This window comes from Coptis chinensis, chromosome 9 (genome assembly GCF_015680905.1).
Source record: "Coptis chinensis isolate HL-2020 chromosome 9, ASM1568090v1, whole genome shotgun sequence".
In the NCBI taxonomy this organism is placed as follows: Eukaryota; Viridiplantae; Streptophyta; class Magnoliopsida; order Ranunculales; family Ranunculaceae; genus Coptis; species Coptis chinensis.
Window position 1 is genome coordinate 4,009,333 of NC_141464.1, and position 72,089 is coordinate 4,081,421.

The window sequence follows — 72,089 nt, forward strand, 5'->3', positions numbered from 1 at the left end:
GAGAGAAGGTAACAAACTCTTTCACTGTGCGTCATTCCATCATACTTTCTTCGTTCTAACCTCCCTTCCAATTCTAGGTGAGCTTGGACTTGTCATATATGATCCATGGTCTCTTCTCATCTCTGGGTACCGTGGACAAGCTGGAGAAGGAGGTTGGTGGTTCTAGCGGGCTGGGGGCCACTTGTGCTCGTCTCCAAGTAGAACTAGATGCCGCGGGGATGGCTAAGCTCTGGGAGGAGGATGAACTTTAAAAGGCTGAGACTACCCACCAGCAGTTCTTGGATGGGGTCAATGATCGCTTGAGCAAGCAGCGAGAGACCCTCCTCCTCCAATATAAAGATGCCATGGGTACTCTCGTCAGCCAACATGCAGAATCCACCCAGGCCCTCCTTTTGGAGCATACCAAAGATATGGAGCAGCTGCAGCTGAGCTTCAAAGCACAAGCCGACAAGCGGGTGGCTAAAAAGCTCCGCAAAGAACATGCCCGCCTTTGTTAAAAAGGTCTCCTACTCCCAGAAAAACCTCTGTCCCCAGCAACTGAAGCTAATGATGCCGCGATATCTACCGACCCAACCCCCCTCGAAGCTCATGAACCTGCTGAGGGCCCCTTTGATGAAGACACGTCTCTATTTCATGCCGAGACAACTACTAAACCAGCACCCCCTATCGACACCCCATGTCAAGATTTAGATTAACTCAAATGTTTGGATACTCTTTTGAACTTGGAAACTATATTTAATTTTGCTCTCCTGGTTTTGTAATGGTGCTTGCAGTACTCATTTGTTCATTTCATGGCGTTTGTTTTAGCTATAATTGTTTTGTTCCCCATTTTGAGCTTCTCTCCCCTGGCTATAGCCAGTGCTACGGTTGCGGCATCACATAGCAACATGCAACACCGGGGCTCCTCTAGATGATCCTTGCTAACTTTTGAACTTGTGAACTACCTTACTAGAATGATCTTTGATACCACTATTCATTTCCCCCTCCCCCTCTGGACGTATAAGTTGGAGAAACTCTGGCACTGGTTACTGCCCCTGATTAACAACTTGATATACATATTCTCACTGAGCCAGTATGGCAGGGTCTCCTGTTTTTCCCAACTCCTCAGTGTTCCCGCTGGTCTTAACTTTCTGAGGCCTCTCTATGAATCCCGACCCCCTTTGATTAGTTTGGCAACCTGCTAGGGCAACTCTTTTTGCCCTCATGTTTGACTTGTAACTCTCATCCACGAAAGGCTCATCCCATTCCGCAGGCTCGATTAGGTCATGTAGCCTATCGGAGCAATTCATCTGGCTCCTCGTTTGATTCGGACACCTTGTGCGAAAGGCTCATCCCCTCCGTTGTCCCTCTCTATGCTTAGCTTGTACCTTGCTGGGGCAACTCTCTATGCCCCCGTGTGTGATTTGCAACTCTCATCCGCGAATGGCTCATCCCACTCCACGGGCTCTATTAGGCCATGCAGCCTGTCGGGGTAACTCATCTTGCCCTAAGTTGGATTTGGACCTCTTGTCTGCGAAGGGCTCCTCCCCTCCGCTATCCCTCTCTATGCTTAGTTTGTAGCTTGCTGGGGCAACTCTCTATGCCCCCATGTGTGATCTGCAACTCTCATCCGCGAAGGGTTCATCCTGCTCCGTGGGCTCTCTTAGGCTATGTAACCTGTTGAGGCAACTCATCTTGCCCCAAGTTGGATTCAGGCATCTTGTCTGCGAAGGGCTCATCCCCTCCACTGCCCCTCTCTTTGATTATTTTGCAACTTGCTGGGGCCACTCTCTTTGCCTCTATGTGTTATTTGTTATTCGCATCCGCGAAAGGCTCATCCCACTCCGCAGGCGCTATTAGACCATGAAGACTCTCTTTGGGGGGACATTTCATTATAAGTGATATTCTTTTCTCAAAAGTGCCATTGTATTTTATATTTACAAGCAGCTCCATTCTCTCACTCTGGATCTCCATTACAATTACACGTAAATTTTGTTCAACATTCTCACATTCCACGACATCTCTATTAATCTTCCCCCCTGCTGTTTGTAGCTTGTAAGTGCCAGCCCCTCCTATGTCCACCACCGTATATGGTCCCTCCCAGTTGGGCCCCAACTTTTCATTATTCTGTCTCTTAGTGCTAGGAGTCACACGGCGGAGCACTGAATCTCTTAGTTGGAATTGCCGCGGCTTGACTCTCCTGTTGTACTGTCTCTGGATACGTTGGTGATATTCTTCCAACCTGATACGAGCAGAGTCCCTTCTTTATTCTGCCAAATTCAAGTCGTTCGCTAGTATGCCCCAGTTTAAACCCTCCTCCACAGCCTTCGTTCGGGTTGTAGCTGCCACCATCTCCGATGGGATCACGGCCTCGATGTCGTAGGCTAAGGAGAAAGGAGTCTCTTTGGTGGTCGTTCGTGGCGTGGTTTGGTAAGCCCAAAGGACATGATTCAATTCATCGGCCCACGCCCTTTCTTGTCCTTCAGCTTCCGCTTGAGATTGTTCGTTATAGTTTTATTAGAGGACTCTTCCTGTCCATTACCCTCGGGATTGTATGAGGCTGAGAACCCCTATTTCACCTTGTACGCCTGCGAGAACTCTTGCACCTTGGCTCTAGTGAATTGAGTTCCATTGTCTGCGATGATGGCATATGGCAGTCCAAATCTACATATGATATTTTCCCATAAGAACTTAATCACCTGCACCTCCTTCACCTGCTGCAAGGGTACCACCTCTATCCACATAGTGAAATAATCAATTGCTGCTAGCATGAATCTCCTTTTACTGTTGGCCATGGGCAACGAGCCTACTATATCGATCGCCCACATTGCAAACGGCCACGTACTAGACACATTATGCAGTGGTTCAGCCAGAGCGAAAATCAATTGAGTGAATCTCTGACACTTGCCACATCTCTTAGCAAATTCCACCTCGTCTCTCTTCATATGGAGCCAAAAGTAACCCTGTGTTAGCAGTCGGTGGGCCATGGTACTTCCCACCGAATGGCTTATGCAATCTCCCCCATGTAACTCTGCTAACACTTCTAGTGCCAACCTTGGCCCGAGACATTTCAACAATGGCCCACTGAAGTTCTTTCGATATAACTCTCCCTCTAGTAGAATGTACCTCTGGGAAGTTTGTTCCAACCTTCTTCTCTCTTTCTTATCAATCACCTTTTTCCTAGATAAAAAGCTCTTTATGGGATTCATCCAACCCTCGTCTTCCTCCGCGGCCTGGAATACCTTTGTCGCATGCTCTGTGCTCAGTTTCTCCAACTTCCTTACTTTCTGAGTATTGCTGCGGCTATGTAGGCCAGGGCATCGGCATGCCTATTTTCCCTGTGACCCAAATGTACGAACTTGATCTTCGCAAATTTAGCGGCCCTCTTATGCAATACCTCCAAATACCTCGCCATTTGCGGGCACCTTGCGGTAAATCCTCCATTCGCCTGACACACCACTAGATTCTAGTCCGAGTAGACTGTCAGCTCACTCACCCCCAAATCTTCAACCATTCTCAAACCCGCTATCATCGCCTCATACTCCGATTCATTATTAGATGCCGCAAACCCCAGCTTCATGGTTAGTTATATTCTGTCGTTATCTGGTGTAACCAACACTACCCCTATTTCGCTGCATGCGTCTGTTGCAGATCCATCTGCGAACACCCTCCACCCGTTTCTCTTGTCCCAGGGGTCTAAGAAGTCTTGCTCAATACTATTTTCAGGCTCCATACCCATCTCTTCCCCCCAAGTAGGGTTCTCTACTGGGAACTCTGCCTTCTCCATGGTCCTAATCTGATATTGTATCTCATAAAAACTCAGCATCACTCCCCATTTTAACATTCTTCCCAATTTTTCTGCCTTCAATGCTTGTTTTACGGGCAGATTTGTTACCACCACCATTGAGTGTGCTTTGAAATAGGGTTCCAATTTTAGGGTCGAGAATATCAATGTCAGAGCATATTTCTCAACTCTACTGTAACGAGTCTAGGCATCCAGCAAGGTTTTTCTCTAGAAATATACCAGCTTCTCTATCTTGTCAATGACCCGAATAAGGACTAAGCTAACCACATACTCCGTGACCACCAGATACAAGTATAATTTCTCCCCCTATTCCGGTCGCGACAACAAAGGTGTCTTACCCAAATAACTCTTCAACTTTTGAAATGCCTTCTTGCATTCCGTGGTCCATAAGAAATCTGGAGTACTCCTTAGCAACCGATACAGCGGCCTACATTTGTCTGACAATTTTGAAATGAATCTGTTTAAAGCCGCAACCCTTCCCACTAGGCGCTATACTTTTTTGATGTTCTGCGGTGAAGGCATCTCCACCAAGGCTCTTATCTACTCGGGGTTAGCCTCTATTCCCCAGTGAGTAACAATGTAACCCCAAAACTTCCCAGTGGTCACTATAAATGTACACTTCTCCAGATTGAGCTTCAAATTATGCATCTGTAGTATTCTGAACGTCTCCTTTAGCCCCTATAAGTGTTCCTCCTCTAACATACACTCTAACATCTTCTCCACCATGTTGTCTATGTATATTTCCATTCCCTTTCAAACCTTGCTCTCAAACATTTTCTCTCCCAATCGCTGGAAGGTGGCCCCTGCATTCTTCAAACCAAATGGCATCCTCGTATAACAATATGTACCCCCCTCTACCACAAAGGCCGTCTTCTCTTAATCCAGTCCGTACATCGCGACTTGATTGTATCCCATAGATGCATCCATGAATAAAAATATTTTGAATCTCGCTGTTCTATCCACTAATTCAACTACTCACGACATGGGGTAACTGTCTTTAGGACACTCTGAGTTAACATCTGTAAAGTTGATGCACATACGGACCTTGCCATTATTCTTCGGTACCGCAATGACATTACACAACCAGTCCGTGAACTCCACCTCTCGTATTATTCCAACTCCTTTCAACCTTGCGACCTCCTCGCGAATTCCCTCGGCATTCTTCAGCCTAATGTTTCACATCTTTTGTCTCACTGGCTTAGCGTCTTCCCTCATGTGCAAACGGTGACATGCGAAACCTGGGTCTAATCTAATGATATCCTCAATTACCCAAGCAAACACATCCTTATTTTTGGATAAGAACTGCACCAGCTTATTCTTCCACTCATCCAGCAAACTGGACCCTACTGACGTAAACTTCTCTTCCGCCCCCGTACCCAAATTCACTCTTTCGATCTCATCGAGGGTCTTCAGTCCCATCGACAACTCAACCTCTCTCTCTGCAGAGGCACATTATAATTGATATGCATGCCTCTTCCTAGGGTTTGAGGTTTCTCCTTCTGCTCCTCGGACCCACTTCACTGTACCCTGATGACTATTCTTCACCATCCCCTGATTGTCGCGGACCTCATACATCCCAGTTGGGGTGGGAAATCGGATCACTTGGTAGTAAGTGGATGGTACTGCCTTCATCTCGTGAAACCACCACCTCCCTAGAATGGCATTGTACTGCAAACCAGCGTCCACCACCTTGAATCGAGAGAATACTGTCACCGGTCCCGTTGTCACAGGGAGCAGGAGCTCTCCTAAAGGCTCTGTCATGCTTCCATTGAACCCGTATAAATTTTTCTGTGAGGGTCTTAACTGTTTCTTGTCTATCTTCATCTCCTCCATTGCCCCTTTGAACAACAAATCCATAACGCTGCCGCAGTCAACCAATACCCTTTTCACCATGTAATTATCCATCGCCACAGTGATTACTAATGCATCCTCGTGTGGGGAGTCGACCACCTTGAGGTCCGCGTCAGTAAATATTATGCTCCTCTTTCCATTCGCAGACCATGGAGTTGGCCACGACTATCATGTTGCCTCGTTGACTTGTTGGATGCTCGCGGTTGGTCTTATCTTATCTCGATGGGCGTTATAACTCAAAATCTCTCCACTAAAAATCACATTAATCATTCCCAGTATCTTCCCCTGATTTGGTACCTGCTCTTCTTTCTCATTCCCTATTGTAAACTCCTTCAGCAATCCCTTCCCTATCATCCTTTGTATTAACCACTTTAGTGTGTAGCAATCATTCGTCTCATGGTTCTGTATTTGATGGTAGGCACAATAAGGCTTGCCTGGTATTTCTACTGGCTTGTTTCGCGGCCCTTCATAGCCCTGCAAATTCTAAATCAACGGCAATATCTCACTCAGTGGCCTATTTAATGGTGCATGTTCCATCTCACAGTAAGGTTTTCTCTCCCTATTCTCCCTTCTGACCTCTTCTCTGCTCCTTTCGGGCTGCGATGAGTACCCGCAGTACCTACTGCTTCCCCTGTCTGACGTCTCATATCCTCGGCGATCCTCGCTTCTTTCTAATGACAATACTGCCTTTCCTGGTCTCTTCATTTCTTTATGCATAGTATCTTCGTACCTTATATATTTCTCCACCCACGGGTACAGGTCATGTAATGTGGTGATCTCGTTCTTGGCTACGGACTCATGCACCCTAGTTCCCGGGCGTAACCCTCGTTCAAACGCTATCACTGCGGTTCTTTCATCCAAGTTCTCCACCTTCAACGTCTCTGCCTTGAATCTACACAAGAAATCCCTCACTGACTCTGCGGATCTCTGTCTTACATTGAACAAAGCCGTGATATCTACTACCTACCTTTTCTGATGGATGAAGTGGTCTATGAAAGCTTGCTCTAACTTTTGGAAGTTGTTTATACTCTTCGATGACAACCGGTAATACCAGTCAGAAGCCCCCCTTTAAGCTCATAGGGAACATCATGCATCGCATGCCATCATACCGAGGTTCTTGCCACAATGGCATCTGCTGTCAAAAGTGATGGATGTGATCCGCTAGATCTCCCATCCCATCATATCTCTCAAATTTGGGCTGGTTGAACAGCTTTGGCACCTCAGACTTCCAAATTGAGTCAGCCAACGGGTTGCGGTTTAGCCCCACCACCACTTGGTTCGCCGCTCCACCTACACCCTTAGCTTGCTCCAGATTTGCCTTCAGGTCACTGGCAATCATTTCCCTAACTTGCTCCTTAGTGAGTCCAGACACCCCATTATCCGCCAGGTTTGTCCTCTCCTCCTCCTCTTTCTCCGACTCTGATACCTCTCTCTTAGATTCCTCTATGGTCTCCTTCTCCCTCCGAAGCCCGACATTTTCTTCCCTCAATCTCGCTATTTCCTCATGCAACAGCCTTGTTCCTTCTGAAACCGATGCTGTGGTCTCTTCCCCGCCTTGTTCTCCCCTGTCACTCCTCACTGATTGCCCCTCCTCCTCTGCAACTGCCACCTTTCTCTGTCTTCCTACTCCTCTCTTCACCCTTGTTGACATTTCTTTAGTTGTTTTGATCTTCCCCACAGACGGTGCCAAATGTTGTATCCACTTCTCTCCTCCTTTTCTCTCTCACCCTAGGTACCCCTTTCCCTATTCTTTCTTCCCTCTTTCTTCTCTCTCCTCTATTGTTCTACTTATACCCCTCCCTCTTCTATCTTGATCGTCTATCTGTCCCTCTATCTCTTGTTTTCTATGCCGCCTAGGGTTTCTGTAGTGTACCTAGGGGTCCGCAGTCTGATCCTGTACCATGCAGGTCCATCGCTTATCTAACATCAGGCTCATCCAGCCCTTAACCCACTACCTTCATCCATCGATCCCCTACTTCACGAGCACCCTTTCCTACCATAGGTTCTGTACCCGCGACCCTAATACCCTGCGCCCCATTCCATTTATCGTTTTGCTTCCTTGCCCATTGGCCCTTTGATCTTTCTGCCATCATTAATTGGGTCACTACAATGTGCTCATGGCAAGGAGATCATGTGAAAGAAAATGGTAAGTAATGATATGGGTTGCGTATTCTTTCCATATAATGAAAGGAATATATGACAAGAAAGGTAACATGTGAATGGGGTGAGGTGGCGAAATTTCTTTGTTTCCAAGGTGAGGTGATATCATGGCAAAATGATAGGAGAAAAATATATGGTAAGTACAATAAAGAGTATATATGGTGATCTAATGAGTGGTAAATAGTGTTTGGGTGTGACCCACGCCACTTCCATACTTAGGCTTAACAAATCCATGTGATACTTCATTCCTTTGTTAACTTTTCATCCATTCTTTATATTCTTTCCATTATTTTATTTCCAAGCTAGCAAAAACTTATGAGGGCTTCTTCAGTGCGCATGATGTATGGCTACGGACGATTCCTGACCACATTTTCCAACCCGTAATCGGTAGCCGAAATGCCCACCTAGGGGTAGCGTTGGCATTTCACATATTTTCATTCATCCCCAATTTCTCATATTTTCTATTCTTCTCAATTAGATTGAGCGCCCAAATCTTCACCCCTTTCACCTCTTCTTAAATTAATGGTCAATCATTTACTTCTTTCACTCTCTAAAGTTTATAGCAAGGAAGTAGAACAAAAAAGAGTGACAGCAACCAACAACACTACACTGCTTGAATACGTTCGAACATTGAGGTTAGTTTATCATCCAATCATTGAAGTTGATTTAATCTTTCCTCTTCTCTTTAAGGTACATTAGAATTTTCATATTTAGGTCGTTTGTACTAAAAAAAAGTTTTCTTTATTTAGGTAGGCGTTCCTATGACGAATCAAATAAGGCTTGATGATGACGAAGAGTTTTTTAGAAGTTTATATTTCGAAAGTTTTGCGTATGATGAAAGTGATTCTGTGGATGTGGAATCAACTGTTTCCCTGATGGAGAATGAAAATATTGACAGTAGTGATAGCGATGCTGACGAGTCTGATACATATATGGCTTATATAGAAGACAAAGCAACATTTTTACCTATGCAGTTCAAGACCTCGGACGAGGCCTACACTATTTATAATGAGTATGCCAAATCAGTCGGCTTCGGTGTTTGTAATGATGTTTATAGAACTCATCCAAATGGAGTTGCTATTAAGCGAAGATTTGTGTGTTCAGCCGAAAGTGAACGACATGCAAATAAACTCCAATTGATGACACCCAAAAGAACACCCAAACAGGTCACTAGGTTCAATTGTAAAGCTCGCATTGTTGTTGTTTTTTATTCTGAAGCAAAGTGGCGGACTGTGAAAGAGTTTATTGGGGAACACACACATCCACTTGTACCTCATCCGAGTTCAATGTTTCTTCTGTCACATAAAAATGTGAGTCGAGAAGTGTTGAAATTTTCTACGTGCCTAAATGATGTTGGTGTTCATAAATGCCAAGTGATGGGTCACTTTGCACATATAGCTGGAGGTTTCCTTAATGTTGGTTTTACGAAAAAAGACTTGTATAACAAAATAGGAAAAGATAGGAGAAGTCGTTGTATTGATGGCGACACTAACACACTGCTTGCCAACTTAGAGGACAAGGTGCAGTTAGATCCTTTTATTTCATTACAATTATGAGTTAAATTGGGCAGTTGGCTGGGCTATTTTGGGCGGATTCCACCTCCCGCCTGGATTACTGTAGCTTTGGTGATGTGTTGTTGTTTGATTTAACGTACAGGAGCAATCAGTACCAGATGCCGATCATTGTGTTTGCTGGAATCAACAACCACCTACAGACTATAGCTTTTAGTTTTGCTTTGATCATAAGTGAGTGCAACGACGCTTATAAGTGGGCATTGAAATCATTTATTGACGCAATTTGTGGTGAACACCCTAAATTTGTCATTACTGATGGTGACCTAGCAATTCGGAAACCTTTGAAATCTACTCTTCCAAATTCGAAACACCGGCTGTGCTCTTGGCACGTATTGAAAAATTGCATCAGCAATGTCAAAATCCCTAGATTTGCAATAGAGTTCAGCTCTATTATGTTTATGAAACGTTCTCGGGGAGAGTTTGAAGAAAGGTGGAGACAACTAGTGGAAAAATACGAAGTTAGTCATAACACATGGGTGATGAAGGTACGAAAAAATCGGGCGAGGTGGGCAGAATCGCATCTTCATGGTGAGTTCTTTGGTGGTTGCAGAAGCAACCAACATTGCAAGTCTATTAACTCTGTTATACGACACCATGTTAAGCCCGGGATGTGGCTGTTTGAGCTATTTGGGAAAATGGAATTGGCAGTTGCAAATATCCGTCACCGAGAGCACGAAGAAGAGATAAGGACTGCAACGATAAAGCCTTTCATTGGTAGCCACTTGATTGAATATGCAAAGCAGGCAGAATCCATCTATACTCGAGCTGCTTTTCTTGCTTTTATGAAGCAGTTACAGGAGGAAGCGATATACACTACAGAAGACAAACGTGATGTGGGTGACAATATTCGTGTATACACCATCAGTCGTCATCTGAATAGGCAAAAAAAGACGAGTGTGGAATACAACCTTTTAGAGCAGGATGCTAGATTTTCATGTGGTTATTTCAGTTGTTTAGATTTCCATGTAGACATATCATTTCAGTTTACAAACACGAGGACCTTCGTGAAATACCCCAGAGTTGTTTTTTAAGGAGATGGACACGAGTTGCAAAATCTGTCGTTCCAAATAAGGATCCAAGTTTTTCTTCACAGGTTGCTTCCATTATTCGTCACAGTGAGCTTCTAGGGAAATGCAAGAAGATATGTTTGTGGGCCTCTCAAATAGCCAAAAACAGTGAAGCTTTTAAATCCATGTTATCATCTTTTTCTAGAGCTTCTGAAGGCAGTCCACAAGTTCCCTTTGAAATGCCTTATATTCCACCAGAAAGTGGTACAATGGATGGCATTCTGTCTTCTAAAGGCACCGCTGAGGTAAAGATGCCTTTCACCCCACCTAAAATCACCCATCGTCCATTTGTTAATGATCCACCACACGTAAAATCAAAGGGTAGGCCACATAAACCTAGTAGATTGAAAGGTTAGAATGAGACCCAAAAAAAGTGTGGCCACTGTGGTATCGTCGGGCACACAAGGCCCACATATACACTTTTGCATCCAGAGGATGGGGGTAAGTTTCTTATACCGTTGCCATATTCTCACTTGTCTATTAACATTAAATAGTACGTTACGAAAGTTTGTTGATTCTGATTGGATAAACTGTTATTTTAACCCTTGTACTATTGGTCAACTAACGTTCTCCCCCTTGTACAAATTTAACAACTTAAAACACATTGTACTCTTGGTCAACTAACATTCTCCCCCTTGTACAAATTTAACAGCTTAAAACACATTGTACTCTTGGTCAACTAACATTCTCACCCTTGTACACGTGGGCATAACCCGATGACTAGGATATTTAGCATGAAAAAAAAATAGTACAAGGGTGAGAACGTTAGTTGACTAAGAGTACAATGTGTTTTAAGCAGTTAAATTTGTACAAGGGGGAGAATGTTAGTGGATCAAGAGTATAATGTGTTTTAAGCTGTTAAATTTGTACAAAGGGCAAAATGTTAGTTGACCAAGAGTACAATGGTTAAAATAGTAGTTTATTCTGATTTGTATTCGTCAATATCTTTCTTGTGGTGCACTATTTTATAGGTTCAAGTGCTAAGCACAACTATGTCGAGCGTGCTGCCGGAGTTGCCGATGTGGGTGAGGATGATGACGGGTTAAACAGAGATACTGGATGTAAGTGATAATTTTGCACGTTATCTTCTTTTTATAAATGCAAGAAAATGTTTCTTGTTTGTTATTTTCATGGGGTTCAAAGTAATGTTGCTTGTTTGGTGGGCGTAGTGGAAGTTGGTAATGAAGCAGGAGGATCTCGAAAAACCAAGCAATGTAGCAAGTGTCGATCTACGGAGCACACAAAATGTAGGTGTCCAGATTTGGAAGGTATGACACAATTTATACCGACGTAATTTTTCTAGTAAGGAGTAAACTAAACTTAGATTGTACCATTAGAGTGACTATTTTTTCTCCTGTTGAACTTATAGCGTTTCTCGTGGATGAGGTTGGGAGCAAGGTTTTGGAGAAATTCAATGTTGGAAAGTTTTATAGTGACGATGGGAGAGTCTTTTTCCGTATTACGAATAGTTGACGTTAGGAAAGAGGAGTACAATGTTGCTAAGCTTTAGAGCAGTTGTTGCTAATCTTCTAACAAGATTTTTGTAAGCATTTTTATAATAGTTAGATCAAGTGGAGCATGTGTTATTTGTCGCACAATGGTGAAGATTTAAAGATTGGCTTCTAAATTATTTTGTAGCGGTATCTATGGTGTTATTTTCTTTGGTTTAATCAATGAAATAGAACAATATTCTATACGCTATATTGACAAGCATTGTATATTATGTTGTTTCTTATTGTTGGGATGTTGGGGTTATCCCTCACAATGAGACAAGACCATCAGCAAACATATGTCAGTTAATGTGACATTGATATGTTCATAAATGGATCTGTTCATTCTTACAGCGCCGAATAGTGGAATATGTCATAAACAGTAATATAAAATTCTAGCATGACAAATATAGTGTCATATCTATCTGTGATTCTAGCGCTTATGATATACTACCAAACGTATATATTATAAAAAGTGAGATAACATTCGAGTATGACATGTATAGTGTCATATCTATCAGTGATTCTAGCGCTTATGATAATCTTAGGAGTTCGGAAGATCTAAAATTATTGTGAATATACTTACTGGTTCCTCCTCGTAGGATGAGGACTTGCCTGATTAGTACTAATGACAATAATGAGATTAAGAAACGAATTCTTGATTATAATGCGAGGGGTGAGAGGGAGTGTGAACAGAAAGTAGCTCTGAACAGTGATTGTTCATAGTTCGGTAGCTATGAACACTCATTGTTCATAGCTTATGCACTTATGATAATCCTAGGAGTTCGGAAGATCTAAAATTATTGTGAATATACCTGCTAGTTTCTCCTCGTAGGATGAGGACTTGCCTGATTAGTACTAATGACAGTAATGAGATTAAGAAGCGAATTCTTGATTATAATACGAGGGGAGAGGGAGTGTGAACAGAAAGTAGCTATGAACAGTGATTGTTCATAGTCCATACTATGAGCTATGAACAATCAATGTTCATAGTCATAAGCTATGAATATTCTTTGTTCAGACCACAATTGAACTATGAACAATGATTGTTCATAGTCATGAGCTATGAACAGTGATTGTTCATAGTTCGATAGCTATGAACAATGAGTGTTCATAGTCCATATTGTACGAACTATGAACAATCAATGTTCATAGTCATGAGATATGAATATTCTTTGTTCATACTACAATTGGACTATGAACAATGATTGTTCATAGTCATGAGCTATGAACATTCTTTGTTCACATAACAATTGGACTATGAACAGAACAGTAGGTTGGAGCGGTTACAGAGGAATATGTCATAAATAGTAACATAACATTATAGTATGACAAATATAGTGTCATATCTATCTGTGATTCTAGCGCTTATGATATACTACCAAACGTATATATTATAAAAAGTGACATAACATTCGAGTATGACATATATAGTGTCATATCTATCAGTGATTCTAGTGCTTATGATATACTACATAACATTCGAGTATGACATGTATAGTGTCATATCTATCTGTGATTCTAGCGCTTATGATATACTACCAAACGTATATATTATAAAAAGTGACATAACATTCGAGTATGATATATATAGTGTCATATCTATCAGTGATTCTAGCGCTTATGATATACTACCAAACGTATAAAACTCTTATTATCATATATTATAAAAAGTAACATAACATTCGAGTATGACATATATAGTGTCATATCTATCTATGATCCTAACGCTTATGATATACTATCCAACGTATAAAACTCTTACTGACATATATTATAAAAAGTGACATAACATTCGAGTATGACATACGATATCCTCTTAAACAATTGTTTTACATTTTACTATGGGACCACCCATAAAGTATGATTTACTTTATGTTTATACAACTATTAATTACATACTACAGCCTATATGGCATTTTTTATAACATATATCCATGTTTTTACAATGCAATCTTATGTACTGGGTAGTAGATCATGTACTGTGTACTCTATGAAATTTTGCATAACATACTATACTATGTATGTTATTTATAAGCACATATACAATTATTTTTACGTAATACATTCATATCGCGTTGGGTATGTACTTTGTTATGTATGACGGTACGCTATGATATTTTTCATGACATACTATACTATGTATGTTATTTATAATCACATATAACGTTATGTTTACATAGTACCTTCGTAAGGTGTTACTTATGACATACTTTCTCGGCTATGACTATTCGGATGACATACTATCATGTATGTCAAACATAATGATATAGACAATTATTTGTATATACTAATTTTTAGTGAAGCATTTTTAATGACATACTTTACTACGTATAATTAATGCTTTGTGAGTTTTGAGTGCTAATAATGTGAGCTAGGATTTTGCGGCTCCCTTGGAGCCTTGGAGGAATGAATGTTGCATGCGTCAATGAATGGTACGAGTTAGTAAAATTTTCTAGTAGGGTGGAGTCCAATAGCTAAATACACAATAGCATTTTGGATAGTGATGGATAAATATGATGATCTATTTTGGATGATACTTAGGCACCTAGCTTTTCGGATAAGTGTGTAACTTCAGAACTTATAAATAACTATAAATAATAATAATTCCAAAATATAGTATTTGGTTGAATATGGATTTTGTTAGTTGGTTCAAATTTTCGTTTCATATGATTCTTAGGAAATTCGAAGAAAATAGTGGAATTCGAAAAAGAGAAGCAATGAAATCTCATGTAATGGCATCTAATTTGAAATCAGTGTGCGTCCCATTTTTTCTTTGTCAGTGTAGAATTAGTGGTATCCACACATTTGAAATTTATGACATCTGATAAGTACAAATTGCATCTTGTTGAGAAATGGGGAGAAATGGCATAGTGGAAGTATGTTAAGACGATACACACAAAGTATCATCCTGTTGGGCACCGTTATGTCTTGGTTCGCACCATTGTTACTAGAATTTCTGGGATGATACATGCAATGTAATATCGTGTATGTCAGGATAATACATATAATATATCATCGACCCGTAAGATATCAAGAGAGAAAGTGAAAAAATGACTTTTTCGTTGTGAGAAAGTTAGATATGACATTTTCTTTGTGAGAGAGTTAGAGAAAACTTTTCGAGGGTTTCTTTGAGGTCTTTGAGAGAGAACATAACAACAAGAAGTACCAAATCCAAAATAAATTCTAACTTCATTAAGTCATGAGTATCTCCCAATAATTACATAGTCATAAAAACCAAAGCACCTAATGAGTAATGAAATCCTCATGAAATTATCCTTAACAAAATTGACATTTTCAGCAACATGGACAAAATGGATCATCACTCTTGTCCCCACATTCTAAAATATAAATGGAACTCATAAGCAACCAAAGCAACTAATGATTCGGACAAAATATACATTTTCAGCACCATATATAAAATGGATCATCACATTAGCATCCAGTATCCACATTCTAAATTTATAGACAAAAAACTAACTAAAGCACCGAATAACCCCTGAAAAGATATGCAGTTTCAGCAACAAACACAAAATGGATCACCACTTTAGTTCCCACATTCCAAATCATTTTTTGGTTAGATGATATAGCAACCATTCCCTACACCTCTCCACCCATAACGCCATGAACACCCTATAGGAACCGTTATGGTTTCATGTAATGGTTTACAAACCGTGAAAACCCATGCGCAGCGGAAAAAAGGTGTTCACAATTTTGATTAGGAATCATACCATTTGAACAATTGTGATATCTCTGAGAATCCAAGCTCTACGAATCAGCAACCTCTTGATCTTCTATTGTATTCCTATCCTTGGAATGGACGTTGTGTGGGCAACGATCGACCAGCCCCTTCTTTCTCTCTTGGCCAAATTTTGGGACTTATTATGTTTCAACAATAATTCAGTCTATGGCCAGGAAAGAAGGGTTTCTTTATATATGCTATAACAGGGACCATGAGGAGAAATTAAGGTTAGGTCTCCTGACGGGCTTGGGCTTCCCATGTTCGCCCAGAACACACGGCCTAAGTCTGTCAAAAACTGGCTTATTCCACTAAAGGCCATTGTTGCACTACCGCCCTCATCCCAAATTATGTGTATTTCGTTTATGGGCTCAATATTATATGCTTGTTGATCTCCCCGTGTTAAGATATCGAATGCCTGTTGATTAAGTCAAGTTACTGACAACTACATTAATCAACTTCTTATGTTCTTGAGTAGTACCACTCAACCTCATTGTCATGTCGGATTAAATCCACCTGCAGGGTTTACATGACAATCCTTATGAGCTACTCAAGGGAACATCATCAACCCGACTGCTTGCGGGTCACGGATTCCTTCTATAATCAGCAAAGACACCTTACATACAATGTCATTACCCAATCCATCGAGTTTGTTGATTCACAAATGAATCTCACTCATTGATGATTTAAAGCAATGTACAATGCGTAAGTGCCGTTATTATATCGGATTAAGAGGACAAGCATCCATAATAACAGAGGTGTTTGTTCTCTTATATAGTCAGTATAAAGAGAAACAACCTCACTTGGTCCTATTCAATACACACAAAGTGTACTAGTGTAATCCTGTAGTCAAGATAGACTAATACCAGATTATACTACAACCATACCAATGGTTTGTCCAAATCCATCTAGGTTGTGAACGTTTACTTATACTTTATAAGGTACTGATAATCTTCTGTGTGTCACCACACACCATATCATCTACAACATAAAGTATTAGACGCACGCATATAACTAATAATATATATAATATATATAACATTTGCCCATATGATTCTCATTCAAAATATGAAGAATTAGAGTTAATACAAAAGTAATGCTTTTAGTATATAACCCTATCACACTCTTGCTTTTTTGTCATCATCAAGGAGCTCTAAAGCTTTAATGAAAGTAATGATATCTAGGTCAGGCATATTTTCTAATTCAGCAATGATCTTTGCTTCTTCTCTATGTTCAACACTAGAACCAGTAATTTGTTTCTTCATATTATGACCCTTTTCCATGCCATGAATTGCCTCTTCCATACCCTCTCCAGTGATTTTTCACAGTTTTCTAGCATTGGATTGATTGCTTGATCGCGCTGATCAATTTCTCTTAGCATTAGTTGATGGGACTTAAACATTCTTCATCACCTTTTGCCTTCGTTCTAAATAAAAGACATATTTACTTAACCGATCAGTTGATAACCTTAATACCTGACAGTAGTACGACATAGAAAATGACGCCAACAAATCCAACAATACATGTGTTTACCAAGTTACCAACTAAGTATGTGTATAGTTCATTTATCCTATTCATACTCCATAAACCAAAATGACAACTGAAAAGGAACTGACCATTTTGATCCTTACCATGGCCTAAAGCAGCTAATTCTTCATCTACTAAGTTGATCACTGCTGCATTTGGGGGAGGAGTCACAGTGCCTCCTGCTTCAGCTAGGGCCGCTCTTGCTGCCTTTGTCTGATATTTTGATTCCTCAAGAATCAGCACCTCGTACATAGATTGCCTATTACGCATGATACATTGATTTCTTTCTTGAAAGTTCATGTTAACTAATGTAATGTTAGTGTTAGAGATATGTAACTTAAGTTGCCATATGCAGAAATGGTACTATTCGGCTCTATGAACAGAAGGTTCATATGTTCATATGAACAGAAGGATGTTCATATGAATAGAAGGTTTTGAGTAGTCTACAGATATATGTTGTAAGAAGTGACATAACATGTAAGTATGACAGTTATAATGTCATATCTATCGTAAGTTGTACCCAGTATATAAGGGATTATTGAGAGTGAATGAAATATGAGAGAGAGTCTCTTTAGAGTAAAATATCTATCTCCTTGTCTCTACCATTAACCTAACCATTCAAACTATTTCCACTTCAATTTGTCTGAGCCATATGAAACCTGAAATAAAAAGTTTTTATAACTCTCTGAGGTACCAATCAACCACCCTACCTCTACTAAAGCTATATAAAGCTGTACAAATGCTCCAAAATAAAATGATTTCCAAAATGATATATTACTAGCAATATTACTTAATTAATTAATAAAGCTCTACAAACTACTGTTTTTTTCGACTTATAGTTCCAGTATGAAAGCAGCTTATCGAAAAGACGTTTTTAGGTGGTGGTGTTTCGTTCGAAGGCGGAGGCTAGACAGGCGGTGGTGGTTGGTGGGAAGGGATTGGGGTGTACAGTTGGAGTGAGACAATTTTGTGTTCGAGAAGTTTGGTGACGTGGTGGAGACTGGAGAGAGAGAGAGGAGTGAAATTTCAGTGATTTCAGGGGAAGGAAATTTTGCGAAATATCACGTGTCAGAGGGTTGGTGGGGAAATCTGTGTTGGTTAATGGAAGAAAATTTACCTGGAATTTTTTTATTCTTGATTTAATTCTAGGAGTTCGGAAGATCTAAAATTATTGTGAATATACCTGCTGGTTCCTCCTCGTAGGATGAAGACTTGCCTGATTAGTACTAATGACAGTAATGAGATTAAGAAACGAATTCTTGATTGTAATGCGTGGGGAAAAAGGGAGTGTGAACAGAAACATACCAGAAGTTAACTATAAACAGTGACTGTCCATAGTTCGTTAGCTATGGACAATGAGTCTTCATAGTCCATACTGTACGTATTATGAACAATCAATGTTATTAGTCATGAACTATGAATATTCTTTGTTCATACCATAATTGGACTATGAATAATGATTGTTCATAGTCATGAGCTATGAACATTCTTTGTTCATATCACAATTGGACTATGAACAGTGATTGTTCATAGTTTGATAGTGCAAAATCTTAAAATTTAGAATTAATAGATGGGCTCTACCACCAAAACTATAATTTCGTGTCTTTCCTATTCATAAAGAAAATGAAACCAAATGCAACGAAAACAGGTGCCATAGACACATCTTGATCATCCGCTTTACTTCTTCTTGGCAGCATCCCCAGCAATTTGAAATCACAATAACTCCACGGACCTTCTTAGCCCTATTCTTGCACCCATCATAAGTATCATCTAGTCCTGTTCCTCCTTGGTTTAGTGCACCATCAGTACTCAATTGGAACCGACCAACTGTTAGGTCCCAAATACATTGCATAATAATCGGCCTTTTCAATTGCACTTGGATGCCAATGGTAGTACACAGTAGCCTAGCTTCATGCGAGTCTTCTATAGTCTCCAACTGAACTTGTAGGTAGGTTTTGATATCCCTTAAAATCTTCCCCAATACTACTGCCGCAGGCTTGCTCATAGAGTTAAATCTTCTCAAATTCCTCTATTTCCAGATGGCATCAGCCATTGCACATATATACTTGGAGATCTCTGTTTGACCTTTACATAGTCTAAGCAGTGGGGACCATTCTCTGTTTGAACTTCTAGTGTCGGAGATGATTCCAAGCATATCTTTGATATCAACTGCTGAACTAACAACATCACCTCACAATGATATATTGTATCTAGAAGGGTACATAAATCCACCATACCCTGCCTTTTTGTCCTCTTCCTCAGGTAGCACATCAATTTTGTAGTTTTATAATATGCCTGCAAATAGGTGAACTGATGAATGAAATCGCGAAACAACCAACAAAAATGACTTTTAACGATTTTAAGAGTAATCGATGGGGGAATCAAATTCAGTTGTACGGAAAATAATTGTACATCAAAAGTATGCATGGCCTCCCATTACATGTGAGCCTCCCATGCCTTATTTAGTTCAACCTCAATCACAAACCAAAAATAAAATGAGGCTTTACATCCTCTTTAATTTAGCATAGATAACCCAGTACCGTCATTCCGAAACCAAAACAACAACTAATGTGATTTATACAATAGAAATGTGTGCAGTGCATATATCCACAGAACATATATTGGCACAATTCTAGTTCTACATTATAATTTCACCTTAGAGCAGTTGTCCTTCAAAAAAAAAGGAAGAAAAAAAAAGAAAATTTGTCTTGACCATATAATTAATGTAACCGCATCTCAAACAATTTGTCATAAGGCATAACACACACATGAGCAATTTACTTCACCAAGCACGTAAACCTTCATCTTACGCTGAGGGATATGGGGAAGCTTACAAAACCACTGAAACACTTGTCTTTCTGTGGTTCATAGTTTTTCAGCCCAATCTGAAGTTCAATTGTTACCACAAATTTTCATTTTTTTTCCCTTTAAAGCAGTCACGATCCGAGTGATACATTCGCTCGATCAATACATCACTCTGAAGCTAACTGAAAAGGTAGAAAAGAAAACATTCAATGACATCAATAATTTGGGATAGAACTCAATATAATCAACACAATATATTCAACACCAAGAATATAAATCAATTTACACAAATAATAAAAGTGATGTTTCTCCAGAAATTTTAATGGAAATCTAAGCAAAATACATTTTGGACTGCAAGCTCCCAACCCCTGGTTAAATCACATAAAGCTTAAAGCTTATAAGATCAGTAATTCCTAGGTGTGCTAGGACTTGACTATTTCTTAACTATTAAAGGGTGTGGGAAACAATAGTACCTCCTGGAATCATGGGGATTCCCAAAAGACCAGACTGTGATTAAACAAATTCAATCTCCGTGCTTTTTGAAGGAAACAATCAATTTATTTTTGTGCCCATAAACGTTCCAAACTTACTAGTCCATAACCATTTTGGGAATGGGAATGGGAACCGTCTGTAATTATTTTCACAAGTTTATATACATTTGGGAATGGGAACATATGTATATTAGCACTTGAACTTTCTATTTTCTGCAACTCTGATATATTTGCTATCGCCTATTTCATATGCGTTTTTTTTCTTGATTACAGGCGACGACTTTGAGGATTTTATGTTAGGCGGTGTCAGAAGATCAAAATAATGTCAGGTGCGCCTCTTACTCCTCTTAGTATGCAATGTCAATGTTTGGTCACTGGTGGGTCTTTCTTAAGAATTTGCATTGGAAGATTGAATGTAAAAATACTAAAATCTCAACTGTTTCAGTCTCCGGAGTCAAGTTTTGGGACCATTTGATAAAAAGAATTTGACTAAGGATATCAAGACAAAATTACATATTAATTGTTGACTTATGTTTAGAAAAATTACCCAATTTAGAAGACATCTGCTTGGTAGCTATATTATTTAGATTTTAGTCTGAAAACTATATAATTAGCTTACTTCACATAAGGTGTAGCAGTCTAGAAGATCAAAGGTGTAGCACTCACACATGAGCAACACAAGAAGTTGCTCTTTTGTGGACTATGAACTATGGAGTGTGGTAGTAATGTAGTATGGACCAAGGCCCCTTTATTTGAATACTAGCGAGTAGCGACAGTCTATTCTCCAAAGAAGCATTAATGGCTTGGCCTTCAGCTCCAGCCAACAGCACCCCTCAACTTCCTGCCCATGATGCTCAGAAAGTTTTATTTGTTTGAATTCATGCAAATAGCCGAATAGGACATTCGGTGCTGAGGGAGCAAATATTTCCATTGACTGGTTTTATGGTCTAATACAGCGATATCGTTTCTATCCACTTTCATGTTTGTCATCCTGTTCTTATTTTTTTCCCTTGACTTTATTTATTGCTTTGTCTTGCTGATTTTGATTTCAAGCTTTGATTGTTTTATTTTCTATCATTTCCCCCCACAGAGCAGCTGTGTCTATGAAGCATGGAAGCATTAACTTTGGTTAGAGCACTCTGATCGTGCTCTAAAAGGGCTGGTACAACAAGCCAGGTCATTAATATATTCTCACTCATATTTTAAGAGAAAGGTTGAGTTTTATTGCGGTTTCTACTGCTCAGCATGTTTTATATCATGCATGTTAGATTTATGTGCATGTTATATATGTTGTGTGTATAGTATTTTGATTGGTAGTTGTCTTTGATATGATTGCCCATACATTTGCAACAATGGTGCTTTGCATGTAAGTCCTTGCCTCCCATTTTCTTGGGATTCAAGCCAATGGGCTGTAATAGATTTCGGTTTTAAACAATTAATTTATTTGCTACGTATTACTTCTGACCCTGTCCTCCAATTTGTTTATGATGCTGATATGGGAATGCCACCTAATGAGCTTACTTAGGTGGTTTTGCCCATGGTGCGAAAGGAATGGACATCTTGAGTGTTAATAATCAACTTACTCAAAGGGATTCATCTGAAGATGCTTACACAATATTTTTTTTTACTACCACTATCATAAGTCCTTGGCTAGCATTTTATGGGGAATCGAGCCAATGGTCTGTAGTAGATTTTGGTTTTAAACAATTAATATATTTGCTACGTATTACTTTTGGCCCTATCCTACAATTCGTTTACGATGCTGATATGCGAATTCCACCTAATGAGCTTCCTTAGGTTAACTAGGTTTTGCCCATGGTGCGAGAGGAATGGACTTTTAAAACAGTGCCACCTAATGAGCTTCTCACTTAACAAACTAATACTTGGATCCAACATCAACACCTTCTCACTCAACAAACTAATACTTGGACATTTCCGGTAGTGCATGTCTAGAACAAGTGGTTATGATATATGAAGGTGTCAAATGTAGTTGGGCAAACACCCTGAAATTATGAATTGTAGCCATTAGAAAAATACATTTTTTTTTCTTTCTTAGGCTCACTTTGTGTTTTGACAGGTTTGGTATTCCTTGCTAATTTGCGTACCCATATTCGCATTCATTCAGGTCTGTGTTGTTGCTGCTTTTTCTATATTGATTAGAGTTTGGTATAGTAGCATACTTTGGTCGGATCCAGGATCATCGACATTGGCATGGAATTAGATCATTGAGCTTCCATGGTGAGCCAAAAATCGGATATCATTTGAAGAAACTATGCTTTCGAAAGTTTTTCTTTTACCCATTTTTAACTAATCTTTTTCTTCTTCTCTTTATAGATTTTAGTTGTGCTGCTCTCTAAACTCTTTGTTACCGCGGTTTGTATTGGATGTGTTTGGACAGGTCACAAACTTATTTTACGTTTTAATATATTCTTTTACTGCAAGTTCTGAATAAATTAATAATCTATCTTGATTAATTTCTTTGTAATTATATTATGTTTGTCTTCGATCCTCAATCATTTTGCAAGGAGGTACTATTGGGGATGCAGATAATGAGTGATCAAGCTCCAAGTTTGTCAACTACTAGGTTAGTTGCTACCTTATTCCATTCTTTGGTTTTTTTTTTCTTACGTTTACTGCCATGTAGAATATACTATCAGTTGTTGTCAGAACCGTGTTAGCAAAGGAGAAGAAAGTTCCACTTTACATTCTTTTATGCTCACTAAGCCAATAATTTTATATATTGCATTTTAGTGTGCTACGTACATGGTCTTATCCGTCATAGTTTAGGGGTGAGTTTGTTGATATGTGATAAGCTTTTCAGCACATATGGTCAACCAAAAGAAGGAAAATATTGTTTGAACGATTGTACCATTCTTTATACTAAATTATCTGTCTCTTTGTTCTTGGGACAACAACACAGATAGCGAGTTAAACTGCCAATTGTTCTTTGTTCTTGGACACACCCATCGCATCGATAATTGAATAGAATACGTTTACACCACTTTATGATTATTGAGATTCTTTGTAAAGTTAACTAAAGAACACCATCTCTTCTTAACAATAAAAGGTTAGGTGGTGTTTACAACCCTTTTATTTGTTCCAACATACCAAGTTGCCGATGCATACGTTATGCAACATTGATAGCAAGAAAAAAATGACATGGCATCTCCTTTCAATAACTATGTTAGGAAAATTATAAATTAATTGGCACGACTAAAATTAAAGTTTATTGAAAAAAATTAACTCCTATGGAATTTAAGGATCATATTTGCACTATTTTTTTCGGAAAACCAAAAGGTCAGAATGAAGAAAAGGGAAAACCACCAACGAACAAAGCTTATGATTTGCCACCAGAACCGCAGCATACCACAATCACCTATTTGGTTGGTTTATCGTCTACTACGGACTAATACACTTGAGAAAATGAAATTATGTTCAAAGAAAAAATTATTAACGGTTATATCTTTGATCATCCTCCTTAAAAATCTGCAGGTATGTAATTTGTCTTCCATTCAGATTACCCACTTAAAGAATGATCCATTAGAGATTTAGGGTGCAACTTGCTTACTGTTTCTTTTGGGATTTTCCTTTGAGCCTTTTGTGTTTTGATATGCAAGGTGGGGTGTATCAAGGAAATTGACATTTGTTGTTTCACGTTTTCATTTATTCTTTGGAAACCTATTAAGTCTTTCTTATTAAATTTCTTTTATAATATTTTACTTTTCATATTGAGACGAGAAAGATTAAGTAATTGCATTCATTACTTGCTGACCAATTCAAGCCTGTATCATATCACCTTTAAAAACTTGAAAGTCTATGCTCTTGACTATGCTCTTGACGTGAAAAAAGGTGGGTGGTAATGGATATATTCATCCCAGGCCGTGTGCAGCATACTTAATTTGGCATGAAAATAGATATAAAGCGGATAATGTATTTTCCAATTAGTTTCTGTATTCCCGGTTTTAAGCCAAAGTTTTGAATCGAAAGGGTATCGGAAGTTGGACAGCCACTTTCTTTTTGCTCTTCGCTGAAAGGTTAAATCAGTAATCGGTAATTTAAATCATTCCCACGACTATAAAACTCAACGGCTTCAGAAAACAGAGACACCGTTTCGCGGTTTCCCAATTTAAAAAAAAAAGTGAACCGATTGTTCGTCTTCTCCGTTCCAGATATTCCCAAGAAAAACCCGTTAAGTTCGAAAGCTGAAATCAAACACTTTGCAACCAACGAACATAAATTTAAACCCTGTTTTCCATTTTCAGAATCAAATGTAATACTTTGTTTCATTTTCGTTTTCTAATATTCTTTAATCCTTTAATATAAGTCTGCACTTTAGCCTTGGAGCAATTTAAACAGACCGGCACCACTTGGAGAACTTTACCCACAATATATAAAATATAACTGTTCGTCATATTCTCTACCAAAAATAACTAATCTCTACTATCTAACTCTGACAAATTCGTGAATTCCATCTTTTTTTAATAATCTTTTAAAATAGCCAATCATTTTAAAGGTTAGTATGCATTTTTCTCATTGTTTATTTTTTTCCCTCTTAATTCTTCTTTTCACTTCAAACTGAATTCTATGGAAATTCTTAATTTTAATTTCAGTTTCTTAATTTTGATTGCAAAACTGAACTTTTAAATGCAAAAAATTCAGTGCCGCTTTGCTTCAATGTTTTAAATTTTATTTTTTGGTTTGTTGTTGTGTAAACTGCAACATTCAAGCGCTGTGTGCTCCTCGTTTGCAAAAATACATTCTCTAATAGATCGGTATGCACGGAAAACTTTTCTTGGTTTTTTTGTTTATCACCCACTATTATGATGAAACGAACTTGAATAAACCATATGAAACACTGCCTACTCAATAGTTTAATCCACACTGATTATTTGTTGATGCTACTTTTAATTCATACTATTTAGCTATAATTCCAAAAAAAAACAATCACTAAAGAAGAGCGGTCTCTTCAAAACAAGAAATACAAGTATATATATGATACAATTGAATTTCGGATTGTACCAATCACAATGTAGAAATTAGTTGAATAGTAAGCCAATTTTTTGTAGAGTTCCTGTCCACAAAAACTCCTGCCGACTGTTATGACCTAATTTCTTAACCTAGTTCTTCCTCTCCTTTTTCTTGGCTGTTCACTCCCTCTCTGTTTTTTCCTCCCCTTCTATTAGGTTTTTCCTTCTCTCTTATACTCGGTCCCCCGCACTCTACGCTTAACCCTTGATCTTGCTTTCATCCATCCATTGTGCTACTCCCACGTGTCCTCTACTATGTAGTCCATACAGATCCACCGCTATACTCGATCCTCCGCACTCTACGCTTAACCCTTGATCTTGTTTTCATCCATCCATTGTGTTACTCCCACGTGTCCTCTACTATATAGTCCATACAGATCCACCGCTATACTCGATCCTCCGCACTCTACGCTTAACTCTTGATCTTGTTTTCATCCTTCCATTGCGCTACTCCCACGTGTCCTCTACTACGTGGCACATACAGATCCACCGCCAAGCCAATTACTCAATATCCTCTGCTCTATGGTTTTTGCATACTCCTCCTCTTTGGACTTCGTCCTAATAGCCCATTCATTCCTCCGGACCTACAAAGCCCATCAGGTTCTCCGGACCTATGAAGCCTATTAGGTTCAAACTAGACCATAACAGTTGCCCCCTCTTGGAGCTGCGGACTATAAGTCCGCGGTGCCAAGAACTCGTCCTTTGTAGGAACAGATGTGGTGCAGAGGAATCTATACTTGATTTTATTCCTCTTGATCGACTTTATGATTTTTGTTTAGAGGACATGAGCTTATCATTTATGTTTTCTAGATGAGACTCCACATCGCAAAAAAAAGAAGAACTGCTAAATGATCATCCTTTCTAAGAAGACTACATCGCACAAAGAATGAAAAAAATATTTCAAAGAAATTAGTGGACTTTAATCCCTATATACAATACACCCCGAGACCTTTTGAGGTAAGCCCAAGACCATGGCGGAATTTCGCCAATGGATTTTTATCGACTTCAACAAAAGTAGTTATTTGAACCGCAGAGTATTATTGGCCATGGTATAGCCAATGGAGCCCAATCAAGGCTGGTGTTGGGGTGATAGTATGTGCACCAGTGCAATAGTCAATGCCTGGACGGAAGCTTTGGTTGTATACTACTACTAGTGTACAAAAATTATGTCATGTTGGCATATAGATCGACTATTCTACTACTAGTTAAATTGAAATCATCAACATTGACCTCGATGCCCCAGTTCCCTTGTGTCAAGCGGTTCCAATGAAGCCATCGCTGCGGTATGCCAAAAGGTGGCTCGTGTGGGCAGAACCTCATCCATTCCCGAAATTGCTATGGGAGAAACTTCCTTGGCAACTATTCGCCATATTGTCTCCATTCCGCCATATTGTCCCCGAAGATCAACCACTTACCCTTTAGTTAAGCCGGATTCTCCTATGGTCGACACCCAAGAGAAAATTGCTGCGGATTCCTTTAACGTTACCGAAAAAACCATTGAGGAAGAATCAACTCCCGGGGTTGTAGACGATACTCTAGACGTGGAGTAATTTTACTACCACAATTTATTCATAAACTTGCTATTTATTTAGAGTTTCATATCATTAAGAGTTAAAAATTGTACTCCATTTTACAAGACAAGTTTCTTGAATTCTCGACTTTCCTCGTATCATGGAGTTTGCATCTCGACTTTCGTTGTATTTTGAATGTTGTGTATATTGATACCTAACATTGTTCAAATAATGTGTTGTACGCACCAGGAAGTGCAATTGTGCATAAAGAGTAACATAGAAAAACTCACTAAAGATCTTTTAACTCAATCTAGTAAGTTTAATTGAAAAAAATTTATATATAGGTCTACGGTATCAACAATACACAACTCGCTCTGTCAACTAGTCTACTATCCAAGGGATAGGTATGTGGTATCACCCATATCCAACTCGCTCTATCAACTATCCGAAGGTCTGTGGTATCACCCGTACCCAATTCACTCTGTCCACTAGTTTTACTATCCAAGGGATAGGTCCGCAGTATCACCCATATCCAACTCACTCTATCAACTATCCGAAGGATAGGCCCGCGGTATCACCCATGCCCACTTTGCTCTATCAACTAGTCTATTATCCAACGGATAGGTCTGTGATATCACCCATAACCAACTCGCTCTATCAGCTAGTCTACTATCCAAGAGATAGGTCCGCGGTATCACCCATACTACACTGCTTTGTAAGAAGTCATTCATTTTGAATCTAGATATAACCCATATCACCCATATACAAATAGGGAATTCTTTCCCTTGTATCTGTTAGGGAACTTGTAGTATGTGGAAGCCAAACCCCGCGTCCCATTGTGGTACTCCAAATTTTGCGTTGATAGTGAGTGTCCGATATTAGTTTATCGTCTCAATTATTTCATTTTTGCTCACTACTCACTCCGTTGTATTTGGCCTCAGGTTGATTCACTGATATGAAGAGTCGTTCCCCAAAGTTGTCCCCGTTATTGGAGCATATCTGCGAACTCAGAGGCGGCCAATGTTCAGTTCCCGACTTACACCCTAAACTGGTGATCCCCACATTTGTAATCCATTGCTATGCCTGCATGCCCTTTAGCTGGGCCGCACTCTATGTGTCAAGTATGCCACCGCAAACTAGTTTTGACATAATCAACACATGCAATGCCTTGTTCAGTAGGCAATGGTTCGAAATTGTTTCAACGAGTTACGTGAGATCACTATGACCATATGACTATAGGAGCATCACATGGAGCTATCCAGCACTCCAGCCCATATTTTCTTGACCCGGGCGACAATGTTGAATCATACCATCGGGGATATTTTCTAATGTTAGAGTCGCGGTGGATGGTACCGATATTACAATCCACCTTTGCCCCTAGTATGCCTTGGCGATTCTCGCGGATCTGAGAATGGCAGCGCACTATTTTCATATAATTGCATTTATTCATATCTTTTTGCCAAATATAATCTTATCAAGTTATTCATATCGGATGACACATTATTATTCTTCTTTGAATCAATTTACTTGAGAGGGACTACAACTGTTTGCCCCTGGTTGTGTTTCTAAGTTACAAGTCATGTTTAGCGTAATATCTCCTCAGTTTATTTTGCATGAATTGGCGTACTATGCCAAGCCTTCAGTTTTGATTCGGACCGGCGCACCATGCCTAGTCCGGGGACAACTAATATCTGCCCCCATCTTTGATTCTAATTGGCATACCATGCCTAATTAATCTGGGGACAACTAATATCTGCCCCCCAACTTTGATTCGGACCGGCGCACCATGCCTAGTCCGGGGATAACTATTATTCGCCCCCTGTAAAGCATAATCTAGATAATATCATTTTTCTTATATCTCATTTGCAAGACACCATATCACTTTTCCGATAATTTTATGTTAAGAAAATTGTGGCATACTGCAACCAAATTGTTGTGATTGTCATTCTCTTGTATGTGCACATATCGTTTCTTAACTAGTACCGATTTAAAACTACTCACTAAGCATTTATCATACTTTTCTTTTTGAATCAATTTGTTTTCACAATATACTTGAGCCATCTTTTACTGTAAACCTCTTTACCGCACATTGTTTGTAATTGTATCTCCTTTTACATCAATTGGGGCTATTACTATTTGACTATAGTTGTGTTTTCAACCGGCTTGGGCAGTGTTTTGTTTACGAGCTAATATTCGCTCTTCAATTTTGATTCAGACTAGCGTACCATGCCAAGTCCGGGGGCAACTATTATCTGCCCCCGAGTCTTTGATTCGGACTGGCGTACCATGCCGCGTCCAGGGACCTCCGCCCCAAGTCTTTGATTCGGACTGGCGTACCATGCCACATCCAGGGACCTCCGCCCCTATATCTTTGATTCGGACTGGCGCACCATGCCAAGTCCGGGGACAACTATTATCTGCCCCGAAGTCTTTGATTCGATTGGGCGCATTCATGCCGCATCCAGGGACCTCCGCCCCTATATCTTTGATTCGGACTGGCGCACCATGCCAAGTCCGGGGACAACTATTATCAGCCCCCAAGTCTTTGATTTGGACTGGAGTACCATGCCATGTCCAGGGACCTCCGCCCCTATATCTTTGATTCGGACTGGTGCACCATGCCAAGTCCAGGGACAACTATTATCTGCCCCCTTTTCCTTTGGAGAACAAGTAAAAAGATTTATGTTATGAAAAAGAAAATATCATTTGCATTACATATCATTTACAAAACACTATATCAATTGCATTATTTGATTCTGATCATTTTACCAGTTTCTTCTTCCATGATAGATCCTGCTAACAATGTTCCCACATCAATAAGTTCCACTTCATTACCCTCGATCAAATTGACCATTTGTACCTCCTCCACAGTTAGATTTGGTCCGCGGATGAGACTTATCCGTGGACATCCCTATCTATAATTGATATGCTTTCTCTTGGGGTTTAGAACTTTTCTGCCCCACCATTTCTCTTTACCATATATATCTTTCACTGTAGCGAAATAACTTGCTTGTGCTGCGGATTGGTCTCTCTTGATTTCATAAGTCCCTATTGTAATAGGGGATCTAACCACGTATTTGCTCCTTCTGGATAATTCAATTTGTATATATGCTCCATTAGCCCCTACGCAAATTACTGGGTATGTTCCTTCTCAGTTTGGACCCCCACTGTCTTTCATTGGCTTCCGCGGTGTTCTCTCCTTATTATTTCTTCATTCAGTTCGGATTCCACTGCTCTAGATTTTGTATTCACCGACAGGTCGTCCACAGTTTACATGAAGCATAATTGGGGTAGTATTGCTCCCTCTGACCCTCAACTGCCTTTCAAAACATCGTTCACTGTGGCAAGGTAACTTGCTTATGCCGTAGACTTGTCCCATTTAATATTGTACCTCCCATTTCGTTGTGGGAGATCTCACCACTTTGTAGTAAGTAGATGGGACGACTTCTATTGCACTGAATACTGGGGCGTGGACTCTACTACGACAACTATGGTCACCACGATAACTGGGCCTACAAACACTAGCAATTCTATCCCCTAGGGGTTCAATCATAATTTGTTAAAGCCAAATAAATTACTTTTAGCATTTCTTAAGGCCAAGGTCTATGTATGCATTTCATCTAGGGCACTATGAACCAATAAATCCACTAAGCTACTACAATCAATTAAAATTTGTTTGGTAAGAAAGTTACCTACTAGGAGAGTTATTACCACCACCGCTTCATCATGGGTAAGGCTGACCTTCTCCCCATTTTCTTACTAGTCCGCAGTATATAGTCCTCCCATCATATGTACTTCTCCAACTTATTTTAGGGTACGACTCTGCCAAACTGGATATCCCTTCCTCACTTCTGATTATAGACATATGCGCGTACTTCACTCCATTGACGCACTCCATTTCTAACTGCTATTACCGCGGTCTTCTAGTCCAGGTATTCTACCTCCATATCTTATGAGTTGAACCTGCTGACATAGTCTCTCAATGCTTCACCGTCCTCCTGTTTCACACAAAACAATGCCGAAACGTCCACCCATTTTTTTTTTTCTAATGGATCTGATGTAATGAGTAACAAATGCCTTCTCCAGATCATTGAAGCTCTTTATGCCCTCCACCAGCAAATGGTAAAACCAATTGGAAGTTCCTTCTTTAAGACTTGCCGGAAAAAATATACACCACAACCAATCAAACTTCTTATCTTACCACCGTCCCAACTGCTGGCAAATTGAATGTGTTGGAGGTGGTGCACTGGATCCTCCTTTCCATCAAATATGTCGAACTAAGGTGAACAAAGTTTTTGGGTACCTCCACCGCTCTCACCACCGCTACTACTAGGTTATGTCTCAACCCCGCTACTGTCTGGTTCACCGCTCCCCGGCTCTTTTTCTCTCTCTAGCATGTGTTGTACTTGCTGCTTTTCCTCTCTTCTCATCTTCGTCACTCCCTTCACTCCTCTAAACCTTTCATTTTCTTCTATCAAACAAACCTCCATCTCTTTCATTCTTTCCACCACAGTCAGATCTATTTCTCCTCCTACCAATTTTGTCTGGACTACCCTCTCTCCTCCGTCTACTGCCACGACCTCTATCTTCGTTTCTCTTCTTGTTTTCCTTTCGGTGATGTCCAACCTTCTCCTACCTCTGCGGTTTCAACCTCGTGGTCGAGGGTTCAGTCCCCTCGGACGGCGCCAATGTTATGACCTAATTTCTTAACCTAGTTCTTCCTCTCCTTTTTCTTGGCTGTTCACTCCCTCTCTGTTTTTTCCTCCCCTTCTATTAGGTTTTTCCTTCTCTCTTATACTCGGTCCCCCGCACTCTACGCTTAACCCTTGATCTTGCTTTCATCCATCCATTGTGCTACTCCCACGTGTCCTCTACTATGTAGTCCATACAGATCCACCGCTATACTCGATCCTCCGCACTCTACGCTTAACCCTTGATCTTGTTTTCATCCATCCATTGTGTTACTCCCACGTGTCCTCTACTATATAGTCCATACAGATCCACCGCTATACTCGATCCTCCGCACTCTACGCTTAACTCTTGATCTTGTTTTCATCCTTCCATTGCGCTACTCCCACGTGTCCTCTACTACGTGGCACATACAGATCCACCGCCAAGCCAATTACTCAATATCCTCTGCTCTATGGTTTTTGCATACTCCTCCTCTTTGGACTTCGTCCTAATAGCCCATTCATTCCTCCGGACCTACAAAGCCCATCAGGTTCTCCGGACCTATGAAGCCTATTAGGTTCAAACTAGACCATAACACCGACCATAAATCAAACACTATTTTCCATATTCATAATCAAAGGTAGGACTTTCTTTCATCTTCATTTTCTAATAATCTTTTTCATTTGATCATCTTTTTGTAAATTTAAGTCTCCAATTTTCCTACAGTTATGTCTTTTTGCCTTTTGATGCGGTTTGAACAATTGCTTCCGGGATTGTTTTGGTTCTTTTCGTTTAAAATTTTAAGGTACGTTCTTCTATCCCCTTTGGATATTTTTGGGATCTCAATTCGTTGATTAAGAGAAGATGTTTGATGGTGAGATGCTTAGTAGAATAAGCACTTTCTGTCATGACAACTTTACTGTCAAACTTGACCCAAGTTATTCAAGCATCTTCAATTCGTTTCCTAATTTTAGGTTTCAATCTATCTGTTTTCTTCTTCACCCATTTCTATTTTGTTCCTTTTTTTCTTTCTATTCGAAGTTCTCTTGCAATTGATGTAGAAAACCACATTAAATTCTCTGATTTTCATTTGCAGGTAATCATAGAACAAGTTTTCTTCTTCTTCAAAAATAGCTTCGCTCCTCTTCTCGCGGATAATTCAACCCAGTAACTGATTTAGGGGCTGAAATGGGTTGAAAAAGCCTTGCTACCGAATCAATTACAGGAAGAATTAAGTTAAGAAGAAGTGGATTGTTCACTGCTTCAGCAGTACCCATTTCAAAACCAACAAGCAGACTATCAAGCAGGTATTTTGCTTTCTTCCTGGCATATACTTTGTTTGACTGCGACATGAACTTTTTAATTTTCTAAGGAACTTTGTTTAGTGGACTTTGTTTTACCCTGTAATTCTTAGTTGTTAAACATCAGTATAAAACCCGTTAAACTTCAGGAAAGCTCAACCTCTTCTTCGTCCCCAGGTATTCAAGCCTCTCACTATCTTCATTTTTACTCTTCAGTCATCTAATTAATTTGTTCTTTTGGTTTTATGAATTGTTGTGGTGTTATTGTTGTTTTCTGATGGCATACACCCAGAGTCCGTTTGATGTTGTTTAACATGTTACCTCATAAGCCATTCGAAATGCTTTATAGGGTGTTGTTGCTATATATATGCTCAAGTAGACATTATGTTGCATAACTTTGGAAAATAATGGAATGGTTATGAGTATTTTATTCTAGAACATTAATCTTTGTTTGCATTTCTCTTCTATGATAGTAGGACTATACATCTTCACTAGACTTTAGTTCTAACTCTTTGTATATGACCTTCCCGTTCAACTCAGTAATTTTGAAACCATGCATGCAAGTTTCACATATAGCGACCGGCCGACTCACTATTTGTGAGACTTCATCTCTACGGTGCTTGGTGAGTAGCTACTAGATATAAACAACTCAATCCTTCTTTTATGAATTTTTCAGGGATGATCTTAATGTTTTATTATTGTTTGTTTGTTAAAGGATGTGTTGAATAGGGAAATGATTGTCGACCTTATGGTATATTCTAAACCTATTGTAAATCGGAAGAAGAGGGAGAATGGGTACAACCCTTTCAACTTTGAGCATCAGTGATGTGCAGTTGATCATTAGGGATTCGATATGTAAACTTTTTTAAGTTCGTATACTTGGGATTTCTTGCTGGTAATTGATTTAACTGTTCTCATTATGTCCTGTAGCATTTGCCTTCTCGTGATTTAGAAACTTATATACATTAATATGGGAGAACAGTTAGCATTTTGTTTTTCCTTTTTCATTTAAGCCCTTACAATATCATTTTGGCTTTTACCGGCATGTAATCTTATTACAAGCATTACATTAGTCACATACGTTCAACTTTTGTGTAGGGAATATTGGAGTTGGTTTGTTGTTTTACGATATAGGAAGATCAAACATTTTAAGGATAGAAAAGGAGTAAAAAAAAAGTGTGACAATGTATCTGCTCAGATAGGTACAATTTGAGGCTTACTGTCATTCTTATTAGTGGACACTTTTAGTGTACTACATCATTCTCATTTTTTAGGTACTAAGTAGTCTCATTTGTTTTAGTGGACTTCATTTGAATGTGCCAAATGAAGAGAACATTTTTGTGTTTTAAACTTCATATATATGCTTCTTTGGAAGGTTTTATCATCTTATAGCATATCAGTGAATTGCTGATTCTTCATTGTTTCTTTTGATAGGTTTCTTCATATGTTTTTTTCTAAGTTGATTGTGTTTTCCAGTGTTTTGAAGCTCTGGATGAACGAGCTCTTGCAGTAGTCATGGACCCAAACCATGATGTTCAGCTAAGATCCACGGCAGACAACATCCAATCTTGGACATCTCCACAAATACCCCATTCAAGTAAGTAGGTAATAATTGCATTTTTGTTTTCATTAATTGCTAAAAAATTAGCTCTGCATACAACTCAATACATTTTCTTCCATTGATGACATCCTCTGCCAGGCATTGATATGTTTATTACCTCACAGAAGTATTTTACTGCAAAAAATGGGGCATAAAAAGCGCAATCTCCTAAGGGCTTCAGATCATAGTATAACGATCGCAACAGTTTTCGTTAAAGTGAAGTTGTTTACTACAAATGTTTATCTGTTTTTTTTAGTGTATTAGTGCTTATGATATGATGGACAGAGATGAAAAAACAACCAACAGTTGACAAATGGATTCAAGAAATGACTCACTTGCAAGAAGAACACAGTTGTCCCTCTCGAGGATATGTTTCAACTTCCGCCACCCTTTTCCTTTTTTGGTACTATTTCAAGTTCATTGATTTTTAGTTAACCTACAAATGCATCTTAATTGTATTAGTTAATGTATCTACTGTCTTCACTGGAAGAATTATTTTCCTTTGGGAGGGCCGGTGGTTCTTACCATTTGTTCACAATTCTTAGGTCTTGCATTCATCTCTGGTTATTGACAATGTTGTTACATCACATATAGACGATGGAGAAGAGGGTTACAGCACTGAGAGCATGAGTGAAGGTGGATATGCATGAATTCCTTCCTGACTTGTTTTCATCTTCAATATGTTATTTGCTTCCTAAATTATTTGCCTGTGTACTAATGCGCTCCATCATTAAATGAAAATAAGCAGTTTGGTATTTTTTCTATTACAGTTCCACGCGACGTCGATAAGCTAAATTCCGTTGGCCAGGGATGGTTGTCAATTTGTGAGGTAGGCTTAGGCTTGCAATAGATTTATGAATAAACAATTTCTTAAAGTTTGATCGTTTAGATGAAACTCACCTGTTGGAGAATCTATTTAAGACAAAATCCTTCCTTTCTCCTCCAATAAGAGACCGGATGTTTGCTGTTCTAGGCGAGATGAAGGCTCAAGGCGAGCTATTTGATTCACTGCTTCCGGGGAGGTGGGGGGCCATGAGAACTCTAAGGCTCTGAGCTCTACTTTCATTGATAATCAGAGAAAGATAAAAATGTAGAAGAAGATTGGAATGAAAACTATTTTAAACCTAGAACTTGACTGGCCAGCTATATTTCTCGAATATCCGCTTAAAGTTAGAACTCCTAGCCAAGCGGGAGCCATCACCAGGGCCGATGTTCCAACCCCATACCGAGAAGCCCTTATGATGATGGGTGTGATCCATTGTCGATATAGGCTAGAAGCAGTATCAGTTGAAGCTATGGAGCACCCCTTCCAGTTTCAGATCGATATTGAGTTTCATATCCTGTTACAGATCCAGATGTAGAGACAGATCCTAAGCCATTTGATCGAGATCGAGTAGCTATAGCAGATCCATTTAGAGATCGGAACCCGTTCTGGGTACGCCCATTTTAGTAGCAACTGCCCCTAAGCCTACATTAGCTGGGTTTAGCAACTAACTAATAACATAAAAAAGATTCAACTCTAATTGTGCTTGACCCAGACGGAAAAGTGAAAAGACAGCTAGCTCTGTCGAACCGAACTTCGAATCCAATAAATCCGTCTATCTTTTAGGGCTCGCTGACAGCTGCTCACTCAGTTGTGTTCCACAAGTTGGTTTGGAACCTGCCTTGATTTCTCACTCTGTCTCCCGGATGCCTTTTGATTTACTAGAAGCCGAGGAAGAATTAGTAGTGGGCCTTCATTTCCATAGTCAACGATATTATGCTTCCCTTCCCGATTGTGAAAAAGCGCTTTTACGCTACATCCGCAATGATGCCGATTTCGATTTATCCGGTGGAATGAGAGATCACATGGATGTCCACAAGAGTGACACCTCAAACCCCGATGGCAGTGAGCCCATATATGAAGGAGAAGATCGGATACTACATTCGGGGATTATTATCTTATCGTAATCGAGAGCCTATGTATGAAGGAGAGGTAATTTTTTGGTGAACAAATTTGGAAAAAGGCAATGACGAAGTCTCATGCCAATAATGATGTGACTCACCATAATGGTAAGGTTCTACTTGATAACAATGAAGATAGTGTAAATTGTACATAATTTTGATGGCTAATTTGACGTATATTTTCTCTAACCACCGGTTTTTCTCTCTGTTTTTTTTTTCCAAAATCTGCTGCATGAGAAGTAATTAGGAATTTTTTCAAAAACAATGCAAGCCAGTTAACTATATATGGGTATTGTAATGTCCTTTCTTCCTGTACTGGGATTTTCCCATGTGTTTGACTGGGCTGGTAATAATTTGATTTTTGGCAAACTTTTTCTTATTCAGATTATTTTGCTTACTAGAAGGTCTGAAGGAACGTGAGCTCTGTGTTTTCTTCCGTAACAATATTTCAGCACCATGTTCAAGGTTACTTATAGCTTCTTGAGCTTTTGTTTTTGTCTTTAAACAATTATTATTGCTCTTTTGCAGCATACCGGCTATAGTTTCCATTGTTGATTTCTTTATTCTTCTTTTTCTCTTCTTTTCTTCCTGACAAATATATGTGGTTTTGACATGATGACTTTGCTTGTAGTTCAAGGGAGAACTTTATCTCCTTGCTACTGATCAAGGTTTCATAAACCAGCCTGATTTGGTATGGGAAAAGTTAAACGAGGTAATTTTAATACTATACTTCTGAGTCTGTTTTACATGTTGACCTCACCGGTACCAGTTTAACTTTTCTTTTGATATTGTGATAGTAAAAGATTCTGTGTTTCTCAGTTCCTATTTCTTTTTCACTGACTTTAGTGTTACTTTGTACTCAGGGCAATGGAGATATGGTGTTATGACAGGTGAATTTACAGAATTTAAAGTAGACAACCATACTAATGACAATTGGGATCAGCAAAATACCATGGCCAGTACTGCTGTACGTATCTTCTTTGCATTGAAGTAGTGCAATGGCCTTCTCAAACATCTTCTCCTCCTTGATAACCGGACTAACCACTTCAGGCTGCACAATAGAGATCAAGCGAAAGTTTTGACAAAGTTCCCCAGTCGTAGATTTTGAGGCCGCGTCATCATCCACAGCTGGTTGAGAAGTGTTCTTAGTTTGAGCATTAGAAGGAACCCGCATAGAAGTGGGCTGATAATGATCATTTATCAAAGAATGATTCTGGTTATCAAATGATTGAACAGTCATCTTAATTACTTGAGCTTAAGGCTAGGCTACATTCATCGATTATCGTTTTAAACATTGTTTCCAGTATTTCTATAGCTGTGGTTACATTGATATGTTTTTTTCCACTCTCATTTGTTTTCACTAATAGCTAATAGCACGACAATAGTTGATGACCTAAGATGACGATTCTCTGCTAGCACTTTGCACATTTTCCAGTACCATATGATGCAGTATTGGTGCACGAGTGACTTGAGTTTCTCCTGGGTCCTCCTTTCCACCCCCTTATTTGTTGTGAATGCCTCCTGTTTGCCAGAAGATAGACCCACGTTGAACCTGAAATAGACAGACTGACCTTCTGTCAAGTTCGTATTTGTATTGCTATACGGTATGCATGTAACAACTCGAAAGTTAAATAAGCATGTATGCACTCCCTGGTTATCTTTTTCAATCAGGTTCACAGAAAATCCGATTTTTCTTAGTTTGTAATACAATAGAATATTCAAGGTACACAATATTCAAGGCTCAAGAAAAGAAAGGAAGACTTGGATAATAAGGTATTAGTACTTAAGCAGAATGTTCGGAGATTTAAGTTTCGGATTTCAAATCGATTGCTTCATCGAGTTCAATGAGATTTCTACTAATGAGGTATATTCACCACGCTGGTGGTTAACCATTTAGAAGGCTATGGTGTTTGAATCAAGGGAGAAAATGACACTCATGTGAGGTACGGTAGGCTTAGGCTTGCAATAGATTTATGAATAAACAATTTTTTAAACATTGTTTCATGTACTTTTTTTTTTTTTTTTTTTAATAATCTAGAGGTTATGGCTGACCTCAACCTGTATTAGAAGAAGAACGGGGATACATAGTTCCTATTCTATCTGCCTCTATGATACGATGTAACTTCTCGTCTAGAGGAGGAGAGAATACAACATTACCATCATCTGGCGATCTATACAATTTTGAAAGATAGTCAGCTGCCTGATTTCCTTCTCGAAAGGTATGGCTAAAAGAACATTTAGCAAAAGAGCAAGTAATACTTCTAATGTAGGCTACCGTATTAGCACAATACCATGGACTGCATTCATTCCCTTTCAAAATGTTTATGGCTCCCGTGAGAGTCCGAATTGACTTCGGTTTTTCTATACCCATCTCTTGGGCCTGCCTAAGCCCAACCGCAATGGCTTGGATTTCCGGTATATGATCGAAGTTCTTTGACGAGCACCCCGCATAATAAGCGAACTACATTACCCAAGCCGCTCTCAGATAGCCCCTCCATACCCACTTCCATTTTTGCTGGACCGAACCATCGATTGTTAAGCATGTAAGCATCTTGTTCACTGACTTCCACTTGCACCAAAGAACTTCCTGAGGTTTAAAGTTCATATGCAGTCCCAACCTTTCAGCAAGAGCTCGCAAAGAGTAAGAATCTTTGACCTCTGTTAGATTTTTCTGTATGTACAGTTTCATTGTGACCATAATCTTTGAGATTAACTGTTGGGGCGTCAACAAGATGTTCTTCTTCTTCCGTCTGTTCCTTTCGCTCCAAATCTCGTGGACAGTAGCTCCAATAAAAGCTTTGAAGATATTAGCACAGGTGGTGGTTTGCCGACATAACCTGAAAATACTATACCATTCTGATGAGGAGTCTTTGACCAGCTCCCCGAGTCCAAGGTAATTTTTAATAGAGGCCCAGACCTGCTTTGAGTATTGACAGTCGAAGAATAAATGCTTTGAGTGCTCTGAGGACGTACCACATAGACTGCATTCAGAGAAGTTCAAGGTCTTTTTCTGTATCAATCGATCCTGAGTGGGGAAACAGTTTGAGAGCAATTGCCACAATGTAAAAGAGAATTTTGGGATAGAGAGCTTTCCCCAGACCACCCTATACCATTTTACCTTTTGTCTCTCCTTTCGCAGAACTGCATATGCTGATTTCACTGAGAATTCTCCGCTACTACTCGCTGACCAAATAACCTCATCTTTGTCTAGGTAACTATTCACTTCCGTATTCAAGATGCGGTTTTTCAAGGAGCTGTCCGAGATAGATTCCACCATAGAGGACTAGTTACCTTGAGACAGAATTTCGCTGACCTTTGCATCCATTGGTAGCGCAAAGGAGTGTCTCGCTTCTGATGATTCCCAAAGCGGTTGACCTGAGCACCATGGATCATGCCAGAAGAGGGTGTTAGTCCCATCTGCTATAACATATCGGACATGTTTCCGAGCAATGTTCCGATGCTTCAGAATCCCCCTCCATACCCAAGAGCAGCTTGCTGGTATTTTCATAGTCCAAAAGAAGGATTGCTTTATATGTTGGCTCCAAGTCCAATTTGACCACAAAGATCCATCCTTCTCAGCTAATCGGAAGATCAGGCCGCAGTAAGCCGCCTTATTCCAAGTTCTGGCATCTATCATGCCCAGTCCACCCTGATCTTTAGCATACCGTAGTACCTCATGGCTGGCATGATGCATCTTCCTTGTCATGTTGGGCCCCGACCATAGAAAACGGTTGCATATCTTAGAAACATTGTCCAGGACTTTCTTTGGTAAAACAAAGGTTTTAGACCAATATACTTGAAAAGATGAGAGAACTGATTGGATAAGTTCAAGTCGACCAGCCCTTGACAAAGAAAAATTCTTCCAATTAGAGATCCGAGAAGTCAGTCGCTCTACTAAAGGTAGACAATCTCGTATACCTAACCTTGATGAGGTTAGCGGTAGACCAAGATATATAAGAGGCGGAGAGATAAGGGGTATACCCAAAGCATTTGCCAAGTCCAGACCTGCTGCATGTGACATACACCCAACCAACAGCGATGATTTATCTAAATTGATATTCAAACCTGTGAAGTGCGAAAATTGTACTAGGATTTCCTTTATTGCAAGAATAGATGCCATATCTCCTTTGCAAAAAATCATAGCATCATCCGCAAAAAATAAGTGAGAGATACTCAGCTTCCGGCATTTAGAGTGCGGGTGAATGTGGCCAGCAGAGAGAGCTTGCTTTAGAAGGCCAGAGAGCACCTCCATCACCAGGACAAATAGATATGGTGAAATTGGGTCGCCCTGCCTAAGACCTTGTCCACCTTCGAAGAATCCTTCAGATGTTCCATTGATGATAATGGAATAAGAGGGGTGGTGAAGCACATCGAAAGCCATTCTATGAAGATAGGAGGAAACCCAAATCTCATCAAAATCATACCCATGGCTTCCCAATTGACTGAATCAAAGGCCTTCTTTATGTCTATCTTGATTGCACAATTCCTGGTGCCGTATTTCCTGTTGTAACCTCGAATAAGCTCATGCGCCAAGAATAATATTATCTTGGATGTTCTGCCGGGGGCCGATATCGATCGTGCCGAAGTTATGAGTGGCATAAATTCCTTCATCCTGCTTGTTAGAAGCTTGGCCACACACTTGTAAATAGTGTTACAGCAGGCAATGGGCCTGAATTCATCAACCTTTGAAGGCGCAAGGGTTTTGGAATCAAGCAAAGAAAGGGTGGAGTTTATACCCCTTGGAATGAACTTCCGATTGAACATATGCTGAATTGCAAGAGAGAAGTCTTCCCCAACTATATCCCAAGCTTTTTAAAGAAGGCATTGAACCCGTCAGCCCCGGGCGTTTTGTTATCATCCATAGAAAAGAGTGCTTCCTTGATTTCCATGATATCAAAATCCTTGATCAATCTATCTCGCACTTCAAGAGGCAGCCTCCGGAGATTAAGCCGCTCCGAAGCCCGTGATTACAAGAGGCGAGGAAGAGGAACCCAACAGATCCCTATAGAAGGATATGAAAGTCTTAGCAACATTAGCATCGTCCTTCCGGCCGATATCCTTGAGTATCCGAATAGACCAAATGTTGTTCCTTATCTTTTTTTTCCTTTACGGCATTGTGGAAGAAAGTTTCCTTTGTCACCAAAGGATAACCCGATCGATGTTAGTCCCTCGCATGAGATCATACTCCTCCATAAGCATAAGATCGCAAAGCTCGGATCTACGGGCGCTTTCTAGAACGTAAAGATGAGTATCAAAGGGGGCGGTTCTGCATTTGCATTTGGATGTCTTCTAGGTTGCCTCCGCAGCTACCACCGATTTTGTAGATCCGTGGTACTAAACTTAGGCCAGCCTTTAAGAGCTTCCTTGAACAACTTTAGTTTCTTACAGAGCATAAACGGTGGATTGCCATGTCTAGGGATAGACCAGCACTTTAGAAGAGTTTCCTTGAAGGCAGGATTCACAACCCGGTGATTTACGTAACACGAAAGCTCTCGCATGTATAAGAGTTGGAGACCGAGATTAGGATAGGCGTATGGTCTGAAAGACCCTGGGGTAAAACTTCCACTCCAGAAGATGAGAAATGGGTAGCCCACAAGGAATTGATAAGGCACCTGTCTATCTTAGACCATTTCCGCATAGAGCCAGAACCATTGTTAGTCCATGTAAAGAACCCTCCACTGGACTTATGTTCATAGAGTCCAACAGAGTTAAGACAAGCTGCAAAGGGATAAGTTTCCCTTGGGTGTACCAAGTCAGTACCAATTCTCTCGTGAGAATAGAGAACATTATTAAAATCTCCAGCCACACACCAAGGACCCGAGAAGGTTGTGTTAAGACTGATGAGATCTTGCCAGAGGGTCATCCTTTCCGCTCTTTTGTTACTTGCATAGACTACTGTAAAATGAAACTCCTGCGCTGAAGCAAGGATGGTGACCTGAGCATGAATGAATTGATTGCTCTCCAAAAGCTTTTGAACTCCAAATTTGAAGGATCCCATGAGAGCCAAACGCGCCCCGGCGATCTACTGACCGAGTAGTTATGCTCAAACTTCCAAGACGGGCAGCAGGCCCTGCTGATACTCAAAAAAATTTCTTGCCGAACTTTCGTTTCCAAAAGACAAAAACAAGCAAGTTTATTCTTGGTTCTGAAAGCATTAAGTGCCTTCGCTTTATTCACATCATTTAAACCCCTAACATTTTGAGTGCAGATCTTCATGGGATCATCGTTTATTTTTCCCCCTGTTCCCGGAGCTTTTGGCTCTGCCTCTCCCTCTATTTTCTGATTTTTGCAGCTGTTGTTGTTGTAGCTGGCCTCTGGTAACAACTTGTGACGGCATATTCAAACTTATGACTTGCGGAGAGATCTCAATATGGTCGTCAAAAGGTTCCTCATTCGTCTCCGAGATGTCGTCATCGATACCTTCCTCCTCCATAACTAATGCTGCGTAAGCATTATTGTCCACGTTGAACTGGAAGAGTTCCTCAGCCGATACAGAGCCTACCTCCAGTTCAAGGTCGGCCTGTGACTGTTTGTGTGATGAGTAGACAACTACTTCTTTTCCTCTGGGATTTCCACAGTCTCGAGAGGAGGTAGGACTACCTGAAATCCCCAAAGGAAAGGAAGAAGATCCATTCTGCTTATTCAAAGTTGAGCCTTCAGTAGCAGAGCTAATAAGACGAGGGAGAGAAGGAGTGGCTAGCAGCGGCCCCAGCGAACCAGCATTAGCCTTGTTATATCGAGTAAGAGACTGACTTGGCCTCAAAAAAGATGTAGAGGAAGGAGTGCCAACAGTCGTCATGGCAGTGCTAGGAGATTCCCTAGAAACCACTGGTCTCCCAAGAGAGGTCGGAGAACGAGCTGACATCCTATCAGAACTGGGAGAGACCCTAGTGACTACTAGGCCATTGTCAACCTCTGGGTAAAGCCGATTTATGTCAACTTGCAAGTTTGGTCCAGATGTAGCTGCAGCAACTGTATTTGCAGTACTAGGGGAATCCCTAGAGACTACTGCATCCAAGAGGGGGGAAGGAGGTTGTTGCAGGTCGTGCTGATGACGTGCTGAAGTCCTTGCAGAACTTGGAGATTCTCTATTGTCAACTGCAACATTGATCATAGCTAAGACATCCGGACCCGCCAGGTCACCGAAGCTTGGAGTTGCAACATTTTGCGAGTTCGACCGCAAACCGAGCCGCAGCCAGAGGGTTCTCGTTTCGGATCGGACTAGTTCTAGGAACCCACACTTGAGTAGTAGGGCCGTTGGGCATCTAGCGTTAGATGTCCAAACCTACTACATCTAGAGAGCACGACGGGGTTTTCAAGGATACTCCACGCCAACGAACACAACTTTGCCACGTATCTTGGTTTTATCGATGATGGAAATTCAAAGTCCAATGGAATAGTAACACAGACTTTCGCAAAATCTAGTCGTCTCTTCATTGACGTTGCTCCATCCATACAGAGAGGACCCCCTATAAGACTAGCGAGGAAGGATAGTCCTTTCTTTGTCCATAGTTCTTTCAGGACTTTTGAGAGTTTTGCCCAGATTGGCACTGTTGTAACATTATTCCTTTGGCTTTCCGCCTCCGGTGACCATGGCATAACAACAAAGATCTTCCCGCGATAAATATTGGACCACCTTCAAGGACACTTTTGTTTGTCTTGAAGCGATGAAACTTATATAAAACAAGTCCCAATGCGTGGTAATATCCATGGAACCTTTTAACTTCCAGGTTTTCTCTAAAGCATTCTTAACAAATGGGAAGCTCATCCTTTTATCCAGGAAGAATCCGATTAGCATATCTTCCCATTCAGCGATACCCACATCAATGACGTCTTGGGGTACCACTGCTGCCCCTTCTTCAAAAGAAGGAGAGCAAGGTTCTAAAGCCGAGTTAGAAGATGCCAGTATAGATTTATCGTTTTGAAAGAGGGAGCTCCAGCGAAAAGGTTGAGGAGAGGAGGATGATTGTAGAGGAGCTAACAGAGTCGCCATAGCTGATATCACTTGAAAGAAGAAGGAGAGAAAGCTACAAGCCTAAAGATCCAACCCAAAGAACTCGCACAGTAAGCTGTGGAGGATTTTACCTCATACTAGATGTGTAGAGCCACTGCAATTCAGAACATCCACTGTAACCAGCGATGGATTTTACCCGAATTGGCAAGAAAGAAAATAGGTGAGGAGATAAGTTCCTAAACCAAACCAAAGATTTTAACTAAAAGCGGCAAAAAGAGGCGCACAGGATCATATGAGTGACTTAAGTTATATCACTCCATATCGCCCAAAAAAAGGTCCCCATTGTTGTTCCACATTTATGTTTCATGTACTTTTATAACTGTGGTTACATTGATTTGTTTTTTTCCACTCTCATTTGTTTTCACTAATAGCTAAAATTTATTTTATTGTTCAAAATTTTCTATTACATCATTTAAACTTCCGATAGTTTCACTCCTAAATATAATCAGTAACATTGCATACATTTTTTGATCCCGCATGCACACTTATTTGCAATCAAAAATGAAACTTATGACTGTAATTAAAGCTCAAACGTTAATTTTTCCAAAATAAAAAAACAATATCACGTTATTTACTAGTTTTATATAAATAGAACATTAAAAACTAAATTAAATGTATCAACATTTATAAATTCAAAACTATTCATGATAAATAGCCACAAGATTAAGTTTAATATTTCCTAATCAAACTTTAAAAACATGTCATAAGTTTTACCAAAATAAAAACCGGAAAAATTGAGTTTTTTAGTATTATTTTGATTTATTTTATATTTTTTTAAATTAAAATCCGCGTCATGACCATGTTGACCGCATCATGACCCGTGTCCGGTTTAGTGTCCGACGCAGCATTGCATCCAACACGGACACAGCGCTTTGGTAGGTGCGTCCGTGCTTTAGAGAAGAGAACTTAATAAAGCTATTTGTATTGTTTTAGATTTGACCATCCAGTAGAGATTTCAGTTTGGTATATTTTAAAAGGGATAAAACACAGTAAAAGAAATGTAACAAAAAATTGAAGAATTCCGAAGTACATAGTTTCGAATTACACTTTACAGTGTTTGTTTTAGACTACAATACTACATTTGTTGTTGATATCAAAATTCCAGAATAAGATCGTACATCTACACTAAGATACATACATAGTCACTCCCATAACGCCCGGGTGTCATGTAATGCGTGTCTTTGAGAAAAATAAGGAACAACCAACAAAAATCAGCTGCAACGAAACTGTCATCTGGTCCTCTACACAAGCCAGTTGAGCATTTTCTGCATCAAACCCCATGTTCTCTTTGCCGTTCACCATTTATCAAAATGTGAATGAAGCACTTGTGTATTTTCAAACTTTTCAGTGGATACAGGTATATAATAGGCTAGAATTATGTTTCTTAACATTTGTATATTTGTTAAAACAAAGCTATTTTTTCATATATAAGTACAACAATCGCCTATCATTTCTATCAAGATTACAACATGAAACTCATGTAAGAGAAATGATGTACCTCTACAAAAACAAAAGAGACCAAACTTGTATAATTGTACCAACAACACTTCAGACTTCTATAGGCCGCAATCCACGTATGTGCATCAAATCTGTTAGACTGCAAAACTGGCAACCGTAACCTAAATTAACCTCTTTGGAAAAAGAATCAGTTGACCCTATGCTAATATATCTCTGACTAGAATTAGTTCACCTTCATATACATGTTTATTTTCCCTAATCAGTATCCCAATTGCCAAAGGCAAAGGTTGGCGTGTACGTGCATACACCTAGCACCTAAAACTGTTCACAAGTCACTCAACTTTAATACCTCTTTCCTTTGCTATTTGTACAATTGAAGTCCCACTTCCTGTCTTCTTCTTAAGAAAATTATAATAGGATGTCCAAAGCTTAGCAGAAAAAGAATATACTGACAAAGCACATTGATGGAACCTCTCAAACATACCCTGGGCTTCGACTAGATTACTCAATATACCAGACACCTCTACCCATGTATGCTCTGGTGCTACTAGGTAAGCCTGATAGATCGAATTCACCAGGAGTGAGCATGCCCAGAAAGAAACACTAGCAGAAGCAATGCTACTGGAAACAGATTTGACAATTACCAATTTACAAACTGCAAAGGCTAATGAATAGTTTGCTGGAAATAAGTCCATAAGAGTCTCGACAAAGTCAACTAGATCTTTTAGATCACCATAGTTTTCGGGCAGAAGAGATGACCATAGCATGATTCCAGGACGGAATTGATCAGAGAATAATTGTTTGGAATTGGACCCACTATGTTTTGTTTGGAATTGGACCCACTATGTTGCTGATTAGCTGTCGTATCCTTGGCTTTCTAATACCTTGGCAAAATTTTCTAGACTCTAGACAGAGGCTCAGAGACAGGTAAAACACGTGAATCAACTAAATATCTATTAAGAAGGCTCAATATCCCACTGCCACATGCATCATCAACTGGGACCAATGCATGAGAGAGACTAAAAATGGCATGCTCTCTCACACAATGCTCAAAATACTCTGGACCGGCAATTTTTAATGCTTTATCTATCGCCAAGTGCACTTTAAGTTTATCTTTCTGCAATAGTCGATAGAGTGAGAGATTAAGTAACCCAAAAAGCTCATCTTTAGAGTCAAAGTGCGTAAAACAAACATCAGGTTTTGGAGAAGAAGATTCTGATGAGCCATAAAAGCAATCATCCTCCATGAGATCTAGTTCTCCATTTTGAAGACAATCACCTTTGCAAACAGATTCAAACCAGTGTAATAGTAGTTGTCTTGCAAAATCCAACCCTCCACTCACCACTGCGCAATGAGCATACTGATTCCAGATGCACTGAACTCCAGGGATTTCCCTAGGCCACTTACGAAGTGCTTCTTCATAATTTAAGTTTCCAAAATAGCTTCTATGCAACCTAGCTGAGGTCAGGACAAGTTCTAAGAATGTTGGATATGCCTTATTGTATTTGTCCAACAAACTCCTACTGCAATCTATGCCTCGAGAGCTGCTACGCACTGAACATGACTAAGACACAGAAACTGCACTTCCTTCTCATGCTTACCACCATTTAAAGTAACTGAATCTACACCAATTTTCATCAAGTCTAGAGCCCTATGCTTCTTAGAATCTGTTAATTGAATAGAAGGCCATTCTACCACAGATTTAAGTTCCTTCTCCAATTCAAATTGATATGACCCAGCATCAGGTAGTTTCTGGTAGATAACTATGTACGCACAACAAACCCAAAAGATGCACTTGTCAGATAAAGTTAAGCAGGCAAGTATATCTGAGAGGAATACTGAACCAATGCAAGAACAATCTGTTGCAGTCAGCAAAAGACCACTTATTCTTTGTATGGCTTTGCAAGTACCCCCAGACATGCACAAACAACCCATTAACTGTAAAAATAAGTCCAAAATGCATGCACTAACGTGCACTCTATCCTTGTTGGGCGAATTTGCATGTCGAGAAAGTGCCGCTATCGCAAAATCATAAGCAGCTAAATGATCATCAAGCTTTAGCCGACTGTTGATGTACATAAGCAAGAGCTCGTATGAATCTTCACTGTAGCGGATCTGGCGAACAAGATATTGTATTGTATGCACAGTTCACAATTTAGTCATCCAAAAAAGATACAAAACGGAGATGAATACATTAGATGCAAAAAAATTCACAAAAATTTCATAAACCATTGGCAAAGTACGTAAGCTACTTTATTTAACTATCTCCATAGAATAAATAATTCCAACTATCTGTTTTTCTTTGTTTAAGACCTCAACACCTGATGATCCAAGTGCTTCTACTACATTCCTATCTAACTAACAGAAGTTTCTTTCTTTCCTTTAATATGTGAAGTGTAGTAAAAGGAACCTATTATATATAATCCACCAAAAATCAGCAGTTAAGTCATTATGGAAGTGCACTTTTGGGTAGGAATGTCAATTTGGGGTGTCTATATATAAGTACCAAACTAAGTACGAAATCTAAAACAACCCAAAACTTCACCTACAAAATGAATTAAAACCTAGATAATCTTCACCCGTAATCATCTCATATTTGTTTTAAAATCAAATCACACGAGTTAGTCTACATTGTATTACTGAGTTCAACCGTGTCTAAATATCATCACCATGACCCAAAATCATAATTTTAGTCACATAGATGATCGGTCACCTACAGCTGATACAGTATTAGGATGCCAGCTGAGCAGTCCAACCGTCGTCTCATTAACTGGTCTCTGTTTTCTCCAAAGCTGTAACAGAGTACCACAAGTTAGTGCAATTAGCCCGCTGAGGGCAATGTCAATTAATATTTATATATGCATACATATGAGAGAGAGAGAGAGAGAGTACTGTTGTAGTTAAGCAGCTTCTCAATGAGGTCAACATGGGTCATGAGCATTCGCCTACAGCAATAGCGAACCAATCCGAGTGCATCAAGAGCATCTCTGTAAACCATGAAAAGATTGTAAAGATACAACTCCAAAGTCTGACTCAAGAAGTGTTTCAAAGAATAGGTAGTGCATTTATTCTCGGCCCAGCTGGGCAGTTAAATCGCTACTCGGTCGCTACTCGGCGGAGGTGCGAGTAGCGAGTAGGTCTACTCGGTCGGGGATTAATCGGGATTACTCGGGCGATTTTTTAAACCGCTACTCGGGTGGAGGATTTAGTAGCTTAGTAGGTCTACTCGGGTTGGGGATTAATCGGGATTACTCTAGATGTCTTAATTTTTATGTTTATATGTAGCATGTACATTGATTTGGGCAATGTGGCATACAACATGGTACAAAATTTTTGCTATCAATATGCTATAGAAATGTTGACATTGTCCATAGTTATTTGACCACTAAAGTTTCAGTCAATATCATTGTTTTTTCAATATTTTCTTTTCTTTAACTTGTCATAGTTACAAATGCAAAACATGGGTCGTACATTTATTTTTATTTTTTTTATATTAAGTTGTCATCAAGTATTCAAGTGGGTTCTCAAAAATCATAATACACCACATAGTGTTCGGTCAAAATACACCACATAGTGTTCATCGAACATATTTTGTGAAGATTATCGGGAAAAAAAAAAATCGACGTTTTGCATTTGTAAAGAGAGTGGAGAGGAGAAGAGAGTGGAGAGGGGGAAAGTGGCGACCTGGAGAGGAGAAGAGAAGGAAAAAACATAGAGAAGAAGAGACCGGAGAGAGAGAGAGAGAGAGAAAAAGAAAAAAAAAGAAAGTGGAGAAAAAAAAAAACGCACTGAATTGGAGCTTGTTTTCATGGCTGGAATTGGAGCTTGTTTTCTCGGCTGGAGAAAAGCCCTAACTTGATTTCGCGGTTAGAAAAAAGAAAAATCTCGGTTTTCTTTTATATACCGATTTATGATGAGTAACTCGCCCGATTCCGATTCGTCATAAATCGACAACTCGGCCGATTACTCGGTAATTTTTGGACCCCAATCACTTATGGGGAGTAATTGGTTGGTCAGGTCGGCTAGGTACCGAGTAGCGATTCCTCACCGAGTACTCGCTGAGTACTCGCCGATTTAATAGCACAGCGGCCCAATCAACTTACCAAAACCTTGACACTAACTATAAGTAAGAACAGGACCGTTACGAGCAGAGATATCATAGTAACGAAACAATTAAAGTTGTTAGGCCTCGAAGAAATGAAACAAAGTGGGATATCATAGTCCTAAAACGCTAAACCACATGGAACCTGTAAAAGCATGATCTGTGTTACCATATTTATAGTGATCTTGCATTATACTCCATATATTCTCACCTGTGTATTAGCTGTAGATTGCTACTGTCGTTTCCTAATTTATATTGTAAGCATATTATTTATACCTCAATTGAGAAGAATACAAATACACAAACTTTAATAATCTTATATGGTATCAGATTTGGTCTTACGACCTTGATCCTAACCTAGCAGCTTTTCTTTACTGCCGCCGATTTCTATCACCACCACTGCCCTACCAATCCTTTCCTTTCTCCTTCAGTCACAATTACTGCTGCGTTTCTTTGGGATTGCTACATTTCCGCTGCTCTCTTACTGATTTCAAGTCTCTGTATTTCTTACTTGTTATCACGTCATGTCGACTGAAGCAACATCTGCAAGCACCGTTACTAGCTCATCTTCTTCAAGCAGTTCTCGTGATGGAGGATCTCACTTCTCTGTCCCGAACATCTCCCACTTAGTAACGGTGAAGCTAACAGATTCCAATTATCTTCTTTGGTGTAAGCAGATTCGTTCATTTCTTATTGGGTAAAAATTTTGGCGGTTCATTGATGGCTCTTATCTTGCGCCAGATCAGTATCTTTCCCCTGTTGGTAATGCACCTCCAACCTCAAACCCCGAGTATATGTCGTGGTTTTGCACAGACCAAAGCTTAGTGAGCATTATTAATGCCGCTCTTTCTGAACCAATTCTTTCATTAGTTGTGGGTAAAGGTACAGCACAACAAACATGGAAGTGCCTTGAGGATCACTTCTCTGACCTTTCGGTTGCAAATGCCTCTCTTATCTGTTTTCAGCTTCTGGACATTAAGAAGGGGGATCGTTCTATTTCTGAGTATCTCCAGCATGCTAAGGCGTTGGCAGATTCCTTAGCTGCCATAAATGAACCTATGTCAAATAATGATTTGGTATCTTCTATTCTTCATGGCCTTCCATCAGACTATCATGTGCTTGTGACTGCAACTCTACACTTTGGAAACCTACCAGAATTTCCGACTCTTAGAGCTCGTCTTCTCTCCTACGAAGCACAAATTGCTAACCCTTCTCCACCGCCTCAAATGGCACTTATGGCTACTCAGTTTCGTGGGCACTCTGGATCAAACAACGGTTTTCGTGGTTCTGGTCACAGTAACAATAAAGGAGGTAAGAACCGCACTCAAAATCGTGAAAATCGCAATCGCAACAACAATCACAATGGTTTCGTTACTCGCTCAAGTGAATTTATTTATCGATCACCTGCTTCTGGTCTTCTTGGGCCTGTACCTGGTTCCCTCTGTCAGCTCTGCTCAGGAGCTGGGCATATTGCGTCAACTTGTCCTCATTTACAACAGCATGCTGCACGCTCTTCTTCAGTTCCAAATAATTTGCACTCTGCTTTTGCTGGCTTACAAGCTTCTTATCCGGGCTATCAACCAACACAGTCATCCCCTCCTACTTGGTATCCCGATACCGGTGCCACACATCATATGACGGGTGACTCTCGAGCTATGCAACACCTGGCCCCTTATGATGGTTCTGATGATGTACTCCTTGGCAATGGTTCTCACCTTCCTATTAAGCACACTGGTAACACTTCGATTTCTCTTGGTTCATCCTCATTCAAATTGCGTAATGTCTACCATATTCCTGCTATGCGTACAAATCTTTTGTCAGTTGCACAATTCACTAAAGATAATAATGTTCAATTTTCCTTTTATCCTAATGGGTTCATTATCTCTGACTTGAAAACTAGTTCCCCTTTGTTTCAGGGCCAATGTAAGGATGGCCTCTATCCATTATCTTCTGCTCACCCAGTTCCACGTGCGTTTGCTGCTCAGTCCTCCTCCCTATGGCACAGTCGCTTAGGACATCCATCTAGTAAAGTATTATCATTTATGGCGTCAAATAAAATGCTTGAGTCTGATTTTCGTTTTACCAAGTCCTTTTGTAAAGAATGTGCATTAGGAAAATCCACACATCTTCCTTTTGTGAGCAATAAAATAAGTGCCACTATTCCCTTTTATCTTGTTCATTCGGATGTTTGAATGTCTCCTGTAGAATCAATTTCTGGATTTAAGTACTACCTTTTATTCACTGATGATTATAGTCGTTACTCATGGATATGTCCTATGCGTAGAAAATCAGAAGTTTATAAGCACTTTAATACTTTTCTCGCTTTCATTAAGAATCATTTTAACACCACTATTAAGTACTTCCAAAGTGATGGGGGTACTGAATACATTGATGGTCCTATGTCTGAATTGTGCAACACTCTTGGAATTCACCATCATCTGTCTTGCCCCCATCATCTGTCTTGCCCACACACACCAGAGCAGAACGGCCTTGCTGAACGTAAACATCGCCATATCTCTGAAATGGCTCGCTCTCTTTTAGTGTCTAGTAGTGTACCTCCCAGCCTTTGGGTTGAGGCTATTTCCACAGCGGTATTTCTTATCAACCATCTTCCTACTCCTGTTCTAGAATGGGCATCCCCTTTCTCTCACCACTTTGGTCGCACACCTTCATACACCAATCTCCGCACCTTTGGGTGTGCTTGTTATCCTCATTTGGGTGCTTATTTCACTAACAAACTATTGCCCAGAACCATTGAATGTGCTTTCTTAGGTTACAGCTCTCAACACAAGGGGTACAGGTGCCTGGACACTGCAACCAACAGAGTGTATGTCTCTTGCCATGTGCGCTTTGATGAGTCCTCCTTTCCATATGCACAACATCAGTCTTCTTTGGCGTCCCAGCAGTTATCTCATTTATCTGATATGGCATTTGTACCAGTTATCACACCAGTTCAACCACCGGGCTATTCCAAGCTGACACAACAAAGTGGACCTATCCAAAGTCTGGAATCTATCTCTCCTAATCCAGTGGCAGTCTCTACCCACGCCTTGCCATCTGATTCTCCAACAGACAATGCCACTCTTGAGCAGGCCAGCAACCTCCATGCTGCTCCATCCCATACTCAGAGTCATCGTATGACTACTCGTCTACGAGATGGAATTCAAAAACCACTGGTCCGTACAGATGGCACTGTGCGATATCCTTTGCCTCGTGCTTTGACTGCTCAACTCAATTCTTCTAGTGAGGAGCCCACATGCTACTCTCAAGCTGTTCGCCATCCGGAATGGCGGGCTGCCATGACTGATGAATTCAATGCCTTGATTAAAAATCAGACGTGGACACTAGTCCCTCCTTCTCCGCATCAAAACACAGTTGATAACAAATGGGTCTTTAGGCTTAAGCTTAAGGCAGACGGCTCGGTTGAACGCCCCAAAGCCCGCCTAGTTGCAAAGGGCTTTCACCAACAAGGTTTTGACTCCGATGAGACTTTTAGTCCAGTTGTGAAACCCACAACCATTCGTACAGTGATCAGTCTTGCAGTGTCATTTGGCTGGTCCTTGAGGCAATTAGATGTGAAGAATGCCTTCCTACATGGCCACCTTAAGGAGACAGTCTTCATGAAGCAACCACCCGGTTTTGTTGATCCTAGTCGTCCTCATCACGTATGTAGGCTCCACAAAGCCATTTATGGCCTGAAACAAGCTCCCCGAGCATGGTTCCAACGTTTTAGTAGCTTTGTTGTGCAATATGGATTCACTCAGAGTAAAGCTGATCACTCTATGTTTGTCTTTCGGCATTCATCCCATATTATGGTTCTTCTGTATGTGGACAACATAGTGCTGACAGGAAATACACCTTCACTGATTTCATCATTTATCACAACTCTTGGAAAAGAGTTTGAGATTAAGGATCTCGGACCTCTTCACTACTTTTTGGGTCTTGAGGTGTCTTCTTCCTGTGCTGGCCTACATCTCTCTCAAACGAAGTACACTCTCGATCTTTTACGTCGCAGCACTATGACTGAGTGCAAACCATGTAGCACACCCTTGAGTGCTAAGACTCAGCTCTCTTGTCTTGATGGTGATCCCCTATCTGACGCTACCGAGTTCCGTCAATTAGTTGGCTCACTTCAGTGTCTGACACTCACTAGGCCAGACATTGCGTATGCTGTGCATCATGTCGCTCAGTTCATGAGTGCACCAAGTACCACTCATCTTATAGCTGTTAAGCGCATTTTGCTTTATCTTAAAGGAAGTGTGGATTATGGATTGGATTTTCGAAGATCCACGGGTACTTTAGCACTGCATGCCTTTTCGGATGCTGATTGGGCTGGCTGTCCCGATACAAGACGTTCTACCTCGGGATTTTGTGTATTTTTGGGTTCTAACCTTATTTCGTGGAGTGCCAAGAAACAACCTACTGTCTCCCATTCTAGTGCCGAATCAAAATACCGTTCACATGCCCAAGTGTGTGCTGAGACAGTATGGATTGCACACCTTCTTCGCGAACTTCACTTGCCGGTTTCGACACCGATTACACTCTACTGTGACAATTTTAGCACTACATATATGGCTTCTAATCCTGTTTTTCATGCTCGTACTAAGCACATCGAGCTTGACTATCACTTCATTCGTGAACATGTAACATCTGGCACTCACCGTGTTCAATTTGTCCCCTCAGTTGATCAGACTGTTGATGTCTTCACCAAGGGACTTCACAAGCATCGCTTTCAGCTCTTGCGCTCCAAACTTGTCCACCAAAGACCGCCAAGTTTGCGGGAGAGTGTAAAAGCATGATCGTTGTTACCATATTTATGGTGATCTTGCATTATACTCCATATATTCTCACCTGTGTATTAGCTGTAGATTGCTACTGTCGTTTCCTAATTTATCTTGTAAGCATATTATTTATACCTCAATTGAGAAGAATACAAATACACAAACTTTAATAATCTTATAGAACCCCTATCCAGTATACGCATGACAATGTGAGACTATTAACCGGTGGGAATATCATTCTCCGCTAGCCATGTCAACAATTTTCAAAGGGTGATCATATCAATTTCCATCAGTTATGATTCTCTATATCGTCAAAAATTACTGACCAGTGGGATTATCATTCTCAGTATGAAAAGAGTTTTGATTTATAAATCAAAAGCCTTTTTTCCCACTTGCTTATTTGACGAGGGCATTACCTTATGTAATATTCTATGATATACTATAGTAAAGCATGGGTAATACGTCAAATAAAAATGAAAGGCATATGCTACATGTACATGTATAGATATTAAATCATACATCTCATATACAACCATCATATGCATATAACATGTTAAAAATTGTCAATTTCAGAATGATTTTATTCCTGAAATTAACAATCATCAGCAAGTTACTGTCGAAATCCTGGATTAGCATTCAATAGCTAATATTCACCTTAGTCTAAATGGTGCACTCAAAAAGATATATTCTACTTATCAAGAGTGGGGAAAAAAAGGTTAAATAGGTGTATGCATGAATATATTTAAGAACCTGAACTAGCTAACTCAAGTCTTCAGTGGAGTGGCTGTGCTCATTTAACATAGTGCTTACTACATTGCAACTAGTTGGTAGGTGCAAAAAATTTACAGTTGGAATAATTTGGTTCACCACCTCTTCCACTTAGCAGGGTATCCAAAGAGCCTAAGTTTCTAAACAGCCACACACATAAATATATTAACAATAATAACAGCAACTCAAACTCACTAACCAATATAGCATTTTATAAACTTACCCTTCAGTGTAGTCAGCTTGAAGAAGATCGAGGTACGTGTCCCATTTGTTTCCAATTACCTAACAATGTCATTAAACACAGAAAAAACAAAATCAAAATTGATACGAAATGAACGAAGTAGGGTTAGAAATTAAGATTTTTTTTTTTTTTTAACCTTCCCGCAAGTGAAACATCGAACGGGAATGATCATCTTTGCTGTGCCCTAATAATTTTCTGAAAAAAATGTCGTAAATCAGGTAAATGTACTGTGACACCTTTGGGACGAAACTTTGGGCCCATTCAAATTGTGAATATTGAGGGCATGCTGCCATGCTAGTTGCTACACTTTATGTGGTAACTTAGGGCATATTTGTTTTTTTGGTTTAAGTTATAAGAGGGTCTTATAAGACCATGGTCTTATAAGAGGGTCTTATAAGTGGGTCTTATAAACTGGTTTGTTTTTCATTTTAAGTTCCTCAAACACTTATAAAAAAAGAAAAAACAAACACACAACATCTTATAGATGGTTATTTGACAAATATAACCCTGTTTTACATACCATTACATAACTTGTACTTCCAGTCATTATTCAACAAAATGATCTTCTTTCGCGCCTAGTTTCATAACACCAATTCACATACAAGCAACATTTCAAAATACAAATCCTCTTATACATTACGTTTAAATCCAAATACAAATACAACATAAAAAACGGTTTTGATATCTTAATAAAACTCATTCCTTATTATCTTTCTTCTCTACATCATTGATCCCAAGTTCATCCATCTTCTTCAAGAAAGCCGCACAAATATCATTTGTTATAACTTGTTTCATCTCAACAAATGTGCTCAATTTGGCAAGCTTTTCCAGTTCACTAGAATCATTCTCTGTTACAACAGACGTAGAGCTTGTGCCAGTGGTCTCCCCAAACCATTGGAAGAATCCACATCTTGCAAATCCTTCATTACTCGATTGTGGGCAATGATAGAATTTCATATTAGGGTTTCTTGGGGTATGCGAGGTTCTTATCTTACAAATTCCCTCTTTTGCCAACAATCTTTTCCACATCTTCCTCTGTAAGGGATCTGCTTACTAGGAGGAATAACTGCATGAATGAGAGTGTCATCTAATGCTCCAACAGCCCCTTTGAATGCTCCTTCTCTAAGTTCCTTATAACTTCTAAGTTCTCCAACTGGGGCATCCCAAGATGGTGGTACAATCATCTCTTTGTAAAACAAAATCATAGCTTTCAACACTTCATGAAAGTACTTGTGAATTGTTTCTCCAGAATGTTGGAATAACCAACTTACATGTGTCATACGAGTGTTATAACTAAGTGCTAACAAGAACATCATCATCTTCTCTTCCAAAAGTATACCCTCTCTCTCGAAAATGACTACATAATGCTTGAAAAGATTCTTTTTTCCATCCTAAAAGATTGGAAAATTTGTTTTGATGGACCATTTAAAGTCTCCCTAACTAAATCTTCTCCACTACGTTTGGAAATGCACATCTTTTGACGGACTCTCCTTGGGAGTGTATTTCTTCTTGCACGTTTGAGCAATATCACTAATGCTATAAGACTCACCAACAATGATAACTTAAAAGAATCCATATAGACCTACATATAAAAAGGATAACCATTTCAATGTATTCATCACATAAAACTATACAAGTCATTTCCTTAACACTATGCTTTTCCACAACAAAACCAACAATGAAAAATTACACAGACACTCAATTACACAAGTAATTAGATACGTAAACAAGCAAGCACCTTAAAAAAACAAAAAACAAAAAACAAAAATAGATCATTATAGATTATTTAGCACTTTGAAAATCTAAATAACAATGCATATAGTTCATTGTTCAAAGCATAGTTCGGATAGTTAGGAGTCTAGATACAAGTGCTTTAGAGTTAAGGAAGGAACAAGCTAACATAACAAAAATAAAAAAGACATATTATCAACTTTAGAAATGTACAGGGAACGGGAGCTACTCTCTCTCATCGTCATCATCAAAAGAGAAAAGTTTGTTCCACTAAGCAATCTCCACTTACTCGAGAACACAAAGTAGCATACAAAACTATCTAGATAGAAATCCATTACTCTATCATTCCCTAAACCAGACTAGACTCAAAGCTTCTTAGGGTAAGAATAACTCCATCGCTACTGATATATCAACAGACTAGACTAGACTTAAAAATGAAGACTGATATATCAACAGGAGGTCCCCAAGAAATCGTACTGATATGAGTGAGTGTCACACAGATATCACCGTGTTCTGTAATTTGGTGATTTTACCAGTTATGGTCAATTCAACAGTTGCAAGTTTCAATGAGCCAAATTCAGAAAGAACGGGTTTATTGAATATCAACTAAGCAAAATTCAGACGAATAAAGCATCAACAAGGGATCTTCCCCTCAGCACTAATAGATACACAATGACAAGCAAAACCGGCTATTACTATATTGCGGCCTAGAGATCGGTTTAAACAATCACTCTTAGATAGTCCAATACATAGTGGTTCGACTTCGACACTATTTGTTTACCACTAAATCATTTTATAAATCAAACATCCAACTTGTTTATAAATGAAACCAAATCATTTTAATTCCCTGACCAAGAGATCGAGAAGTCCGTTACTAATCTAATCATTTCCAGAAAATGGGTGACATATAAACTACACCAATTTCTATAAAATACGATCGACATACCAGTAGCAAAAAGGTGGAGCTCGTGATTGGTGGCAAAGAATAAAGAAGAAATACAAGACAAAGGAGCAAAGAACAAATGTAAATGGAGGCAATGAGTGTGGCGGCTTGGGTTGGGAAGAAATGAGTTTTTAGAGAAGGCAGAAGAGAGAAGGAGGGCAAAGGGTAGTGTGCTTGGGGGCATTTGTGTCTTTTTCCAGCTTACAAGACTTACAAAATTTAGTGCTTCTAGACTCTAAAGTATGCATGCCGCATTATAGATGTGGTGTGCAACCTTCTCACCAAGGCTAAAACTGAAACATTAGCAAACAAGTTGCCCCAAACAGGAACTAAACGAAAAATTCAAAAAATAAAATAGAAATAAAATACACGAAAATTTCCACTTTAGCACTAGTTTCGTTTAGTGTTCTTATCTATTCTCAAATCCCTAATTCCAATCATTGAGTGTTATTGCCACATCAACTAACCGTCTGCTCGCAAAAGGTACTCTCTCTCTCCCTCTATCTCTTTTTAACCCAAATTCTTCATGAATCAGTTGATTTTTTTAGTTTTGTGGCAATTAGTTAAACTTATTGTTTCAGGAGATTTCTTTTAGAAACTATGAGTTTGATTGGGGATTGTTTGGTTTAAGATTTCATTTTGGTTTAAGCATTAGTTGGTTGTTATGGGGGTTTTAAGTATTAGTTGGTTGTTGGGATTGGGGGTTTGTTTATGTTATGTGTGCATAATCTAGAATCATAGGTCTAATGTCTATAGTCCTGTTTAGTCAGTTGGTTAGTTTCCTTCATTTTAGGCATTATCTCGTAAGTAGGTTAGTAGTTAGTTATTAAGTAGCTAGTGCTATAAATTGTAGTGTATCTCATCTACTACAAATGGAGAGAAGTATATTATTGTAGTTTGCACTTGTGTGTGGATTAGGAGGTCAAAGGCTCCTCAATAAGCCTTAATGTTATGTGTTTTTTATACAATCACTTCTAGATTGTATCAGTTTCCACTGGATATTTTGTGGTAGATGTTGGGTTGCGTGTTGATATAGAAACCCTATATATTTGATTGATTGTTGGCCTTTGGTTTTAATAATAGCAATTCTAGAGTGCGCTGGATGCATCGGTGTGTTGGATTCAGGACTCTTGATTTAAGACTTTGTGGGGCAGTACACATGCACTTTTTGTTGATAGGAGGGTCCAGAGATTCGAGAGTACAGGTACAGCTTGCGTACTCTAGATTTTGCATTTTAATAATTGTTGTTTATTTCTTTTTTGGTTAATATTACTCATCATAGTTTTGTGTTTTTCCAAAATCTAGAAGCTCTATTGATTTATATTGTTTTCATCAAGAAAAGTAGAAAGGATTAAAAGTTACATATAGCTTTTTTTTTGTTTTTTCTTCCAGTTCTATCATCAGTTCATTACCAAATCACTATTGAGTATTAGTGAATATAACTCAAACATTACTTCTTCCAGTTCCTCAAATAAGTATGTCAAGTTGTGTATTTACTTAGAAGCAGTCATGATCTAGACCAATTCATAGTCTTATCTAGTTATCTCCTTGTTTTGGCCTTCAGTAGGACAGAACAACGATTTAAATAAGTAGTGATACCTTAGCATTATCTACTAGAAAAATTGGAAGAATGAGTGAACAAGTTGTCAAACAAGTTAACAAAAAAAAAACAAGAAAAAACAAAGTTTTCCACTTTAGTGCTACTTTCGTTCTCCCTTCGGTTAAACAGAAAATCCAACCTGTATTAACCCCGATTATACCCTTTAACCTCACACCTCCTCAGTCTTTCACGAAAATGACACTCCTTCTCCTTTGAACCTTTCAGCTGAACCCATTTGGGCTGCCTACGTACCCCCGACTTCCCGGGGGATCAAGTTGTGCCGTAGTTCTCTCTCCTCCTCTCTTTCACTGCCGCCTCCTCTTCTTTTCTCACCCTTTTCTTTCCTCCTCTCTTTCTCTCTCCTTCATCTCCTCTTTTAGGTCAAAGTCACTGGGCCTTTTCTCTTTAGGCCCATCTCTTGGGCCCAATACCATCCGAGGCCCACTTGTCTCTCTATCGCTCCTCTTACCTGTGATGTATATGGTCATGACTCTAGCTCATACACAACCGTTCACTTCAATTTCGATGGCATTCTCTGATCAATTTCACCCTGTGCATGGTAGAAGCTCTATAAAAATATCATCATCTCTTTCTTTCTTTTCTTTACACTCTCTTGTTTCAAATCCCTAATTCTAATTATCGAGTTTTAAGAGGGGTTCAGCACGACAGGTATTAGATTTTTCTTATTTCTTATTGGTTTCAAGTTAGTTAGTTTTAAATCGACAGGCCTAATTTTTTATTTCATTTGTTTTCAGTATTTCAATATAGTATATAGTATTAATCTGGGTTTCTTCTGGAGATCTATGTATTTGATGTTTATATGCAAATTAATGCCATAATCTCGGTATAAACACAAGTTATAGTATAAATGGATCCGGACACATTGAGAAGAAAGCAGTATCAATCAAGGTACATGGGTTATTAGACTGCTTGTATGCATAGGTTAAAGCACTAACTATAAGTGGATACAAAAAAAAAAAATGTTTAAGTTTATGGGATGTCAATTGGAAACCTGTGTGCATGCTACATTTGTACTCTCCTCTTGGCCAATGGTAGACGCCTAGACGAAGGGGGATGGAGTCATGGGATGACATTTCTGACAGAGAAACACTGTTCTCAGATGATTTGTAATTGAAATTAGGAATGTAATGTGTGTTAGTAATTGAAATTGTCTCGGCAATGTTTGAATTAGCAAACTAACTTTGTACTAAAGGTTGAGTTGTTACGCCTTGATTTTTCAATTACTTTTATAGCATTTCTAGCATGCGATGGCTATACCGATACGCAGGGCTAGGAGAGCCTAGATCCAGTACCTTGCCATGCAACACACCCTCACCTTTTGCTACCCATAAACCGATGTACTCTAGATTTTGTCTACTTTTATATTATTAGCAAACTAATAATATATGCATGTTTAGTAATAATTTTTGTTCGTTCTTTCTCGGTTCATACTTTTATCCATCCTTCTTGTCATATTAGTTGATTTTACTTATCCTTAAATAATTTTGTTAGTTTTGTCTCAGTTCATAATTTTATTCATGATTGTTGTCATATTAATTGATTACGTGTACAGTGGTTGGTTTGGTCTTGTAAATACATATGAAGGTTGTTAGTCACTGTTAATCTGTTTCTATATCAGCTGGCATAAACATCCTGGATAAGGTTGGTCACGATCTCTTTGTGTCATTTGTTTAATAAAGTCTGTTTTTTTTTCCTTCAGTTTTACCACTACTACTTTCCTCTACCCACAACACCAACGTACCACTTCTGGTTGTTTGCTCTTCCGTTTTCAGGTGTTAATTTCAATAATTGATTTTGATATTAGTGAGTTAGATTTATTTATTTAATTTTACTAGGGTTTGATTTTTTTGTAAGTCAGAAAAGGATGGCCGAGGAAAACATAATCCCCCCCCCCAAATTTTTAAGATGTTATTGTCGTCTTGACGCGTCATGTTTACACGTATCAAAAGCAATGACAATCTAGGTCGGCAGTACTACAACTGCCCCAATTGGGTGAGCCATTTTTTTTTATTGTTACTAATTTGAGTTATTGAAGAATTATATATTGGATTCTAACTGGTGATTTTAACATGTAATTTAGGTTATTTTAGAGGCATGGGACGCTTAAATCTTCAAATAAATCCCAAAAATCAAGTTGTGATTTTTTCCTATGGGCCGACGAAGTTGTGTTATGTCCGTGTGGAGGTGGTCTTTGTAAGGTATTTGGTGTGACTGGGAATGGAAAAAAACAAAAAACAACGATATTGTATTTGCCCGAGATCAGTTGTGTATAACAGAATTGTAAGGAATAAATTGTGTATCATTTTATTTTTATTTCTTATTAAACATGATTATCTAATTGGGTTGTAAACTTCCAACATTTAACTACATGATCGATCAAAAGGTTGTGGGTTTGTCTATTGGGTTGATAGTATCACACCAATCTCAGAACAAGGTTCGAGTTCTACTTCTGAAAGACGTGAACAAGGGTCCAGTTCTACATCTGAAAGCCGTCTACGTATTCGAAAAGCGATCGATTGTACGGTATAGAACACCTTGGCTGCTGAACTTTGTGTTGCACAGGAAAGTGCTAGTGCATGCCGCGACCTGTTACTGCAACTTCGTGATTTAGAATTGGACAAGTAATTAACTATTTGTTGCTTAATGTAATTAACTATACGTATTTGGTGAAATGTTTGTCATTGGATGACAATGACTTGTTGGAATTGTGTGCCTTCGGATTACAGAATTGTTGGAATTATTTGTCTTTGGAATGCCATGACTTGTTGGATTTATGTCTTTGAATTACCATGTCTCTAGATTTGTATGATAGGAAGCCTAGTTTAGAGGCGGCTACCCAAGTAGATACATTGATCTTTCTCACATGTTGCAGACAATGAATGACAGGTCTGTATGATACATACATTGTCTGAATCATCCTTACTTTGAATTGGCAGACCAAAGTGTTTGACCCCATCAAGTTTGACATGTTAAGCTAGAATCAAGTTTGATGGGGTTAAATATCAAACTAGTTACTAGCTTAGTATCAAGTTTAGAGTATTTAGTTCATGTTTGACATTGTCAAATACTTGTTAAATATCTGATATATCTCGGTTTTTGGGGTACACGATATATTGCTCGAATTTGATATTTTAGTCCTTGCCCAAAACTCCAAAGTTCCAAACAAAGCAACATAAACTAAATTTAATATTCAGTATAGTACAACATCTTATTTTATTCGAAAAAATAAATAAACCAATTTGACATCTATTTAGAGTTTGATTAGATTTAGAAGTCTAGTTTCATTCCTTATTAATCAAGTATGGCTTGGATATCTATATATATAAAGAGGTCATTGTAGTTTATTTCATTCAACACAAGAGCTTCTAGCTCAATTGGTTATGTACATCTCTCCTCATGGGAGATAGGGGTTGCGAGTTCGAATCCCACCAAATGTGGGTTGGGATTTCTTTCTTGTGTAATTATGTGATGGGCTTTTGGGCTTTGGTGAGCCTTTGGGCTAGAGACTGGGTAATGCTACAAGTATGGGTGGACTGAGAAATGAAAGCAAGTCTTCATGGACAAAGTGGAGGCGGTTGGGTCTACTTAAAATGGTGTATTGGCGAGAGCCTTCGGGGTCGATGATGCTTCGGGCAACGTAAGCCCTCGGGCTTAGAGGCCTTCAATGTTACAACATTGCAAACATCATTGAATTTGAATTTGATGGTAAAGTAACAGAAGTAGGACCAAAACCTAATATTTCAGCATTTCTAGACCAAAGTCTAATTACCAAAGTAATTGTAGGACCAATGTCTAAAAAACCCTATTAATTTCAAATAGTACTCTTCAAGATAAAGATTTTACATAAATACATACCCTATTTTTTTTTTTAAAAAATATTCTTTAAACTAGAAAGTAGATGTGTGCATACACACCGACACTTTTAAAAACTTGTTCAACAATTATAACTATACATATAGAATTTCTTTTAACAAATTGTTATTCTTGTTAGCATTGCAAACCCATTTTAATTTCCTGGAAGTTATAATTTCCATTTTTTGGGCTGATACATACTATATAGCATGTTGTTGAGCAACAAGTTTAGATCTGCTAAAGTATGGATGGTACATACTATGTATCATCCCCTTTTGGGCCTTCAAGATGATCTGAACGACAACGTCACATCGTTTGGCTCATAGAAAAGCGATCTAAGGAGATTGTTAAGGCCACTTTCTTCTGTTCCGGATGGTACATATTATGTAGCATCCATTTGTTGGGCTGATACATACAGCATGCTGTTGAGCACCAAGTTTTGATCTGCCAAAATAAAGATGGTACATACTATGTAGCATCCCGTTTTGGGACTAGAAGATGATCTGAACGACATCGTCACATCGTTTGGCTCATAGAAATGCGATCTGAGGAGGTCGTTAAGGCCCGATTCATCTGTTTTGGATGGTATATAATATGTAACATCCATTTTTTGGGATGATACAAAGTATATAGCATCCTGTTGAGCACCAAGTTTTGATTTGCCAAAGTTTTGATGGTACATACTATGTAGCATCCCCTTTTGGGCCTAGAAGATGATCTGAACGACATCGTCACAACGTTTGGCTCATATAAGCGCGATCTGAGGAGGTCGTTAAGGCCCGTTTCATCTGTTTTCGATAGTGTATAATATGTAACATCCATTTTTTGGGATGATACATAGTATATAGCATCCTGTTGAGCACCAAGTTTTGATCTGCCAAAGGATTAATGGCACATACAATGTATCATCCATAGCTAGTAAATTCGCGGACGGCTAAAAATCGATAACGAAATTATTCTCCAAAAATCCGAAATGTAATCATAATAATACGTTTAAAAATTCGACAAAAAACGCCAAACATACAATTCGTGTTTTATACGGGTATAATACGAAAAAAATCAGATATATTTTGTCGCATTACAAGTTTAGAATGCAAGAAATTGTCAGAATTGCTCATTAACTTCACATGCATAACCCAAACTTTCATTTATATTTACTCGCTAACACTTTAGTTCTTCGATATTCTTTAGGTATGGAAGGTTCTAACTTAAGTGGATTTTCAAAACCTTCCAATTTGAAGTTGCATCATACCTTTTATAGTACGATTTTTTTTTAAATAATACAGACCATATTTTTGGGTAATTATAAGCCTGGATCATAGAATTCGTGTATTAATCCTTATGTTTGAAACGTTCGCCTTATTATTCATATTATACTTAAAAATGTATAAAATGGGTATTAAACGCGAATTTACTAGCTATGGTAGCATCCCGTTTCGGGGATTGAAGATGATCTGAACGACCCCATCAGATCGTTTGGCTCATAGAAAAGCAATGAGGAGGTCGTTCAGGCCAGTTTCTTCTGTTTGGGATGGTACATATTATGTAGCATCCATTTGTTGGGCTGATACATACTATATAACATACTGTTGAGCACCAAGTTTTGATCTGCCAAAGTAAGGATGGTACATACTATGTAGCATCGCCTTTTGGGCCTAGAAGATGATCTTAACGACATCGTCACATTGTTCGGCTCATAGAAACGCGATCTGAAGAGGTCGTTAAGGCCAGATTCGCCTGTTTTGGATGGTATATAATATGTAACATCCATTTTTCGGATGATACATAGTATATAGCATCCTGTTGAGCACCAAGTTTTGATCTGCCAAAGTATTGATGGAACATACTATGTATCATCCATAGCTTGTAAATTCACGGACAACTAAAAATCGATAAGGAAATTATTCGCCAAAAATCCGAAATGTAATCATAATAATACGTTTAAAAATTCGATAAAAAATGCCAAACATACAATTCGTGTTTTATACGGGTATAATACGGAAAAAATCGGATATATTTTGTCGCATTACAAGTTTAGAATGTAAGAAATTGTCAGAATTGCTCATTAACTACACATGCATAACTCAAATTTTCATTTATATTTACTCGCTAACACTTTAGTTCTTCGATATTCTTTAGGTATGGAAGGTTCTAACTTAAGTGGATTTTCAAAACCTTCAATTTTGAAGTTGCATCATACCTTTTATAGTACGTTTTTTTCCTTTTAAAAAATACGGACCATATTTTTGGGTAATTATAAGCTGGATCATAGAATTAGTGTATTAATCCCTAGGTTTGAAATGTTCGCCTTATTATTCATATTATACTTAAAAATGTATAAAACGGGTATTAAACGCGATTTTACAAGCTATGGTAGCATCCCGTTTCGGTTCTTGAAAGATGATCTGAACGACCCCGTCAGATTGTTTGGTTAATAGAAAAGCGATCTGAGGAGGTCGTTAAGGCCAATTTCTTCTGTTTCATCCATTTTTTGGGATGATACATAGTATATAGCATCCTGTTAAGCACCAAGTTTTGATCTGCAAAAGTATTGATGGAACATACTATGTATCATCCATAGCTAGTAAATTCGCAGACGGCTAAAAATCGATAAGGAAATTATTCGCCAAAAATCCGAAATGTAATCATAATAATACGTTTAAAAATTCGACAAAAAACGCCAAACATACAATTCGTGTTTTATACGGGTATAATACGGAAAAAATCGGATATATTTTGTCGCATTACAAGTTTAGAATGTAAGAAATTGTCAGAATTGCTCATTAACGACACATGCATAACTCAAATTTTCATTTATATTTACTCGCTAACACTTTAGTTCTTCGATATTCTTTAGGTATGGAAGGTTCTAACTTAAGTGGATTTTCAAAACCTTCAATTTTGAAGTTGCATCATACCTTTTATAGTACGTTTTTTTCCTTTTAAAAAATACGGACCATATTTTTGGGTAATTATAAGCCTGGATCATAGAATTCGTGTATTAATCCCTAGGTTTGAAATGTTCGCCTTATTATTCATATTATACTTAAAAATGTATAAAACGGGTATTAAACGCGAATTTACAAGCTATGGTAGCATCCCGTTTCGGTTCTTGAAAGATGATCTGAACGACCCCGTCAGATTGTTTGGCTAATAGAAAAGCGATCTGAGGAGGTCGTTAAGGCCAATTTCTTCTGTTTCATCCATTTTTTGGGATGATACATAGTATATAGCATCCTGTTAAGCACCAAGTTTTGATCTGCAAAAGTATTGATGGAACATACTATGTATCATCCATAGCTAGTAAATTCGCAGACGGCTAAAAATCGATAAGGAAATTATTCGCCAAAAATCCGAAATGTAATCATAAAATATGTTTAAAAATTCGACAAAAAACGCCAAACATACAATTCATGTTTTATACGGGTATAATACGGAAAAAATCGGACATATTTTGTCGCATTACAAGTTTAGAATGCAAGAAATTGTCAGAATTGCTCATTAACTACACATGCATAACTCAAATTTTCATTTATATTTACTCGCTAACACTTTAGTTCTTCGATATTCTTTAGGTATGGAAGGTTCTAACTTAAGTGGATTTTCAAAACCTTCCATTTTGAAGTTGCATCATACCTTTTATAGTACGTTCTTTTCCATTTAAAAAATACGGACCATATTTTTGGGTAATTATAAGCCTGGATCATAGAATTCGTGTATTAATCCCTAGGTTTGAAACATTCGCCTTATTATTCATATTATACTTAAAAATGTATAAAATGGGAATTAAACGCGAATTTACAATCTATGGTAGCAACCTGTTCCGGGGCTTGAAGATGATCTTAACGACTCCGTCAGATCGTTTGGCTCATAGAAAAGCGATCCGAGGAGGTCATTCAGGCCAGTTTCTTCTGTTTGGGATGGTACATATTATGTAGCATCCATTTGTTGAGCTGATACATACTATATAGCATACTGTTGAGCACCAAGTTTGGATCTGCCAAAGTAACGATGGTACATACTATGTAGCATCCCCTTTTGGGCCTAGAAAATGATCTGAACGACATCATCACATCGTTCGGCTCATAGAAACGCGATCTGAGGAGGTCGTTAAGGCCCGATTCGCCTGTTTTGGATGGTATATAATATGTAACATCCATTTTTCGGATGATACGATCTCCCACACACTTGTATAATCTACAGATCTCCCACACGCTTGAAGAAGCAAAGAAAGGCTGAAACTATCAACAACAATACCATCTCGAAGCCGCATTTGGAAGAAAAGTGACAAAGACTCTTTGGGGTTTGGGACATTTAAGTAAGCTCGAATCATAGTATTCCATATAAAAGTATCTGGAGACTGATTTTCATCAAAAATAGACCGTGCATATTGCAAGTTCTTAAGCGACGAACAAGAAAAGATTTGGCGCAATAGCTTAGCTAAAATGAAATTATTTTTTACGTAAGCATGGATTTGAATGAGATGATCAAATTTAGTTGATTCTTGGAGAATGGACATGATTTTCTGCTCTATAGTTTTGGCGTGGTGGTTAAAAAGTCGAGACACGAACCTCACGTAAATTTAGTCAAGTTAACGCGATGGGGAATAACAGACTGGTTCAAACCTGTAAATTCAACAAAGAAGAAATACTCATTCTACTATTCCACTTATGGAATGACCCCATTCCTACATAAGTCATTGGGTTCCCATTCCTACATAAATCATTGGGTTTATTGCATGTAACACTCTCATTTTATTAAATATCCAAAATAATAAAAATAATAGTAATATAATATTGACTAAGTCTTAAGTTAAGTAGAGTGGATATGTATGTTTGACTTTGTAGAAAAAATAGGGAAAATAGTTTGTTTGGTTTGAAAATAATTTAATAGGAAATTTTTTAAGTTTTAAAATGATTTGTAGAGATTGTATCAATAGTGAAACAGGGAGAGAATAATTCCGAAATTATGGGAGAAAATATGGAAAGTTTCTTAAAGTAAAATATGGTAGAATTCTTTAGAATGAGATGGGTTTTTTAAAAAATGGAGGTTTTTAAGAAAAACTAATTTTTCATTAGAACTAGACGAGTTAAAACAAAGAAGAACGGAGCACGGATCATGCGTATTCTAGCTGGCGCGGAATTGGTTTTCTTTCATATTCTAGATACGTTTTCGCGATACAGGTGAATAGTTATTTTGCTATTTTTCTTCGAACCTATAGTTTAGTTTTACGTGTATATAGACATATTTGTCTGTCCAATGTTTCTGTCCATTGTTACTGCTCATTCTCTTGTTATTTTCGGTGTCATGTCGTATTATTAAATTAAACTCTGTTGAATATCGGAAATTGAAATTGAACTTTCGAAGAAGCTTGATTGGGCCCGTTAAGGGTGGCGCAAGCCCAAGAGACAGAAATCGTCCCTCATAGTTTTTACTTTTTTTTTGTTGTGGTTTTAAATTCATATTGTTGTATTGATTGTGGATTGTTGGTTTGATGTTTGGGTGATGTCGGGGGACTGTTAGAGCTTGAAAGGGCGTTAATGGCGGCTCAGAGAAATCGCTAGTAAAATGAATGTGAACTGTTATTGTTGTTTTTGTGTTGATTGGAGATTGGGGGTAGAAAGGGGTTGAGGTTTGGTTATTGTTGTTTGAATGGGTGCTGGAAAGGGGCTGTCAAAGCTCAAAGAAACCGTTAATGGCGGTCGGATCCATAATTTGGGGAGTGATTTTGAAACTGGAAATTGGGAGTTTCTTTGTTAATTAATGTTGTGGGGTTTTCCACCCTAACAAATTTCGGTGGGTTTGTGTAGGGTGGTGTGTGGAGGTTTGTGGTGGCTGGGAAACTACCTGCTGGCACTGGGAAGGAGATGACCGAGAGAGAGATCCAGTGCTCCCAGTCGGTGTTTAACAGTTTAAATCTGTTGCTGTGGTTGGGCCTTGGGCCGAAACCAATTAGTGGGGCTTGGACCTTAGTTGGTTTTCTTTGGGCCCGATTTTATTTTGTTTTGGTTGGGCTGGTTTTAATTTAAGTTTTTGGACCGGTTTAGTTTAAGTTCTATGGGCCGAACCAATTAAAGTTTGGGCCAGTTTAATTTCATTTCTGTTTTTGGTTTGGGCCAGTTTCTATTTTTATTTTGGGCCGACCCATTTGACTTAAAATGGGTCAAGGTGAGTATTTAAGTGTTTAGACTTTTGGGCTTTGGTTTTGGGCCTTGGTCTTGGGGCTTTGTCTTGTTTAATTGGATTAGGACAATGGGTTGAACTATTTTAAACATGGGTTATGGTTTTGAGCTTTGATTGTGGACTTTTGACTGTTTAATTGTCCTACGTTTTATGTTGTAAATTGTATGGATAAATCAAATGCTAAAAGGGTGCGGAAGCCTGCATAATTGGTTTGTCATTATCTAAGAAAGATTTGATGTTGATATTGTGTAATTTTTGACACGTGACAAGAGTGAAATTTTATGAGACATAATATTCCTAAAACGCTATGAAAATGTTATGTGGTATGTTTGGAGCTATTGTGACGTTATGTGGTATGTTGGCATTGTTGTTATGTTAAATGATATCATATGTTAGGATATCTATTAAATACAATATCTTTGAGAAATTGATATAAACACTCCATTATTATATATGTGAGATGCTACTATGAGGTAGTATAGTATTTGTGGATATTTTCCATGGGATTTTGGCTTCGTACAATAATTTATTGGGCATGTGAAAGAATGAAAGTTGTTATGAGATATATTGAGATATTTCTAAATATTGTGACTTATTGCAATAATATATTGGCACGTGAAAGAATGAAAGTTGTTATGAGATATATTGAGATATTTCTAAATATTGTGGCTTAGTGCAATAATATATTGGCATGTGAAAGAATGAAAGTTGTTATGAGATGTATTGAGATATTTCTAAATATTGTGGCTTAGTGCAATAATGTATTTGACATGCACGTGATAAAGTGAAATGATTATGAGATATATATGTATGACACCTGAATAAATTACGTAACGAAAATCCTAGAACCTAGCTACCACAACTCATGTGATTTGGCCCTTGTGATGGGCGTATGTGATATGATTGGCCCTTCTGGCGTTTCAGTGAATCTGAATGGCCCTTTTGGCGTAAGTAATTTGATTGGCCTTTCTGGCATTTCAGTGAATCTGAATGGCCCTTCTGGCGTAGCCGAATAGTGGCTTGATTATTCCATTCGCAAAATTAGAACGAGACGCGCGATATTTTTATGCCGAGTAGTGGCAGTACTCACATAATGGCTTTCATGTGAGGGTTACCTGGTATATGATATCCCGCTTAGGGTAGCTACGCACGGAGTGGTTCATTATATGAGGGGAGGCATGTGGATGTATATGTTCGGCGTTGGGCAGCGATTGTGGTAGCCAGGGAAACTAGGTAAGACATAGTTACGACTGGATTTTAGGGACACGCAAAGAAAGCCTTAAATAATATAATTATGGTAATATGTTGGTTAATGATATATTTTTAAATTTATGATTGTATATGGTGTTGCAGAAGGGTGGGCCAAACTAATTACTTGTGCAGAGATGACCCACTCTGTAATTGAGCAGGAAATACGGTAAGTATAGAATATGCTCCACTAGTTATTAGTTTAGTTAGAACCTAAGACACCTCGGTAGAGGAACTAAATGCCTTTTATTATGCGTATGGTTTGTTGTGTGGTTAGTGGGAAGTTAAGGCGCCTCAGTGGAGGAACTACCTGCCTTAATTATTGTACTTAAAAATATTGTATTATTCGTTAGATGTTAAGGCGCCTCGGTGGAGGAACTAACTGCCTTATTTATTGGTATATATATATATGTATTAGAATGATTTGTATTTTAGGGCTACTCACACCAGCATTGTTTATAATGTTGACCCGATTTGCATGTTTGCTTATCAGGTGTGTTCATTAAATGAACATAGTTGATAAGTCTTGGCAGGATTAATGTTGAAGAAGGTTGGTTGATGCTTGTGGTTTGCATTAGTGTCGCATTCAAGATATGTTTTGTTTT

The 72,089-nt window shown here is 38.9% G+C and overlaps 2 protein-coding genes and 1 long non-coding RNA gene across 6 annotated transcripts; 1 reads left to right on the forward strand and 2 right to left on the reverse strand.

Moving 5' to 3' along the window:
• Positions 1–31,728: 31,728 nt before the first annotated feature.
• Positions 31,729–37,939, forward strand: LOC147474449 (uncharacterized). 4 transcript variants are annotated; one of them, XR_015208179.1, is made up of 12 exons: positions 31,729–32,337; positions 32,424–32,502; positions 32,794–33,621; positions 33,714–33,893; positions 34,475–34,595; positions 34,855–35,001; positions 35,144–35,234; positions 35,369–35,427; positions 35,572–36,650; positions 36,927–37,007; positions 37,174–37,254; positions 37,406–37,939. It is a non-coding gene; the product is annotated as an uncharacterized LOC147474449 (long non-coding RNA). The 4 variants fall into 4 exon arrangements; XR_015208181.1 differs by having other exon boundaries at positions 32,319–32,337; positions 32,878–33,621; XR_015208178.1 differs by lacking the exon at positions 31,729–32,337 and having other exon boundaries at positions 32,355–32,502.
• A 1,064-nt stretch (positions 37,940–39,003) lies between these two features.
• LOC147474450 (uncharacterized) lies at positions 39,004–40,923 on the reverse strand. Its single transcript, XM_086585087.1, has 3 exons — positions 39,834–40,923; positions 39,661–39,725; positions 39,004–39,567 (listed from the first exon to the last, which is right to left on the reverse strand). The coding sequence occupies exons 1-3, from the start codon at positions 40,921–40,923 to the stop codon at positions 39,004–39,006; spliced, it is 1,719 nt and encodes a 572-aa protein (XP_086441213.1).
• Positions 40,924–48,583: 7,660 nt separating this feature from the next.
• Positions 48,584–58,602, reverse strand: LOC147474451 (DNA-directed RNA polymerases I, II, and III subunit RPABC5). The gene is made up of 5 exons (XM_086583030.1): positions 58,584–58,602; positions 56,043–56,101; positions 55,889–55,947; positions 48,907–49,001; positions 48,584–48,806 (listed from the first exon to the last, which is right to left on the reverse strand). The coding sequence occupies exons 2-5, from the start codon at positions 56,076–56,078 to the stop codon at positions 48,781–48,783; spliced, it is 216 nt and encodes a 71-aa protein (XP_086439156.1). The 5' UTR covers positions 56,079–56,101; positions 58,584–58,602; the 3' UTR covers positions 48,584–48,780.
• Between the last annotated feature and the right edge of the window lie 13,487 nt (positions 58,603–72,089).

Bases quoted from the DNA above. Each gene is read 5' to 3' on its own strand.
- LOC147474450 (XM_086585087.1), bottom strand. From the start codon at position 40,923: ATGGCTTTCGATGTGCTTCACCACCCCTCTTATTCCATTATCATCAAT. The intron at 39,726-39,833 runs GTAACTAGTCCT...TTATTTGGTCAG, and splicing joins CAGCGAAATTCTGTCTCAAG to CGAGTAGTAGCGGAGAATTC. The intron at 39,568-39,660 runs GTAAAATGGTAT...TTCCCCACTCAG, and splicing joins TGCGAAAGGAGAGACAAAAG to GATCGATTGATACAGAAAAA.
- LOC147474451 (XM_086583030.1), bottom strand. From the start codon at position 56,078: ATGATCATTCCCGTTCGATGTTTCACTTGCGGGAAG. The intron at 49,002-55,888 runs GTAAGTTTATAA...CATGGTTTACAG, and splicing joins CAAGCTGACTACACTGAAGG to AGATGCTCTTGATGCACTCG. The intron at 48,807-48,906 runs GTACTCTCTCTC...ACTCTGTTACAG, and splicing joins GAAGCTGCTTAACTACAACA to CTTTGGAGAAAACAGAGACC.